We start from the raw sequence: 72,089 nt of genomic DNA on the forward strand, positions 1-72,089 counted from the left end.
CGATTACCGTATTGACTTCTGCCGGGTCACTCGTGGTTCGCATATCGACCTTTTGTAAAAAAACTTTCAGAATTACTCTTCAAAATGCAATATGTATGACATCTGTACAATGTTTAGTTCGTGTGCAATAAATAATTGAAAGTGTTCTCGGGCATTCTGTATACCCTGTATTTGACAACTTGAACACATTAATAATTGGATCGTTTTACCAACTACCTGAATGATTTGCCAAACAGCTCAAAGACGAGCATAGTTGTTTCAAACAGGTACCCCTCTCATACAATTGCAGATGACGACGACTTCAGTCTACCGTCCAAATGTTGGCGAAAATACTTTTATCAAGCCGGTTGTACGCATATGACGTCATTCGAAATCGTACCGAAAGCTTTCTCAGATAAGGATTATAAAGAATCCGCCTCGATTGCAAATACAAACCGGATGTTGACCTAGGTTTTGGAGCGGATAACAACGCCTTCTTCAGAACACACTAAAACTACAAATTGCCTAAAGAGGCATGGTCCAACATTAATCAGCGCCGAAACCTTGGTCAACAGCCGGTTTCTATAAAGAATCCGCCTCGGTTGCAAATAATCATTAAATTACACTACTGACCATTAAAATTGCTACACCAAGAAGAAATGCAGATAATAAACGAGTATTCATTGGATAAATATATTATACAAGAACTGACATGTGATTACATTTTCACGCAATTTGGGTGCATAGATCCTCAGAAATCAGTACCCACGACAACCACCTCTGGCCGTAATAACGGCCTTCATACACATGGGCATTGAGTCAAACAGAGCTTATATGACGTGTGCAGGTACAGCTGCCCATGCAGCTTCAACACGATACCACAGTTCATCAAGAACGTATAGTGCGTATTGTGAGTCTTGGCGTATTGTGACGAGGCAGTTGCTCGGCCACCATTGACCAGACGTTTTCAATTGGTGAAAGATCTGGAGAATGTGCTGGCCAGGGCAGCAGTCGAACATTTTCTGTATTCAGAAAGACACGTACAGGACCTGCAACATGCGGTTGTGCATTCTTCCTGAAATGTAGAGTTTCGCAGGGATAGAATGAAGGGTAGAGCCACGGGTCGTAACACATCTGAAATGTAACGTCCACTGTTCAAAGTGCCGTCAATGCGAACAAGAGGTGACCGAGACGTGTAACCAATGGCACTCCATACCATCATGCCGGGTGATATGACAGCGTGGCGATGACGAATACACGCTTCCAATGTGCGTTCACCGCGATGTCTCCAAACACGAATGCGACCATCATGATGCTGTAAATAGAACCTGGATTCATGCGAAAAAATGACGTTTTTCCATTCGTTGAACCCAGGTTGGTCGTTGAGTACACCATCGCAGGCGATCCTGTCTGTGATGCAGCGTCAAGGGTAACCGCAGCCATGATCTCCGAGCTGATAGTCCATGCTGCTGCAAACGGCGTCGAACTGTTCGTGCAGATTGTCGTCTTGTAAATGGCCCCATCTGTTGACTCAGGGATCGAGACGTGGCTGCACGATCCGTTACAGCCATGCGGATAAGGTGCCTGTCGTCTCAACTGCTAGTGATACGAGGCCGTTGGGATCCAGCACGGCGTTCCGTATTACCCTCCTGAACCCACCGATTCCACATTCTGCTAACAGTCATTGGATGTCGACCAATGCGAGCACCAATGTCGCGATACGATAAACCTCAATCGCAATAGGCTACAATCCGACCTTTATCGAAGTCGGAAACGTGATGGTACACATTTCTGCTCTTTACACGAGGCATCACAACAAAGTTTCACCAGGCAACGCCGATCAACTGCGGTGTGTGTATGAGAAATCGGTTGCAAACTTTCCTCATGTCAGCATGTTGTAGGTGTCGCCACCGGCGCCAACCTTGTGTGAATGTTCTGAAAAGCTAATGATTGGCATACCATACCATAGCATCTGCTTCCTGTCGGTTAAATTTCGCGTCTGTAGCACGCCGTCTTCGTAGTGTAGCAATTTTAATGGCCAGTAGTGTAATCACGATTGATGATTCGTTGCAATGTTCAAAGTTCTCAACTTTCTCAGGTAAGTATTTTGAACAATAATTATTACTTCAAGGGCTCACTTCAAGCGTAAATTGTTGCGGAAACGTAGCTGGCCTCTTTGCAACAAATAATCCTGAGCAAATAGGGAGCATCATGACTGATAGTGGGGTTAGTGACCACACGCTTATTGTAGCAAGTCTAAATATCTTAACATTCTCGCCCACCAAAAATAAACGGAAAGAATATGTATTTAGAAAAGCAGATAAAAACGCGGTTGACGCTTTTCTAAGGAACAGCGTCCACTCTTTCCGATCTGACTATGTAAGCCTAGGCCCTTACGTCGTTTGGATTCAAATAGAATCGACGGCAGTTGAGGGATATACAGGGTGTCCAGAAGAGGACTCCCTGATTTAAAAATTAAATATCTCGAAAACAAAGATCGATAGAGGAATGCAGTAAACGGCATGTTTATTGTGAAAGCTGTAAGAAGTTTATATAGCAGTTTCAAATAATAGTTACAAAAGCTGCTAACAGATTCTAATAAAATTGCTTGGCTATGTATTATCGTCTTAGTTGTTCGCTGGATTCACGATTTTGTGTCAGAGAGGTCAGAGATCTTAATAATTTACGGAAAGTCATCGAGTAAAACAGAAGTCATAACTACTGATCTCCAAGGGAGTTTTATAGACCCTCTGCTGTTCCCGATATACAAAAACGATTTAGGAGACAGTCTGAGCAGTCCTCTTATATTGTTAGCAGATAATGCCGTCATTTAGCGTCGTGTGAAATCGTCAGATGATGAAAACGAATTGCAAAGTGATCTAGACAAGATATCTGTATGGTGCAAAGAGTGGCGATTGTCTCCCGACAAGGAGAAGTGACATCATCCACATGTGTGTCCCCTAAATTTCGGATTCACAATGCGTCGACCTGAAGACTATCAATTTAACAAAATATATAGAAATTGCAATTTCGGACGAATTAAACTGGGACGACCATGCAGAATGTTGTGAAGAAACCAAACCAACGACTGCGATTTTGTGGCAGAACACTTGGATAGTGCCACAGGTCAACAAAAGAAGAGGGCTTACATGAAGCTTTTCCACCCTGGTGTGGTATCCGCATTAGACAGGACTGAAGGAGGACAACCAAAAGTTCAAAGAAGGGCCTCTCGTTTTGTACTGTCGCGAAGTAGGGGAGACACTGTCACGGATATGATACACGAATTGGGGTGACGATCATTAAAACAAAGGTCTTTTTCGATGCTGTGAGATCTTCTGCTGAAACTTAACTCACAAGTCTTCTCCTAGAGTGTGAAAATACTTTGTTGGCACCCAACGACATAGGGAGAAATGATGATCATAGAATAAATCAGAGCTAGCACGGCACGACTGAAGTGTTCGTGTATCCCGCGTGCTGTACGTGAGTGAAACGAAGAAAAAAGAGCTTGAAGGTGGGTCGATGGGCCCTCTTCCACGCACTTTATATTGAACTGCAGATTACTCATGTGTATGTAGATTGTATCGAGCGTCACAGTACTGATATTTTATTCCAACGTTATTGGCTTGTGTCTCCTACTCTTCTGCATTAACTTACGCTGAATTTCTGTTAGGTGTGATGAATGACAGCTTGCTCTACACGTAGAAATAAATGTAAGTGAATGTGTATCCTCGTAGAGTCCCTTAACGACGGTACTTTTCTGGGTACTACAGCGTCATCAGCAAACTGTACAGTACGTAATTGTGATCAAAGTGCAAAGCCGCTGAACACACTAGGCGTAAGTGCAGAAGTACGAAAAGGTATCTTACGAGGGTCACTCCAAAAGAAATGCACAATTTTTTTTTAAAAAAATCCATCTTTTATTCTACGTGTTTTGAAAGTTTCACAGTGTGTAGATACATCCTTTAGGAACAATATTTTCATTTGTCCACATAATTTCCATCTCTCTCAACTGCCTTACGCCATCTTGGAACAAGCGCCTGTATACCCGCACGGTAAAATTCTGGACCAACCTGTTGGAGCCAGTGTTTGGCAGCATGCACAAGGGAGTCGTCATCTTCATACCTTGTTCCACGGAGAGAGTCTTTCAGTTTCCGAAAGAGGTGATAGTCACATGTAGCCAGAGCAGGACTGTAAGGCGGGTGTTCCAGTGTCGTTTATCCGAGTTTTGTGATCGCTTCCATGGTTTTTTGACTGACATGTGGCCGTGCATTGTCGTGCAACAGCAAAACATCCTGCTTTTTCCGATGTGGTCGAACACGACTCAGTCGAGCTTGAATTTTCTTCAATGTCGTCACATATGCATCAGAATTTATGGTGGTTCCACTTAGCGTGATGTCCACAAGCAAGAGTCCTTCGGAATCGGAAAACACCGTAGCCATAACTTTTCCAGCAGAAGGTGCGGTTTAGAATTTTTTTCTTGGGTAAATTTGCATGATGCCACTCCATTGATTGCCTCTTCGTCTCTGGTGAAAAATGATGGAGCCATGTTTCGTCACTTGTCACAATTCTTCCAAGAAATTCATCTCCTCCATTCTCGTACTGTTCCAAAAGTTCGCTGCATACCGTTTTTCTTATTTCTTTGTGAGCCACTGTCAACATCCTGCAACACACCTGCCACAAACCTTTTTTAACGCCAACGCTTTCAGTATTCTGCAAACACTTCCTTCCCCTATCCCGACGTAGCGTGACAATTCGCTCACTGTGATGCGTCTGTCAGCAGTCACCAATTCGTTAACTCTCTGCACATTGTCTCGAGTGTGTGCAGTACGAGGTCTGCCACTGAGGCGACAATCCTCAATATTGCCGTGCGCGTTTTCATCACGTAACCTGCTTGCCCACCGACTAACTGAACTGCGATCGACAGCAGCATCTCCATAAATCTTGTTCAACCTCTTGTGGATGTTTCCCACTGTCTCGTTTTCACAGCACAGGAATTCTATGACAGCATGTTGCTTCTGACGAACGTCAAGTGTAGCAGCCATCTCGAAGACATGCTGTGACGGCGCCACTCACGGGAACAGGTTGAACTAAGTTTGAAAACAAGCGGGAAGGATGTATCTACACACTGTAAAACGTTCACACATGCAAAATGAAAACTGCATACGAGGGTCACTCCAAAAGAAATGCACACTATTTCTGTAAAAATACAGATATTAGGGCTTCCTCCCGTAGACAGACTGATTGCATTTCCCTAGTATTCTAGAAACGGACCGCAGTCATCTGCTTTATTTACGACTGAGCCTATGTGATCATTCAATCTCACACCATGTTACGACTGATTGATACATAATCATGTTTTTTCTCCTTTTGCGAAATGCATAATTTTACCGAACGAAACAAGTGTACCGTAACATGTCGCAGTTTAATATATTTTTGCAGAGTCTTGTACCTGAAGGAAGCAAGAGAGAGGACGATCTTATGGGTGGCCGGTATCCTCTTTCTACAAGACAAATGCACCCGTAGATTAATGCTATTCTTTATTTACTTGTACTGCAAAGATTTACTTCATTGAAATAAAATCTAAGTGTTGCGGTACAAGCTCATCAGTAATAGTCCCCTTGCAGACAATATCGGTAATCTTGCATTATGAACTGTAGCCTCGCTATAGTCACTAGACAGGACGTTATGTGCTGTTGCAGCCTGTGATGATTTAAATCCGCTGTGCTGGATGAGTAAATGAGGCCCTCTGGTCAGTGGCGACGGCCTAAATTCATGCTGTCGAGAGGGCGTTGGCAGTGTGTTGCTGGTCGGTGTGTCTCTGGCCTCTCTCGTGACAGGCGCACTTGATCCCGCTACATCCTTGCCTACCAGTGTGATCGCTACGGCTTATGGCAGCACAGTTTCCACAAAGCGTTTCGAAGATTTAAACCTACATCATCAGCTAGATTTATTTGTATTAATATGAAACGTGTATAGTTTGTGCTACGACATTTCGTATAACCTGTGACACTGTCTAGTAGATGAAACAAGACACTATTTCATAAATGTGCAAAGAAAACAGCTAGAATAGAATACCACCAGCGGTGACAATTTTTCTCTGTCCCAATACATCACATATAAATTGCAGTGCTTTGTGAACAAACACAAGCACTATTTCAAAGTACAAAGAACACACAGCAGAACAAAATTATTATTTCAGAGAAAGCCATTGTTGAGACCTCTGTTGAGAGAATGAGTAGATTTGCTAAATTATTAGGCCTACACGAATATTTTTCTGTCAAGTTTATGCAGCGTAATCCTTGCACTCATTTGTGCAATCAGATTACATGCTGAAAACATTAAATGTAATAATTATGTAGCCAATAGTGGCAAAATTATACATGAATAGAAATTCAGGTTTGGATTCGTAGATAGATGACAGGAGTGTCAGGCAGGGAGCACTGTATGGTTACACCAAAGCTGTGGGTTTCTTATGCTTATATATGTTACATGTTCCAACTAAGGAAATGCTGAAGAAATACAGATAGATTTCTCTTAATAACATAAACAGACATCCACAATATCAGGTTGATTTTTTTTTTTTTTTTTTTTTTTTGTATGGATCTGTTGAGTTTCGCGAGTTAGGCAAGTCAACTGTTCATCGAGAAAATATTAAACAACCATCCAAATACACGGAATTATTCATGGTAAATATGAAGGGGGGGGTTAAATCGCTCTTTCCCTTTAGTAAGTTGTTACTACTGATTGTAGTGATTATAATCACACACGCTCTCCTTTCCTTATATAGTGATGAGCGAAAGACGAAAATTGATGCCGATTTATAAGCGTCATTTTATGCAAAATTAATTCAGATGTCGGTATCATGCAGTTGAATAAAGATAGGTTCGTTTTCTGGAACGCACCATGAGCACTTAAGGTTGCGACAATGGCGACCGATCCATTGCATCATCGTATTAAGATGACCAAAAACAAATATTTGCTCAAAAACGTTAAAAATTATTAGATGATATCGAGAAGCAAATTCAATAATGCAGATAAATAAAGTAAATTTTCAGAATAGTGCAATTCACCTTAGTTAAACGAACATCACTAGACACCACTTTTTATTCCATCCATTCACTGAGGCAGCTACGACAAAAGAGAGCGCAAGATAGTAGTGAGACACTTATTTTCACTCTGAAACTGTTTTTAGGACAAATACTAGTCATGGGACTACGTACAAGATTAAATGATCTCTGGGATTGGGAAATTATTATTATTATTATTATTATTATTATTATTATTATAAATTGCGGGTCCACATAGCCGCCGGCCTGGGTGGCCGGGCGGTTCTAGACGCTACAGTCCGGAATCGCGCGACTGCTACGGTCGCAGGTTCGAATCCTGCCTCGGGCATGGATGTGTGTGATGTTCAAAAAATGGTTCAAATGGCTCTGAGCACTATGGGACTCAACTGCTGAGGTCATTAGTCCCCTAGAACTTAGAACTAGTTAAACCTAACTAACCTAAGGACATCACAAACATCCATGCCCGAGACAGGATTCGAACCTGTGACCGTAGCGGTCTTGCGGTTCCAGACTGCAGCGCCTTTAACCGCACGGCCACTTCGGCCGGCGTGTGTGATGTTCTTAGGTTAGTTAGGCGTAAGCAGTTCTAAGTTCTAAGGGACTGATGACCTCAGATGTTATGTCCCATAATGCTCAGAGCCGTTTGAACCATTTTCAATCGCACCGTCTTGGCGTAAAGAGGATAACGTGGTCGAATCATCGCGTTTATGTGGAATGCCTTGCAGGACCTTCCAAGGACAACCCGCTTGCACTCGTTAAATCTCAGCCAGTCAGATGCTCTCGTGATCAAGTCCAGGTAAGCAAAGTGTTCATCCTCTTCTTCGCGTCAGCGAAATGTTCCAGTTACACATGGTAACGCTTGCCAAACACAGGATTTCACTTACACTTTATGCCTTTCGCAGGTTTCCCACCTTAGTCACGCACACTTCATACTTAATGATCACTTAAGTTACACTGAAAATATAACATATCAAAAAAAAGGGAAGAGTTTCCAGTTTATAACTTTGTCACTTACATTAGGCCTACATAGTTTAAACTGAAACTCGTCCCTGCAGATTTAGCTGTTATTCATAAAATAAAACATTTTCATCGTACTGATGTAAAGAAGTCAGTATTTCATATTTAATTGTATCTCTTTCATGTCTTGTAAAAGAATATTCACGCGGGACTTCCAGATTAATGAGCAAATGTTCAGATCAAGTTAAGCCGCTTTTGCTTCAACATTTTCTACTATGCAGGTTCATCACTGTTAATAGTTTGAGCGGAAGGCATTCATTATGCCACGAAGTAGAGGCATCTGCACACAGCGGACCAAAGGTGTGTGTGCGTGTGTGCGCGTGTGTGCGTGTGCGTGTGCGTGCGCGTGCATTTTGCACTTCCTGTCGGTCTCATTTTTGAGACGTTTGTATTCCTTTTTGCCTGCTTCATTTACTGCATTTTTATATTTTCTCCTTTCGTCAATTAAATTCAATATTTCTTCTGTTACCCAAGGATTTCTACTAGCCCTCGTCTTTTTACTTATTTGATCCTCTGCTGCCTTCACTACTTCATCCCTCAAAGCTACCCATTGTTCTTCTACTGTATTTCTTTCCCCCATTGCTGTCAATTGTTCCCTTATGCTCTCCTGAAACTCTGTACAACCTCTGGTTTAGTCAGTTTATGCAGGTCACATCTCCTTAAATTCCCACCTTTTTGCAGTTTCTTTAGTTTTAATCTGCGGTTCATTGTGGTCAGAGTCCACATCTGCCCCCTGGAAATGTCTTCAATTTTAAAACCTGGTTCCTAAATCTTTGTCTTACCATTATATAATCTATCTGATACCTTCTAATTTGTTGTATGATATATATATAATCTCAGAGTGTATGTCCAATATCTGCTCCCAAACCTATGGATCCATTCCAACCAAATCTGACACAGAAACAGTGGGCCTTATTAGTATCAGCACTATGGGTTTTATAACCTGTTATAATCTGCTATTTCCAATAGGAGCAGAGGGAAGAACATACTTTTCTAGCTTCTGGTTTTTTCATGAATGGCATGAATGTGGTGTGGAGACAGTATTGGCCTGCCTAATCAATCTGCTTTGCAGGGAAGCCTACATTTCAGGTGCAAGAAATGGTTTTATGGACCCTGATATGTAGGCTGCCCTGCATTATAGGTGCATGGCGTTGGAGTGATATTGGCCTGCTTTATTGAAATGCTATGCATGGAGGCCTGTATGTCAGGGGCAAATGAATGATTTTTGCAAGCCCCTGATGTTTAGCCTACCCTGTATGACAAGTATGTTGTGGGAACTATAACGCAAATGGAAAATGTACTGATGAACATGGTTGGGGGCGGGTTAGGGTATGTAGAGGAGGTGGTGGACTGAGCAAGGAGAGGAGGAAATGATCAGAGGGAGGGGAGGAGGAGGAGTAGATTTGTGATGCAGATGTAGAGGAGTTGTAAGCAGATGGTGGGGGAAGTGGAGATGAAAAGAGGCAGGGGGAGGAATAAACTGTCTGAGGGAGGCGGAGGAAGATATGGTGAGAGAGAGGGGGGTAAAGGAAATGTACAAAGATAGGGGAGGAGGGAATGGAGAGAGAGAGAGAGAGAGAGAGAGAGAGAGAGAGAGAGAGAGAGAGAGAGAGTGAGAGAGCGGGGAGGAGGAGACATACAGATAGAGGTGGTAGGATAAGGTGGACAGACAGAGGGTGGAATAGGGCGATACAGGGATCAGGTGTATTCAGTATGTGTGTTGAATGCATACAGGAGCCAAGCTGTGGGGAAAATTCTAGTTTATTTTTTTTTTTTTTTTTTTGACCATTTTCTTTGTCTCACCAATGCACATACATTTCAGCTACATCTATTGTACAGATACATTCCAGTCTTCATTATTCCTCCCCCTTATTTTCTCTTTTTAAACGAAATCGTTTGCTAAATGCAGCTACTAAGCAATTTTGTATAGTCTATAGGCGTGGGGAGAGTAACTACCTATAGTGAATAATCTCGATTTGATCCAAGCATCCACAGTAAGCATTTTTTCCACAGTCTTGTTTCTTAATGACGAATAACGACAGGAGCGCAACGCTTTTGAAACATGGTAGATAAAGCGCCAAAATAGCCCATGGAGTACATTGACAGAATGAATCGACATTACATATTGTCTTCACAGAAATGGGAATGAAAAGATGGCTCCTTTGGCCAGAGGAGCCCTCCCTTTCTTCAGGGTTGTTCATCCTCCTGGTGCACGTCTTTCCATTCCATGTCCCTTCAGATACTTGCGCTTCTTTATGATGGAGAAGAGATGAAAGTATTAGAACAACACACCCAGATCACATATGAAGAAAGCAGGAAGAAATCGAACCTGGAACCGGAGAGGGACGCTAACCACTAGACCACTACCTATTGGAAAACTCACTTGGAAAGGTATCCGTGAATGGCAACACAACATCAACATCTATGTTGATGGTTTGTATATTTCTTTGTACCTGTTATTAGGGTTTCTTCTTGTTTCATTCAGGGATGGAGCATGGGAAGTGCTATGGCTCAATATGTAAAAATATATCTCTCTAATATTATTGAGGAGAAAGAGACAGTTGACGATGATAATCGGAATTATAACGATAGACAGAAAGGACATGGCATATTTTAGAGGAGAAATGACGGCACTTTGCGGAATAAGAGTATCATCTGGCAATACCAGTAAGGACACTAAAGTATGGAGAGTTGAGCCGAAATATTGAAAGAGTGGAATGAAGATGTTTCCAGACATCGGTGATGGCGTCATAATTGTAACGAGTCACTGAAATTAACGACAAAGGGTAGAAGGTTTGAAGTTTTCAATTGAGTTGAGGGTTTCACTAATAAATAGAGAAGCAGAACAGAAAACTGAACTGCACGAAAGATTGTTCAAGATAATCGATGCAGAAGATCATTCAGTATGCAGACATCATGTCATCGAAAGAACGTTGACGAGAATCTGCACGATTCTTGAAGTTTCGGTGTAAGGGCCAATAGCAGTGCTGGTGCATGCAGAAAATAGCGGCTGTGTGTTTTGGTCAAAATGAGGACTGAGCCAGTGGGCTGTAGCCGCAGTACACAGTACGAAAGAAAGTGAATGTTGAACGTTCCTTGTGCTGCTGAGAACAAGCTTGGAACGGTGCATTAATTACAAGAGTTACTTTATTCTCAGGGCTGTGCACTAATTTTTTGGTTTGAAAGTAAAAGCTTAAATAAACCAACGCCATGCCACATAAATTAAAGATTGCATTGGTGTCCATTGTTTCCCACAGTAACTGAGTAGACCGAAACAGATAATCACCATGAAGATATTTGGTATCTTTTATGGCCATACATTATTAGTTGGGACAGTTATTTTGAAGGAGCATATATTTTTATGCATAATTTCAGCGTTTGAATTTTCAGTTTCTTTTGATTTAGCAGAATATCTCCACACCACAGATCGATAGCCATCTTCAGCTACTGCAGTAATTCACTAGCAAAATAAAACAAAATTCGTTTTATTAGGCGCATTATGCTGAAAATTAAGACATTAGATGCAGTCCGATACTTTGTTTCAATCTCCTTGGTAAAATAACTCAAACAGTGAGTGTTACATTAGGAAGTTCGTCTAGGACAACTGTGCTTTCCTGAAAGAAGTATAAACCAGTGTAAAGATCACTTCAGTTCTATCGATAAGTATGCATATTAATGAAAGATCGCGGTTAGCATATAGTCGTGTGACTATGTAAGCAGTGATGGGAACTTTGGTACAGCTATTCCATATTAAATGCATAGATTGTTTAATAGAATTTCATAAAATTCACATCAGCTCCAACTTTTATAACTTTACATAGAAAAATTTCCTCTGACGACCTCTTCATGTGTGAGTGGTTCAGTGAGTTTTTATGTATGTCAGGAATTAGGTTTAGCTTTCAGCTGCAAATGAATACATCATATTTTACCGTATATTAATTCAGAGTAAACATATCTTCAGTTCCAATGTATTCCGATAAAACAAGAACCAGTGCAGTGGCAACATTTGAGTTATGATTAAAAACAGTTGCAATATTCCAGCAGTTATATAGACATAGAAAAGTAGTGAAGGAAGCCCTCGACGTTTGTCAGAGAAGATGTAAATGAAGACACATAGCTTCTTACAATCGTTCTTGCATATTTATGAGTATGTTCGACTGTTTTTCAGCTTTGGTTAAACTGTGGATGCCTTGTCAGAGCGAACTATATCCAGCATTTATGTGCAATTAAAGTTGAAAGAGAATATGGTTTTCCGCAGCATCAACAAGAGCATCCACTTGAAGGGTCTTTTTTATGAAATTTTTTGTTTGTTAACGTGAAACTTCATCTGCAGGTATGTGGTGCACACTATATTCAGTGACGTTTGCATACTTTATTCTTGGATAGTTTATTTGATATTATTTACCACAATATGAGTTTGTATAGAACATATTTTAATAGACGTTATAGTTATGGGTCTGTTTTTATTTACCGTAGAAAAAGAAATGTTTAGTATGGTGGTACTTTTGAAATGTTTGTGCTGAGTATTATGGTTAAGCTGTGCTAAAATCCAAATAGTTTTCTTACTTGGCATATGTCAGTGAACAGGTTGGCAATCAAACACTTGACACACAGATTAGTTAATGTAACGTTTTCAGTTGTAAATAATTTGTGCATAACTAGTCAAAAGTATTTCTTGGTGCTGGTGCTAATAAACAACTGAAAAATGGATGTTGAACTTATGTCTATGATCATTGTAGATGTCCATCTTCTGGTTGTGAGACACTATCAGAGTTCCAGTTTCGGCCGCTGTGGTCCGTAATGGCTGTGGACATGGCAGAAGCTCCACATGGTGATGAGGTACTCTGTTGACTTTAATCTTACCCAGAAGCCGCGGTGCTTCAATTTTCTTGTTTGTCTGTGCACCTATAGACAAATTAAATAAAAACATTAGCTTGAGAATAAATTATGTGCTTTATGATACTGTAAAATTATAAAGTAAGTGCTTAAATTAACGTAAAATATTGTACATTACACAAATGAGTCATTGTTACTGCCCCAGTAACATGTATACAGGGTGGTCCATTGATCGTGACGGGGCCAAATATCTCACGAAATAAGCGTCAAATGAAAAAACTATAAGGGCGGAAACTAGTCTAGTTTGAAGGGGAAAACAGATGGCGCTATAGTTGGCCCGCTAGATGGCGCTGCTATAGGTCAAACGGGTATCACCTGTGTTTTTTAAATAGGAACCTCCATTTTTTATTACATATTCGTGTAGTACGTAAAGAAATCTGAATGTTTTAGTTGGACCACTTTTTTCGCTTTGTAGTAGATGGCGCTATAACAGTCACACACGTATAAGTACGTGGTGTCACGTAACACTCTACCAGTGCAGACGGTATTTGCTTCGTGATACATTACCCGTGTTAAAATGGACCGTTTACCAATTGGGGAAAAGGTCTATATCGTGTTCATGTATGGCTATTGTGATCAAAATGCCCAACGGGCGTGTGCTATGTATGCTGCTCGGTGTCCTGGACGACATCATTCCAGTGTCCGGACCGTTCGCCGGATAGTTACGTTATTTAAGGTTCAAAAATGGCTCAAATGGCTCTGAGCACTATGGGACTCAACTGCTGAGGTCATAAATCCTCTAGAACGTAGAACTACTTAAACCTAACTAACCTAAGGACAACACACACATCCATGCCCGAGGCAGGATTCGAACCTGCGACCGTAGCGGTCGCGCGGTTCCAGACTGTAGAGCCAGAACCGCTCGGCCACCAGCGGCCGGCTCGTTATTTAAGGAAACAGGAAGTGTTCAGCCATATGTGAAACGTCAACCACGACCTGCAACAAATGATGATGTCCAAATAGGTGTTTTAGATCCTGCCGCGGCTAATCTGCACATCAGTAGCAGATGAATTGCGGGAGAATCGGGAATCTGAAAAACGTCGGTGTTGAGAATGCTACCTCAACATCGATTGCACCCGTACCATATTTCTATGCACCAGTAATTGCATGGCGACGACTTTGAACGTCGTGTACAGTTGTACCACTGGGCACAAGAGAAATTACGGGACGATGACAGATTTTTTGCACGCGTTCTATTTAGCGACGAAGCGTCATTTACCAACAGCGGTAGCGTAAACCGGCATAATATGCACTCTTGGGCAACGGAAAATCCACGATGGCTGCGACAAGTGGAACATCAGCGACCTTGGCCGGTTAATGTATGGTGCGGCATTTTCGGAGGAAGGATAATTGGCCCCCATTTTATCGATGGCAATCTAATTGGTGCAGTGTATGCTGATTTCCTACGTGATGTTCTACCGATGTTACTACAAGATGTTTCACTGGAAGGCAGAATGGCGATGTTCTTCCAACATGATGGATATCCGGCACATAACTCGCATACGGTTGAAGCGGTATTGAATAGCATATTTCATGACATGTGGATTCGTCGTCAAAGCACCATACCACGGCCCGCACGTTCATCGGATCTGACGTCACCGGATTTCTTTCTGTGGGGAAAGTTGAAGGATACTTGCTATCGTGATCCACCGACAACGCCTGACAACGTGTGTCAGCGCATTTTCAATGCATGTGCGAACATTACGGAAGGCGAACTACTCGCTGTTGAGAGGAATGTCTTTATACGTATTGCCAAATGCATTGAGGTTGATAGACATCATTTTGAGCATTTATTGCATTAATGTGGTATTTACAGGTAATCAGGCTGTAACAGCATGTGTTCTCAGAAATGTATCACATTGGAACAACCGAAATAAAATGTACAAAGATATCTACGTTCTGTATATTAATTTAAAAATCTACCTGTTACCAACTGTTCGTCTAAAATTGTGAGCCATATGTTTGTGACTATTACAGCGCCATCTATCACAAAGCGAAAAAAGTGGTCCAACTAAAACTTTCGTATTTCCTATTTAAAAAACGCAGTTGATATCCCTTTGATCTATGGCAGCGCCATCTAGCGCGCCAACCATAGCGCCATCTGGTTTCCCCCTTCAAGCTAGACAAACGTCAAACGAAAAAACTACAAAGAACGAAACTTATTTCGTGATATATTTGGCCTGGTCACGATCAATGGACCACCCTGTATACATGATACTGGGGCAGTAACAATGACTCTTTTGTGTAATGTACAATATTTTATTTCTTTGTTTAACCTGACCTGATTAGGACCATCCGACTAGGGTTTCACACATTCAGTACCTTTTCTTACGTCACAGTTACCTAAGAAGTAACAATTTTAAGAAGACAATTACCATTAAAATCATTTGAGGGTCTGTAATGTGAGTAAATAATATTGACTATGAACTAATAAAGTTAATACTTGTAATACTTCTACTACTGCTCCCGCTACCACTGATAATTTCTATTATTATTATTATTACCATCAGCTTGTCTCTTGACTAGAACACAACAACAATAAGAACCCAAAATAGCAGAATATCAAGCAGGATTCAGACCGAACAGATCATGTAAGGAGAAAATTTTCAACCTCAAAACCATACGCAAAATGCGAGCTCTCAGTTAAAAACTTGTAGATGCACATTTTTAGATTTGATAAAAGCACACGATTCAACAGACAGGCCCCCACCATTCCAAATTTTAGAAGAGAGTGGATTAGATATCAAAACACGAGAAATCATAAAACAAACACTAATTGGCACGAAATCGAAAGTAAAATTTTTGCTGGAGGTCTCAGTGCCCTTCGACATTGAAACAGGTGTGAGACAAGGTGGTGGAATCTCTCCTATTCTGTTCAACGTAATTCTAGACAAAGTTATAGAAGAATCTGAGAAAGAAGTCAAGAAAAGTGGGGTTTGGAAGCCAATCCAACTGGGCGTTGCCAAAAACAACCTCTACATACCATATCTTGCATTTGCGGACGACCTGGCGATATTAACAGAGGATGAGCAGATTGCTGTCAAACAGCTGGAAATACTGAAAGAATGTGCAGGAAAAGTAGGTTTACAAATTTCATTTGAGAAAACTGAATTCTTTTGTTCAAAACCAAACTGCAAGCTTGAAAACAAAATATGGTAAAATTAACAGAGTCCAGAGGAAAGAAGCTTTCGAAATGTGGTGTTACAGAAGAATGCAGAACATTAGATGGGTAGATCACATAACTAATGAGGAGGTATTGAATAGAATTGGGGGAAGAGGAGTTTGTGGCACAATTTCACAAGACGAAGGGATCGGTTGGTAGGACAAGTTCTGAGGCATCAAGGCATCACCAATTTAGTATTAGAGGGCAGCGTGGAGGGTAAAAATCGTAGAGGGAGACCAAGAGATGAATACACTAAGCAGACTCAGAAGGATGTAGGTTGCAGTAGGTACTGGGAGATGAAGAAGCTTGCACAGGATAGAGTAGCATGGAGAGTTGCATCAAACCAATCTCAGGACTGAAGCCAACAACAACAACAACAACAACAACAACAGAGTCCCACACTTTAAAAATACCTTTGAGAATTCATCGAGCCGGCAGATATTGAGAAAAATCTCACACCAACATCGCCTCAAATTAAAAAAGGATCAGTGTTTAAACAAAACCTCTACAACAAAAAATTAATATCCAGGGGGGCAAAAATTCGACACTAAAATACTGTCATAAAACCAGCAATTCTCTACGCAAAGGAAACACTAACCCTTAACAGAAATCAACAACTTGAAGACATTAAAAAAGAAGAGAGAAAGATCTCCAGGAAAACTCTAGGCGGAAGACATACCCAAAACGGTTATGGGCTACAATCAATTAAAAAAGAAAAGTTTTCAAACATCAAAATTGATAATAGGAACAGACGAATGAAATTCTTTGGCAATGTCAGCCGACTATCAGAAAATCGACTGACGAAGAGAATGATTATGTAACTTCACTTAAGAATTCCACACCTTGTGTGGATGAAATTCGAAAGGACCTAAATCATGCAAACATAAGACCAGCCGACACTGTGTGTCTGAAGGGTTCTCCTTCTACAAAGTAGCAAATGGGAATTTATATCAGAGTAACCGAAAGAAAAACAGTACAGACCAAAGTGGTCGGATGAGCATAAACAATCCTTTTGGTAAAGAATGAAAGCTTATTGGAAGGACAAGAAGAACTCAATGAAAAATTGATCAAGTTATTTGCTTAACGTCATAATAATAATGAGAATAATAACAATAACGGCAGATGTAAAAAGGGTTTATGGGTGTAATGCAGATTTTTTTTTCAACTTGGCAAATTCTGAGGAAAGGTAGTTTAAAGAGACTGCACGAGCTAAGAATATTTGAAATGAGGAAGATCTGGTTGGAAAGAAAGATTTACGGGGATAACGACTCCATACAAGCACAATGGTATTCACTATTGTTGCCTCAGTAGATAAGTCATCAGCTGTCTTCTGATGCTGGAGATGTTATTCAGTTCTCTAAAATAATGCAGGAGTTATTGGAGAGTCGGATTCCTGCCACTGAGAAGGAATTCGAGAAAGTGGCTGAACGATGCAGTGAGACAAAGAAGATTTTCCTCTGATGAGAACGGATGTTCCTGCAATGTTGTTCAGACAGGAGTTTTAAGGTCTAGGAGACATATGAGGCATATTGTACGTTGACAAGACAGTAGAGAAGGCAGACGGTATGAAAATCTATGCGTTTTTCTGCACACATCCTTGATAGCTCTGCGTTGATGATGAAATATGATCAAAGAGTCGAACATCACGGATATAACTAAAAAACGCATGGATAACCACTTTCAGGCGCCGGGAGCTTCCTGAGAAAGACCTTCCAGGATAACATCGCTGAAATCACTAGCTGGAAGAATGTTTGTACAAGTTTCGTTTTCAGGTCAAGAGGGAAGAGCTTTTTATGTTTTTAGAGGGCATCGGGAGATGCTGACGCCTTTGTGCATATTGCAGTAACGAGCACAGTCTAGGAATAATACTAGATCTAAATCTGAACTAGACTCCATACTGAAGGACAGAAGTTGATATCTGTCCTATTTAGACTTAACTATTCCCGATATTTTGGGTTAATGAGGCAAGAATGACCAACCAGTACCGCTTAGGTTTTGATGAGTTGAGCTTTAACCCTAAATCCTGCGCCGATTTTGTTAGCTATCGAGAATCTCAATACCGTCCATGTACACTGTCTTCATTTACACTTAGATACAGCTGCAGGTCACCACCGTTGTTGATGTGGTCTTCAGACCAAAGACTGGTTTGATGCAGCTCTCCATGCTATTCCATCGTGTGCGAGCTTCTTCATCTCCGAATAACTACTGCAAACTACATCTTTCTGAATCTGCTTAGTGTAATCATCTCTTGATCTCCTGAACAATTTTTACCCCCTACAATTCCCTCAAATACTAAATTGGTGTCCCCTTGATGTCTTAGAATGTGTCCTATCAACAGATCCTTTCTTTTGATCAAGCTGTGCCACAAACTTCTTGTCTCCCCAATTCTATTCAGCGATCTGCCCATCTAATCGTCAGCATTCTTCTGTAGCACTAGATTTCAAAAGCTTCTATTCTCTTCTTGTCTAAACTGTTTATCGTCCACGCTTCATTTCCATACATGACCACAGTCCATTCAAATACTTTCAAAAAAGCCATCATCAGTTATTTTGCTGCCAAAACAGCAAAACTCATCTCATCTAATTCCCTCACCATCACCTGATTTAATTCGACTTCATTCCAATACACTTCTTTTGATGTTTTTGATGTTCTTCTTATATCCTCCTTTCAAAACACTGTCCATTCCGTTCAACTGCTCTTCCAAGTTATTTGCTGTCTCTGAGGTTTGCAAATTGCATTGTAATTCTGTCAAAGATTTTATTTCTTCTTTCTTAATTTTAATTCCCACTCCAAATTTTTCGTTTGTTCCCTTTACTGCTTGTTCACTTGACAGATTGAATAACATAGGGGATATGCTGCAGCCCTGTCTCACTCCCTTCTCAACCAGTGCTTCCCTTTCATGCCCTTCGGCGATTATAGCTGCTATCTGGTTTCTGTAGAAGTTGTAAACAGCCCTTCTCTCCCTGTATTTTATCCCTGATTTCAAAGAGAGTATTCCGGTCAACATTATCAAAAGCTGTCTCTAAGTCTGCAAATGCTTTAAACGTCGCTTTGACTTTCCTCAACCTATCTTCTAAAACAAGTCGTAGCGTCAGTATTGCCTCGCGTGCTCCTACGTTTCTCCCGAACCCGAATTGATCTTCAACGAGGTCCGCTACTACCAGTTTTTCCACTCTTCGATAAAGAATTCGTGTTAGTATTTTGCAATCATGACTTATTAAATTGACAATTCGATAATATTCACCCCTTTCAGCACCTACTTTTTTTGTAACTGGAATCATTAGATTCCTCTTGGACTCTGAGGGTATTTCGCCAGCTTCACCAGATGGAAGAGTTTTTTCATGGCCGCTTGTCCCAAGGCTAAGAGCACTTCTAACGGAATGTCGTCTGCTCCCTGGGCCTTGTTTCGACTTAGGTCTTCCAACGCTCCGTCAAATTCTTCACGCAGTATCATACCTCCCATCTCATCTTCATCTACGTTCTCTTCCATTTCTGTAATATTGCCCTCAACTACATAACCCTTGTATGGACTCTCTATATACTACTTCTACCTTCAGCTTTCTCTTCTTTGATTAGTAGTGGTTTCCAGTGTGAGCTCTTGATATTGATACAGCTCTTCTCTACAAAGGTATCTAATTTCCTGTAAGCGGTATTTATTTTCCCCCTAGTGACATAAGCTTCTAAGTTCTTACATTTGTCCTCTAGCCACCCCTGCTTAGCCATTTTATACTTGCTGTCAGTCTCATTTTTTAGACGTTTGTGTTCCCTTTCGGCGCATTTTTCCTTTCAGCAATTAAATTAAATACCTGTTGTGTTACCCAAGGACTTCGTCATTTTACCTACTTGACCCCTTGCTGCCTTCACTACTTCATCTCTTAAAGCTACCCATTCTTTCTCTATTGTATTTCTTTCCCCTGTTCTTGTCAATCGTTCGCTAATGGTCCTCAACAACCTCTAGCTCTTTCAGTTTATCCAGGTCCCATCTCCTTATTTTCCTACCTTTTTACAATCTGCTTAGTTTTAATCTACAGTTCATAACAAATAAATTGTTGTCAGAGTCCACATCTGCCCCAGGAAGTATCTTGCAATTTAAAACCTTGTTCCGAAATCTCTATCTTACCATTATACACTCCTGGAAATGGAAAAAAGAACACAGTGACACCGGTGTGTCAGACCCACCATACTTGCTCCGGACACTGCGAGAGGGCTGTACAAGCAATGATCACACGCACGGCACAGCGGACACACCAGGAACCGCGGTGTTGGCCGTCGAATGGCGCTAGCTGCTCAGCATTTGTGCACCGCCGCCGTCAGTGTCAGCCAGTTTGCCGTGGCATACGGAGCTCCATCGCAGTCTTTAACACTGGTAGCATGCCGCGACAGCGTGGACGTGAACCGTATGTGCAGTTGACGGACTTTGAGCGAGGGCGTATAGTGGGCATGCGGGAGGCCGGGTGGACGTACCGCCGAATTGCTCAACACGTGGGGCGTGAGGTCTCCACAGTACATCGATGTTGTCGCCAGTGGTCGGCGGAAGGTGCACGTGCCCGTCGACCTGGGACCGGACCGCAGCGACGCACGGATGCACGCCAAGACCGTAGGATCTTACGCAGTGCCGTAGGGGACCGCACCGCCACTGCCCAGCAAATTAGGGACACTGTTGCTCCTGGGGTATCGGCGAGGACCATTCCCAACCGTCTCCATGAAGCTGGGCTACGGTCCCGCACACCGTTAGGCCGTCTTCCGCTCACGCCCCAACATCGTGCAGCCCGCCTCCAGTGGTGTCGCGACAGGCGTGAATGGAGGGACGAATGGAGACGTGTCGTCTTCAGCGATGAGAGTCGCTTCTGCCTTGGTGCCAATGATGGTCGTATGCGTGTTTGGCGCCGTGCAGGTGAGCGCCACAATCAGGACTGCATACGACCGAGGCACACAGGGCCAACACCCGGCATCATGGTGTGGGGAGCGATCTCCTACACTGGCCGTACACCACTGGTGATCGTCGAGGGGACGCTGAATAGTGCACGGTACATCCAAACCGTCATCGAACCCATCGTTCTACCATTCCTAGACCGGCAAGGGAACTTGCTGTTCCAACAAGACAATGCACGTCCGCATGTATCCCGTGCCACCCAACGTGCTCTAGAAGGTGTAAGTCAACTACCCTGGCCAGCAAGATCTCCGGATCTGTCCCCCATTGAGCATGTTTGGGACTGGATGAAGCGTCGTCTCACGCGGTCTGCACGTCCAGCACGAACGCTGGTCCAACTGAGGCGCCAGGTGGAAATGGCATGGCAAGCCGTTCCACAGGACTACATCCAGCATCTCTACGATCGTCTCCATGGGAGAATAGCAGCCTGCATTGCTGCGAAAGGTGGATATACACTGTACTAGTGCCGACATTGTGCATGCTCTGTTGCCTGTGTCTATGTGCCTGTGGTTCTGTCAGTGTGATCATGTGATGTATCTGACCCCAGGAATGTGTCAATAAAGTTTCCCCTTCCTGGGACAATGAATTCACGGTGTTCTTATTTCAATTTCCAGGAGTGTATAATCAATCTGAAACCTGCCAGTGTCTTCAGGTCTCTTCCACGCATACAACCTTCTTTCATGATTCTTACACCAAGTGTCAGTGATGACTAAATTGTGCTCTAAATTATGCTTCTACCAGGAAGCTTCCTCCTTCACATTTATTTAACCTCTTCATAATCTGGGGAGCCAGTTGGCATATAAAATTGTACTATTGTGGTGAGTGTGAGCTATGTCTGTCTTGGCTACAATAATGCTTTCACTGTGCTGTTCGTAGTACCTTATCTGCGTAACTGTTTTCTTATTCATTATTAGACCTGCTCCTGCATTCCCGCTATTTGTTTTGTATTTATAACCCTGTATTGGCCTGACCACAAGCCCTGTTGCCCATGTCGCCGAATTTCACTAACTCTCACTATGTCCAACTTTAACATATTAATTTCCCTTTTTAAAATTTCTAACCCATCTTCCCGATTAAGGTATCTGGCGCTCTGCGGATCGGAGCGTGAAATGTCAGTTACCCTTCCCCTGATAATGGCATCCTCCTGAGTTTTCTCATGTGGCGTTTGCAAAAAGACAAAACTGATGACAAAACAAAAAGAGATTCGGACCTAATACCCAATCCTGAGGAACGCCTGACACTACCGTCCCCACTGTGACCTAATGGTGCTGGACGTGACGCAATGCTGGCGAGACGTCAGGTTTGAGTCGAACTATTGCACTGCAGCTGGCGACAAATTTAGGGTGTAAGTTTGCCAAGTAAAATGTAGAAGTCGGCATTGTCAGAGGCTTTTCTGAAGTCTAAGAACCACATGATAGTCGCATCTTGTACATCCATCACAAGCTTCAGGTCGTAAGTTACCTTTATTAAGGCAGATGTAGATCTACGACGTTTACGGAAACCTGATCGGCATTCGTGTAGTGTGTAGCTTCTAGTTAGGTAGTTCGTTAACTGGTCGTGGACTGTAGTGGGTCATCATTTGGACTGTAACGCCGTCGAGTCTAGTAGAAGCTGGTCTGATAAGCCAGGTTTATGTTAAGACTTCAGGAAAGAACTTATACAGTGTTTGACGGAGTCGTAAAGACGAAAACTATAACGGAAGACAAGAATTCGAATATATCCGATTAATAGTAGAGGACGTTGGATATAAATAACACTGAGATGGGCACGCTGACGCAGGAGTGGAAGTCGTAACGATCGCGTTAGGAACAGTGCAAAGCCACTAATAGGCTACAGCAGTGTGAAGAACATGGGGGTTGTTGCCGTCGGGCTGCCATTACACCGAACACACACACACACACACACACACACACACACACACACACACACACACATTAGGTTCAAATGGCTATGAGCACTATGGGACTAAACTACTGTGGTCATCAGTCCCCTAGAACTTAGAACTACTTAACCCTAACTAACCTAAGGACATCACACACATTCATGCCCAAGGCAGGATTCGAACCTGCGACCGTAGCAGTCGCGCGGTTTCGGACTGCGCGCCTAGAACCGCTAGACCACCGCGGCCGGCCACACATTAGGAACGGTGGTCAGTTTTCAGACAAATGACTGTTTTGTCATAATGAGAATGGTAACTCATCTTTTGTCTTAGTAACGCAGTCAAAGAGATTAAATTTGTATTCTTTATGTACCTTTAATATGAACTGATTTTTTAATGAGATTTGGTCAGCGTTGCGTTCAATAGTCGTTGATTAGCTAGTGTTCTGTTATTACTGTTTATTAGTTTACAGCACGCTCATTTACGTAAGATTACTGAGTTGGGTACTTACTCGTAGTTGTGGTGATAAATGGTTGCCGTTTAGCGGAGTGAGTGCCGCACTTACATTATGTTAAAAGTTAAACGTTTATACTCGACAAGAATGAGTAGTACCCATTAACTTCAAGAAGAGTGTGATATTTCCAGTTCCGAAGAAAGCAGATGATAATCGTTGTGAATATTACCCAAGTTCAAAAAGTCCTGGTTGCACAATACTGACACGAATTATTTGCCTAAGAAATGAAAAATATAGAATCAAATGTCAGGGAATATCATTGCGTTCCAGAAATATTTTGGATCACACGGCACTCCGACTTACCTTAGAAGATAGGATTCAAGAAATCAAACCTACGTTTGTACCATTTATGACGTAGAGAAGGCATTTGACATTGCTGACTGGAATACACTTAATGAAATTATGAAGGCAGTAGGGGTGAAATACAGGGAGCGAGAGATTATGTAACTTGTACAGAAACTAGGCGACCGTTGTCAAAGTCGAAAAGCATGAAGGGGAACAGTAGTTCAGAAGGAAGTGAGTGAGGGTTGTGGCCTATCTCCAATGTCACTTCATTTGTACACTGAGCAAGCAGTAAAAAAATTCTGAAAAAGTCTCGGAGGTGGAGTTAGAGATCAGGAAGAAGGAATAAAAATTTTAAGATTTACAAATGACACTGTAATTCTATCAGAGATCACAAAAGACTTGGGAGAGCAGTTGAACGGAATGGACAGCGTCTTGAAAGGAGGACACAACATGAACATCAACAAAAGGAAACACGGATAATAGAATACGAATTAAACCAGGCGATGCTGAGGGATTTAGATTAGGGAATGGGACACTAAATGTGATAAACGAATTTTACTGTTTGGGCTGCAAAATAACGATGATGGTCGAAAAAGAGAGGATGTAAAATGTAAACTGGCAAGGGCAAGAAAAGCTTTTCTGAAGAAGAGAAATAAATTTATGTAAGATCTTAACAAATTTCTCTAAGTGCTAGCAACCGTTTTCTGGAACGTAGCCTTCAAAGGAAGTGAAAGGTGGAGACAAGAAGAGAATAGAGGCTTTAGAAACGTCGTGCTGCAGAATAATGCTGAAGATTAGATGGGTAGATCACGTAGCTAATGAGGAGATACAGAACTGAACTATGGAGAAAAGACATTTGTGGTGTAACGTGACTTAAAGAAGGTACCGGTTGACAGGACATATGATGACACATCAAGGAATCGTCAGTTTGGTATTGGAGGGATATGTGTGTGGGGAGGGGGGGAACTGTAGAGGGAGATCACTACACGAATGCAATAAGCAGGTTCAGTTGAAATTTATCCTGTAGAAGCCTCTTCATCCCCTGATAACTACTGCAGCCCACATAGCGTGGAGAGCTGCATCAAACCGACCTTCGGATTCTTGTTGCTGCTGTGGTCTTTAGTCCGATCGAAAATCGAAAACTATTTCGTGTGTATCGAGTACAGTCAGCTTCACATGTGAGCTGTCCCAGCGCGACCCACTGACCGGATCCCAGGGAGAGACTTTACACGGCTCTGAAGGTACGGGAGCAACCAGTCGCTAGCTGAAAGATTGATTCCATCCGTGAACGTGTTTAGAAATCGCAGTAATACACTTATCCAGATTGGAATCACGGTCTCGTACGTAGCGTTCGCTTCTCACAAACGTTTCTGGCGTAATTGTCAATTCTTGACACACTTTTTTTTTCGTGTTTATCGTTCAATTTTATGTATACCGTCACAAGTTCTCAGTTTACTACTTCAGAAATTCAGTGTTAGTTATAGTGACACTGTATTGGCGGTAGTTTCCTCGTATGTGCTCCTTGCCGCGGTTCGCGCGGCTCTCCCCCGTCGGAGGTTCGAGTCCTCCCTCGGGCATGGGTGTGCGTTTTGTCCTTAGCGTAAGTTTAAATTAGATTAGGTAGTGTGTAATCCTACGGACCGATGCCTCAGCGGTTCGGTCCCATAGCAACTTGCCACAAATTTCCAAATTTTGCTATTAGTTAGCGTCTAGCTTTATATACGCTAAAATGTGGGGTACAAGAAGTTCGTGAATAAAGTGAACGAAGTAAGATACACTAAATGAAGAACAAATGAGGAAGGATTTATTGATTTCTGTGTGTGCAATGGGCAACCGAAGTAGTGTGGATTTCACAAATCAGTCAAAATTAGTTAAGAGCTAACAGAAAGTTAATTCAGCAAAAGGGGACCCTTCCAGTCCGACCAGGCATAGAAGATCAGAACAAGTGGAAGGATAGAGAACGTCGGAATCAGACACCCTACACGAATAAGCAAGACTCAAACTGAAAATAGTTGGCGCGAATTATGCAATGGAGTTATTTCTTAGATTTTGGGGTGACTACTCAGGATCTTAATCGAAACATTGGGTGCAATGAAACGATAGACTTTAAGTGATAGTGACAGGAAAAACGAAAATTCGCCACATAGAGCCATCAGTGCTTGGTCAGCTTTAGAACTAGGAAATAGAGCACTATAAAATGAGATACGGGGTCAGTAACGAGCAAATTAAGCTCTTTACCAAGAGTCATCAAAGGTATAAAAATAAACGAAGATGCTTCGGTTTGCTGGGTGCACAGCTGTAATCACTCCAAATAAAAGAAATCTCTAAACAAGTTTAAAAATGTCGGATTAGATACTAAATAATGAATACAAAATAAGTCACAAAAAGACAGAAATACTTTGGTGCTACTAGGAATCAGAAAAAGTAACCTAAAGCAAAGATGTTTGTGTTCGTTCCCTCTCCATTTTACACACAGATTAAGGACGCCAGTTTGAATCGACTCTGTTCCTGGAGCTTGGCAGACTGTGACGATTCCAACGATACTACACAACCAGATACCAGCCTACTAGTAATGGAATAGTAGAACTTTCTCATAGAACCTTGAAAGCGCCACTAATGTCTCCCAAAAAATGGAGACACGTGGTACCACTAATGCTGTTAGCCCCTCGAGCTCCATACTGACCCTACATTAGAGCGTCCGTGAACAGCGTCAGATATCGAATGATCGTCTCATACGAGGACGCGGCATCTTCGTATCCTTCACAGCAGTGTTATACCAGGTGTAGAAGTATGAAAACGCAATTTGGTTGCAGTAACTACACGTCTGTTGCTTGAAATCGATAAACAATATTTTATACAAAATAATCTCCATTGTTATTTATACATTTCTTCCACCTCTCCGGCAGGCTATGAATGCCACGCAAAAAAAAAAGAAACAAAGAAAACAAACAGTTCTTCTTTTGAAGCGAACCAGTCAGCGAGCAATTTTCGTATGTTTTCATACGAAGTGAAGCGGTGTTCAGTGAAGGCGTGTCCCAGTGATGCAAATAGATGACAATCGGACGGAGCCAAGTCTGGAGAACAAGTCGCATGCCCTAGTATTTCCCAACTGAAGGCCCCGATCGTTTCCATTACCCGTTTTGCTGCGTATGATGGGGCGTTATCATGGAGCAATATGAGTCTGTGTTGCCTTTTTCCATATTCCGGTCGGTTTTCAGGTAATGCACGATTTATATCGATCATTTGCTGTTGGCAGCATTCAGTGTTAAGAGTTTCACCAGGTTTTAGCAGCTCATACTAGATGACACCCTTCTGATCCCACCAAACACAGAGCATTGTTTTCTTTCCGAGGCAGTTTGGTCTTGCAGTGCAAGTCGATGGTTTGCCTGGATTCACCCATGATTTACAATGCTTAGGATAAAAGATGTCCATTTTTTATCACCTGTCACTATTCGACGGAGACACGACTTTCTTTCGTATCTCGCGAGCAGCATTTCGCAAGTGCTCTTTCGATTTGCTTGCTGTCCTTCGTTCAGTTCGTGCGGAACCCATTTTCGCACTTTCTGCGCCTTTCCCATAACTTTCAACCGAAGCTTTCTGCGTCATATTCAATTGTTCCGCGCGTTCCCGTTGAACCTGAGTATCATTTCCATACAGTTATTGTATGCAATTCGTTGTCTTCGACCGTTTTCGCTGGCTTCCCGCGCTCATCGTTTCTCACGTCGAGATCACAACGTCTGAATTTGTTGAACCACTCGAAACACGACGTTTTCCCAAGAACATGTTCACCGAAAGTTTCGACAAGCATTCCATGCGATTCTGCAGCAGTTTTCTTCAAATGATTACAGAAATCCAATGCTGTCCGCAAATCATAGTTCGTAGGCACGAAAGTCGACATGTCTACAGGTTTAAAACAGATACTGACATACGGAACTTGGGTTATTTATTGTGTGTTGACATTCGTCGCCAGCCTTTACAGGAAGCGGATGGGGCTCCAGACGAATTAAGAAAATAGACAGATCTAAAGGTAAAATCCGGAGTACCACAGGGAAATCTGATAAGACCGTTTCTGTTTAGAATAAGTATAAATGATCTACTAGAAAGCATCGGATGCTTCAAGGCTATTCGCAGATAATTCAGTTGTCTATACCAAAGTAGCAACGCCAGAAAATGGTAAGAATCGACAGAATGACCTGCACAGAATTAATGCTCCGGTAGTTGATTTGGAACGTAAATAAATGCAACATATTGCGCATATATTGGAAAAGAAATCCACTACTGTACAGCTGCACTATTGATGACAAACAGCTGGAGACAGCATCTGCTTTAAAATATCTGGGTATAACTATCCAGAACGACCTTAAGTGGAATGACCACATGAAACAGACAGTGGGAAAAAGCAGACACCAGACTCAAATTTATCGGAAGAATCTTAAGGAAATCTAACTCATCCACGAAAGAAGTGGCTGAAAAGGCGCTTGTTCGCCCGATTCTCGAGCATTGTTAATCTATCCCTGATCTCTATCAGGTAGGGATGATAGACGAGATAGAGAAGATCCAACGGAGAGCCGCGCCTTTCGTCACGGGATCGTTTAGCTGGCGAGAGAGCGGTTGACAGACGTTACAAGAGAGGCGCTGTGCATGACGGGGAGATTTACTGCTGAAATTTCGGAGCAGCACTTTTCAGGACGATTCGGACAACATATTTTTACTTCCCCCCACACACATGTCGCGTACTGACTGCGGAGAAAGTTCGAGAAATTAGAGCCAACACTGAGGCTTACCGACAATTATTCTTTCCACGCACTGTTCGCGAGTGGAACAGGGTTCGAGGGATGAGATAGTGGAACCGAAAGTAGCCTCCGCTACACGCCATTAGGTGGCTTGCCGTGTATGATGTACTAGGGAGCCTCGCCGTATTCCGCGCCAAGCAAGCAATTCACTCCTGCAATATCGTGTGTTATCCCGCACGACTGGTCTGAGGTTAGCAGAAGCCAGACTGGGGAGTTGCCGCGTAAGGCATGGAAACACCACATCCAAACACCTGCGTTTGGCTCGGTGCCATAACCGGGGAAGCACGGAACGCCGACAAATGGCGCCGCATTGTATGCAGTGGAGGAATGCGGTACTGCACTACCCAGGATGAGCATAGTCGACGACGATTAGCCTGCCTGAACAGAGCTCCCGTTTTTCCGTTGTTTTGGAGAGGCAAAGCTGGCGTCACGGTTTAGGAAGCAACCGCGTGTCCAGATAGAACACGCGTGTGACCACTTCGTGCGTGAACTCTCCTGGGGCCCTATTCTGTTTCGTTCATACCGATCGGTGTAGTAGGTTAGTGTCGGTAGTGACGTCATTTTCGCTTCTTTATCGAAATATCCTATTCAGTAAGCTTCTGAGATCTGTTACCAGACGGTGTTCCCACCGAATTTACGACAATTGTACCGAGAGGTTTTGGATTTCGGTGTGGTCCTGTTGATCGGTGAGCTGTGGTTTATGTACACCTATAATTTATTTTAAACATACTTAGCGGTTTTAGCTTTGGATTTAGTGATTGTGTTACTAAAGAATCACCAGAGCACGCATCCAGTTGGAAAGTGAGTCCATGATAGACTATTTTCCTTTCTTAGAAATATGGTTAGGTTAGATTGGTGCTGTGAATGACAACATAAAAAAAAAAAGTTTTCGATCAATATTCTCTCAAAATACGTTTTATTTTTATGCAAATAAGATCATTAAAAATCAAGACATCGGCTCTTCAAATGTGTGTGAAATCTTATGGGACTTAACTGCTACGGTCATCAGTCCCTAAGCTTACACACTACTTAACCTAAATTATCCTACACACATACACACACACACACACACACACACACACACATATATATATATATATATATATATATATATATATATATATATATATATGCCCGAGGGAGGACTCGAACCTCCGCCAGGACCTCGACTCTGCTTACGCATATTACATGAGTGGGAACTGACGTTACTAGTGACTTCGTGTACTTTTTCCTACAAATAGTTTAGTTAGTAACTATCAAAACGTGTTTACAACTTTCAAATAACCATGGAAAGCAATTATGTGAAGCCTGATATTGGAAGCCTTCCCAACTATCACGCATTTATGACTTACGCATCACCGTTAGGCAACGAAGCCAGCCTACGTTACTCTACGCAATAGTAGAAGAATTGAGCACTACATTTATGTCGTTTGGCGTGGCCAAGTGTTTAGCGCACGAATGGGAGCAAAAGGTTGTTTTTTTCCGCTTCATATATGTAATACGTCCTGAAACATTGTTATTCGTGTAAGTTGAGATTTTTCTGCAATATTCATTATTACTTACATGTAAGAGCGGACTTCCTCAGTAATGATATCGTGATTTGTGTGCAAATTAAAAAACATATGAAATTGCTGGAGATGAAACTGCTGAGAGTGAAACAACCGACAGTGACCTTTATATATTTTCTTGTCGGAAATAACTCACCATTTTTTCCGAATATGTAGCGATTTCAGAGTATGCGGTTAGACAGGAATCTAAGAGCACAACGTAAATTACTGGGATTGTAACTAGCAGCAGTCATCTTCATAATCCTGCTTCTCACAACTGTTTATCTGCGATCGAATCCTCAACAACAGTAGACAGAGATGAAAGATCTCTGCCGTAATATCTTTAGACTGTAGCACCATATACGAAACATTTTCATTGATGAGATGCATCTTATAAACTTCGACGGACTGCAGGAGCTCTCGAAAATGCGTTTTTTCAATTTTGTTTTTACGACCCAAATCGTTGACCTATCATATAGGGAAGTGGTCTACGTAATCATTTGGATATCTAGGAGCGAGTTATAACCACATTCAGTTTGTCTTCTTATTCTTTGAAACTCTCAGAATCAATTTCTTGGGTGTTTTATAGATGTATTAGTACAATGTGGTACTACACACTATTCTAACTCATTTTCCGAAACGTAAAATCCAAAACACGGTGTCAGTGTGAATGAGAATAAGATAACATAATGCGGCATTTACAACAATCTGCAGAATACAGTCAAATACGCTATCGTTCTTATGCATGCATGGAAACATGCGGTTAGGGAAACTGTAAAAATTTCTACGCATTTCAACTGAGAATCATGGAAATGGATATACTGCGCCTGATAGTGATGAAGGCGGGCACCTCAGCTCGGTGGAGTGCGGTGCCATGCCTTATGGCAACGTAAACGCAATTTTCGGTACTTGGAAGAGTAGCGCGCCTGTGTCGTCTGCTAGCCGCTTTGTGTTCGTGGCGCTGTGCGCGCTGCAGTGCGCATGCGCGGATCTGCGGCCGCTTGCTTTTGATTGGCTTGCTCGACACGAACCGACAACAGCGCTTCGGTTCTCTAGACGCGAACGGTAACGCTTCCGAAATGCATACGGAATAACGCAGGGGCTCTGATTCGAGTACTAGACTGTTCGGTGCTCTTGAGTACCGAAACGATCGGCAGAGTGGCGAAAAGATATAGAATAGGCACCCAGTATCCTGGATGTCACGGACTCTGTCTCCACTCCTGGGGTAAGCTGTCACACAGCTGCTGTACAATGGCTTCCTGCAGCATACCCAACAGAATCAGTGCTGTACTCTGTTCATCATAAGTATAAACCTAATGTAAACATTACACCATGTTTTCTTCCACGTTTGCTTGATTTGAAATCGATTGTTACTGGAGGTAAAACTTGAATCCAGTACGACACACCGGAAAAAAATTAGTCACAAGAAAGGATGCATCCAAATTCACACACAAAAAAAAATAATTCAAACATACATTCAACATCAGAAAGGTGATGGCTACCATGTTTTGTACCAAAAGGGTGTGTTGCCTGTAGAGTTTATGCAGCCCAGAAACACTCGCAGTGCAGCTGCTTATTGTGAAACCTTACGTATGCGGAGAGCCATTCAAAACAAACGAAGAGGAATGCTGGCTTCTGGAATCGTGTTGATCCATGACAACGCTCGGCCACACCCTGCTGTCACAACCCAACGGCTCGTTGAACAATTTCAACGGACATTTTCGATCATTCGCCGTACAGTCCTGACCTGGCACCCAGTGACTTTCACCTTTTCCCTGAACTGATTTTGGAAACAACATCAGTGTCATTTGACATCATTGGCGGCAACATTTTTTGATGAAGGTATTGCAAAGCTTGTCCGCAGGTACGGTAAATGTCTCTTTTCGGTGGTTATGTTGAAAAGTAACTATAAGTGTACAAAACTTTTGGTAATAAAATAATTGTTTTGTATGAACTTATCTTTTATTTATAGCCTATCGGAGGTTGAAAAATAAAGGCCCTTGTATTTGTATCTCAACTACATCAAATAGCATCGCTTGGAAAATTTCGTTGCCGGTTGTTTTCTGTAAAATTATGAAAAATATTAAGAACAACGTATTTCTCGGCACTTTTTAACCGTGTTCCACAGGCGTGTTTGACTACGGAGCGGGAAGCAGCTTCAGCCATTTTCATTCTGCGTATTAACAGTGCTACTCAGAACACAACAGTACAGAGACGGTGACTGCACACGATTTTTGAAGTAAAAACTACATTGCTTAAGTGTGATTATGGCTGTTAATACATTAGAATGTGTTAAACTTTCATTTAACGTAACTTAATATTAAGATATCTAATGTATAAGTAGGACTTATTTCCAAGAGCGTAATAACACCAGTGTACGTGTGATTAGGATCTGACCAATCATTGCGTTTGTGTTTGTTTACATCGGGTTTATTCTTATGATGAACAGAGTATGGCATTGAGGATGTCATGCTGATATGTGCGCTCATAATGCAAGTTGTTTTTTAATCTGACTATGTTTTGTAATCGTTGAAATGACATCATACACACTCACAGCCTGTGAAGTTTCATTTCGTATCCTCCTCCCATTTTGGGTGGTTCACATTTTTTGTCAGCCAGTGTACACGGTGTGCCAAAAAGAATGACCCAATTTTAAATAGAATTATTTATTAGGAAGAAGGGCGTAACACCAACAAATTACATGCTAAATTACTCAGAAAATACAGAAATTTATAAAAATCCATCATAAATGTTCAATATGTCCTCCATTCGCTGCCCGGACGACATCTAGCCGATAGTCAAATTCATCCCAAACTGAGTGTAAGGTGTCTTCTGTCACTGTAGCTACAGCAGCTGATATTCTGGTTTTTAGTTCTTCAATGTCACGAGTTAAGGGACGAACATAAACACATTGTTTAACATGGCCTCCTAGGTCCCCCGACTTAACAGCATGTGATTTCTTCCTGTGGGGCTAAGGGTGTAAAGCCTGGTCTTGCGGTCCTGTACGCCCTATCTAATGTTGAGGCACGTTGGCATTGAGGAAACTGCGCTCGTAGCGACATCAAGTGGATTTTTTTCTGAAACTCTAGACCATGCTGATTACATCTAGCGCTGTTTCAGTTACTAGTGACGCTTGTCTCAGTATTATTACAACTTAAAATCGGGTCATTCTTCTTGGGTCACCCTGTGCAATGTCCGTACCATCAAGTTTTCCACCGTGGTTCTTTCCTGGCGTTCCTCGCTGCGTTGCCCCATTCAGTACTTACCCGACAGTGGTGACGTTGAAGATCTGCCCGTGGTGGCACCTGCGCATGTCTGGGAAGAGGTTCCCATTCTCGCGGATGCAGACGTAGTAGATGGCCGGGTTCTCCTGCACCACGCCCACCTGCGCTGGTGACGTGCAGCCATCGATTGGGCCCTCCACGCATGGGCGGTCCGTCGTCTTAAGGCTGGACGTTTGATACCGAGCATTAGCGAATGTCACTACAGACAGAATTACAATAAAGGGCTTTACTAAACTAAACCCGTAAGTACAGGGACGGGCTGAAAAGCAGTGCCTCCGAATTTTTTATGTGAAAACTCTTACAGTTTTTAAATAAAACAAACTTATCTAACAAACAGCATCTTAGTCACCCTGGCGACGAACTCATAAGTGTCTAGACATCAAGAACTGTCTTGAGAAATTTCTCCCGACGAGAGATTGGTTTGCTTGTAACACCTGTTTTTGACCTATTTTATATCTATATCTGTATCTGTATTTCTGTGTTAATTTGTAGAGTTGTTTATATGAAATGTTGCAACGATGCTGTTTAAAAAGCGCTTATCAAATTAAATAACTACTGAAAAGAGTGTACACGATGACTGACTAAGTTTATAGGTGACAATGTAGTGGGCGGCGGCGGTGGTGGTGGTGGTGGTGGTGGTGGTGGTGGTGGTGGTGGTGTCACTCATGGAAAAATTCCTGTAGTAGTTGGTGTTAGAGCTGCACCTTTTTTAGATGGAAGTCAGCTTCCTTACAGAAGGTATACCTATGGGCTCACCTTCTCAGGATGTAATGTTTCCAAGTAGGGAAGGAATTAGCATATTTCATCAAAATATAAGAGGTATTAGAGATAAAGTTAGCGAACTGCGTATAGATTTTGACTCTAAAATTATTGGTATATCAGAGCACCACTTAAACAATTTGACAATTAAGAAGCTTCCTTTACCACGATACAGATCAGCTGGCTGTTTCTCAAGGAGTTCCTTGCGGGGTGGGGGAGTGGCTATGTACGTAGAAAAACAGTATTCAATTTCAGTTCATAGATCTATGACGACACTGCACTGAACACATATTTGAATGTTCTGCAGGGCAGTTGAATTTAGTGAAACCAAACATCTAATTGTTGTTGTTTATAGCTCCCCTAACTCCGACTTCAGAGCATTTCTGCCCAAGCTAGAGAAGGTTCTTGATTCACTTTGTCCTTCTAAGTATTTAAGAATTTTGTGCGCAAGTCTTGTTTTGGGAAGCCTAGAGACGTGCCCATAGAATTTCATTCGCCTTTGTCGAATGTCTACTACAAGGTTGGACAATTTCTCAGTTGTTTGACGAGATTGTAGTCTCTAGCCCTCTCCTGCTTTCTTTGGCCCTGATATCTTTGATGACTTTACGTTCTTCCTTTAATAAGTTTTCTACTCGTATGCCACCATTTATGTGGAATGTCAGGCACTGGCATAAAGGACTTCGGGTTTTAATACTGTATTACAATGCCTAATTTTAGTGTTTTTGGACAATTTTTTTATTCTACAGTTTGTAGGTTCTTCCATTGGCTCTCTTTAGTTTTTTGAGGCGTATTATTATTATTATTATTATTATTATTAGAAGTAGTAGTTTTAGTGAGCCCACGGCCTTGCGGCAGTGGTAACACCGGTTCCCTCAGATCAGTGCTGTCGGGCTGGGCTAGCACTTGGATGGATGACCATCCGGTCTGCCTAGCGCTGTTCGCAAGCAGGGTGCACTCAGCGTTTGTGACGCAAACTGAGGAGGTGCTCGATTGAGAAGCAGCGGCTCCGGTCTCGGAAAATGATATACGGCCGGGGAGCGGTGTGCTGACCACATGCCCGTCCATATCCTCATCCACTGACCCTGAGGATGACACGGAGGCCGGTCGTTAGACAAAAAGCATTAACAGCCTGAAGTCGTCCACTTTCTGCCAGTTCAGAAGTAAGGCGTGCAGCAATGAAGTGATTTGGCAACAGTAAGTACAGTACACACGTCCGAACTTGTTTGATTTTTAATGGGGTTTCAGTCTGCAGGTCAAGCAAGTGCCGCAATGGAGAGGAGCAATGCAAGGGAAGCATGTTACGCAACAAGTGGCTGTCACTGTGGAAAGTTCGTTTACTTACCTGAGAAGGCATTGTGGATAGCACTTGCGTTGCACCACGAATGCGTGCGCGCGCGCGCACACACACACACAAACTAAATATCATTTCATCATTTTAGAAATAAAAGTGTTCAAAGAAAAGTTCTACAGCTTAGTTAGGTGCTAAAGTTGGTAATAATGTAGGGGATGGGGTGCAACAGATAGCGGGGGAGGGGGGTGGACGGGGATGCTAGCCAATACCGGATTGCGGTCACGGGTAAGGGTCTTAAGAAACGACGGGAACCACTGGACTAAGGGTTACCTGCAGTCGTTGGTGAGCGCGTTGTAGGCCCAGCCGTCCTCGCAGTGGCCCAGTTCCGCTGTGGTGTCGCCCTGCAAGCAGACGTGGTACGTGGTGCAGTCGTAGGGGTCGGGGTAGGCGCCCAGGTCGTTGCACGTGAAGTTGGTGACGAAGCTGTGGCAGTCGGAGGAGCCCTCGGCCACGCACGTCTTCTGCGAGAAGCTGCACCTCTGGCCGGCATTGACGTCACAGGTCTCCACCACGGTGGGCGATAGGCCGCCATCCACACTCATGCACAAGTTGACCTGCAAGCGAGGAAAACGTGTACAGTACGTCCCGTGTTCCACCACGTCTCAGACAAACTTCCCATTCGAAACACTGGTCACGTTCGGTGAACATTTTCCTGTTTAATTTGTTACGCTCTCTAGTTATGATATGCCATATTTAAAAGAACGCAAAATTCACAAGGTTGGTAGAGTTTTGCAGAAGTTCGAAATATGGCTGGTGATTCAATCCTAGATGCTTTTAATAATTTGCAAAACGAAACTCTGTCTCGGAATAGGCAGAAAACTCAGAGATTCTGGTCATACATAAAGTACACCAGACGCAAGACGCGCGGTAACAACGATGAAGTCACTGATGGCAATGCCACTAAATCAGAGTTATTAAACACGGTTTCCCGAAACTCCTTCACCAAAGAAGACGAAGTAAATATTCCACAATAAAAGACAAGAACAACTGCCAAGATGAGAAACATAGAAGTAGATATCCTCAGTGTAAATCATTTAATAAAGGCAAGGACTCCGGTCAAGATTGTGTACCCGTAGGGGGCCCTTTGCTAAATATGGAGGTAACGTATCAGCATGGTCCCAATTACACACACCAAAAAAAGTTTTGCGTCACCACGGTTCCCAGAACTCCTGAAGATACACGTTGACTGTGGATATTGTATCACAGACACAGTCCCTTTCACTGTTCAGAGATGACACTAAACCCGCCCAAAGATGTAAACAACCGTGCATGAGGAGCGCCTATTAGTCTGAGGGGGTCCGACAGCCGATCAATTCTATTCATTCCACCAGGAAGGAGGTACACGGCTCGTGTTGTCTGTAATTCAACCATGCCTAGACCGTCAATACTGCGGTTCGATCGCGTTCGCATTGTTAGTTTGTGCCAGGAAGGGCTCTCAACAAGGGAAGTGTCCAGGCGTCTGGGACTGAACCAAAGCGATGTTGTTCGGACATGGAGGACGTACAGAGAGACAGGAACTGTCGATGAAATGCCTCGCTCAGGCCGCCCAAGGGCTGTGGATGATCGCTACCTACGGATTATGGATCGGAGGAACACTGACAGCAACGCCACCATATTGAATAATGCTTTTCGCGCAGCCACAGAACGTCATGTTAAGACTCAAAGTGTAAGCAATAGGCTGCATAATGCGCAACTTCACTCCCGACGTCCATGGCGAGGTCCATATTTGCAACCACAACACCATGCAGCACGGTACAGATGGGCCCAACAACATGCCGAATGGACCTCTCAGGATTGGCATCACGTTCTCTTCACCAATGAGAGTCGCATATGTCTTCAAGCAGACAATCGGCGGGGACGTGTTTGGAGGCAATACGGTCAGGCTGAACCCTTTAGACACACTGTCCAGCGAGTGCAGAAAGGTGGAGGTTCCCTGCTGTTTTGGGGTGGCATTATGTGGGGCCGACGTACGCCGCTGGTGGTCATGGAAGGCGCCGCAATGGCTGTACAGTATGCGAATGCCATCCTCCGACCGATAGTTTAACCACTTCGGCAGCATATTGGCGAGGCATTCGTCTTCATGGACGACAATTCGTTCTCCCATCGTGCACATCTTATGAATGACTTCCTTCAGGATAACGACTTCGTCCGACTAGAGTGGCCAGCATGTTCTCCAGACATGAACCCTATCGAACATGTCTGGGATAACAATGAATGAGATTTTCACTCAAGCAGCGGAGTGTGCGCTGATAGGAAGGTAGGAGACGAGATGCTGGCAGAAGTAAAGCTGTGAGTACCGGGCGTGAGTCGTGCTTCGGTAGCTCAGATGGTAGAGCACTTGCCCGCGAAAGGCAAAGGTCCCGAGTTCGAGTCTCGGTCGGGCACACGGTTCTAATCTGCCAGGAAGTTTCATGTCTGGGATAGACTGGTTGGTGGGCCACGTTGTCCAGTCCTTATCATTCTGAGGAATCTATGTGGAATCACCGTTGAGGAGTGGGACAATCTGGACCAACAGTGCCTTTATTGGCAGAACACACAGAAGGTGCAACAGATCTACTAAAGAGACTGCTTACACTACACACGTCCGCCCTATTCTGGAGTATTGCTATCGGTGTGGGATCTGTATCAGGGGGGACTGACGGATGATATTGAGAAAGTTCAAAGGACGGCGACTCGTTTTTGTATTATCGCGAAATAGGGTAGATAGTGTCACAGACATGATACGTGAATTGGAATGGCAATCATTAAAACAAAAGCGTTTTACATTGTGACGGAACCTTATCATGAAATTTCAATCACCATTTTCTCCTCCGATTGCGAAAATATTCTGTTGGCATCCACCTGCATAGGGAGAAATGATCATCACGATAAAATAAGAGAAATCAGGGCTCGCACAGAAAAATTCAAGTGCTCGTTTTTCCCGCGCTCCGTTCGGGAGTGGAACGGTAGAGAGACAGCTTGAAGGTGGTTCATTGAACTTTCTACCAGGCGCTTTATTTTGACTAGGAGAGTAATAACGTAGATGTAGATAAAACACACACTTTTAAATATGGCGTAAATAAGTGTTACTATTTCACGTCAGTTAATGGAAAAACGGCGGGAATACATCCTGAAAACACACGACCACTGTGGTAGAGCGTCAGATCGACATACTGAAGGTCTCGAGTATAGCCGGCGCGGTTGCTCAGCGTGTTCGGTGAGAGCGTTATCTGCCCTCTGCAATACAAACACTGGGTGAATGGATCAGCGTTATGGGACGTCCCCGCCCCCCCTCCCCCAGCACAAAAAAAAAAATTTTTAAAGATAAAGATTCGAAACAAACTCTATGCGAGTTTTGTAACATATTACACGTGAAATTGTTGTATGGGAGAACATTTTTCTGAGTTTGTAGCTGTGTTCTTTAGGGAATCTGCGTTCGCTTCGTTAGTTGAAAGTGGCGAACCCATAGAGTACATTTTTATAGATACACTATGTGATATAAAGTATCCGGACACCCCCAAAAACATAAGTTTTTCATAATAGGTGCATTGTGCTGCCACCCACTGCCAGGTACTCCATATCAGCGACATCAGTAGTCACTAGACGTCGTGAGAGAGTAGAAAGGGCGCTCCGCGGAACTCACGAACGTGATCAGGTGATTGGGTGTCACTAGTATCATACGTCTGTACGCGAGATTTCCACGCTTCTAAACATATCTAGGTCCACTGTTTCCAATGTGATCGTGTCCCTTGACGTTTCCATTTCACTAACAGCACAAAAGCGCACAGGCTGTCCTCGTCTGTTGATTGACAGAGACCGCCGATAGTTGAAGGGGGTCATAATGTGTAATAGACAGACATCTGTCCAGAATATTATACAGGAATTCAAAACTGCATCAGGATCCACTGCAAGTACTATGACAGTTAGGCAAGAGGTGAGAAAACTTGGATTTCATGGTCGAGCGGCTGCACATAAGCCACACATCACGCCGGTAAGTGCCAAACGACGCCTCGCTTGGTGTGAGGAGCGTAGACATTGGACGATTGAACAGTGGAAAAACGTTGTATAGAGTGACGAATCACGGTACACGATTTGGCGATCCGATGGCAGGGTGTGGGTATCGCGATTGCCCGGTGAACGTCATCTGCCAGCGTGTGTAGTGCCAACAGTAAAAATCGGAGGCGGTGGTGTTATAGTGAGGTCGTGTATTTCATGGAGGGGGCTTGCACCCCTTGCTGTTTTGGGTGGCACTATCATAGCAAAGGCCTACAGTTATGTTTTAAGCACCTTCTTGCTTCCCGCTGTTGAGCAGCAATTCGCGGATGGCGACTGCATCTTTCAACACGATCGAGCACCTGTTCGTAATGTACGTCCTGTGGCGAATAACATCCCTGTAACAGACTGGCCTGTACAGAGTCCTGACCTGAATCCTATAGAACACCTTTGGAATGTTTTGGAACGCCGACTTCGTGCCAGGCCTCACCGACCGACATCTATACCTCTCCTCAGCGCAGCACTCTGTGAAGAATGAGCTGCCATTCCCCAAGAAACCTTCCAGCACCTGACTGAACGCATGCCTGCGAGAGAGTGGAAGCTGTTATAGAGGCTAAGGGTGGGCCAACACCATACTGAATTCCAACATTAGCGTTGGAGGGCGCCACGAACTTGTAAATCATTTTCAGCCAGGTGTCCGTATGCTTTTGATCACATAGTGTAGGTGTGGTGTAATCTGTACGAATATACGCTATAGGTTTGCTACTTCCAACTAACAAAGTCGTAGGCTGCCAAAAGAACATTGCTACAATCTCCGAAGCGTCCTTTTACATGTTAGATAAATGTTCTCCCATACAACAATTGCTCGTGTAAACTGTTTAAAAAAACCGCCATCGTCGGCTTTCGAACTCTGGACCTTTAGCACGACGGTCTGACGCTCTACCGACTCACCTACAATATTCCGTAGCAAACAGTGATCATACATTTGCTTTTAGTGTACTCTGTAGTTCTGGTGTTCCTTTTAATCACCATTAACACATGTTCTATTAGACGACACCACACAGCACGAACTAAATCGGTTTTTTGGTTGATGCTCTATCGACACTCAATGTTTGGTACCGATCCCAGTGTCTGACACCTGGAGGTTTGGGTGTGAGGAACATAATGGAAAAAAGAGTATATGCGAGACATTTAACAGAAGTAATAAGAGTTTGTACCAGTACACAGAAATTGTAATAAATACAGGACAGAAAAAAATAGGACAGATAAAGGTCAACAGATGAGGGACACGAGGGCGTAGCCGTTCATCTGCTGTATCAATATGTAGTAGAAATTAGAGTCACGGATTTTGATACGGTTTGCACATATAGACTGATTTAGGGAAAGGATACTGTATATAATTTATTGTTTGCAGTAATGGTGAGAGGGCAGTATATGTATTGTATCTGTTCCATATTTAATTGGCGTTTGGAGAGACATCTGATGGCAATGATTGGAGCTATTAGCCGATCAGATAGATCTGGCGGGAAAAGCAATAAAGTAACAGCCGCAAGTCCAGAGAGATGCAAAGTATGGTCAGATAAACAGGACTAGGGAGTTTAATCTCAGGAACTACAATCACTATATATAATATATATAATAGAAATTAGTCGTCACACGGAGAAAGAATTTACAATAGGGACTTTCATATGCTTTTCACTGATAAATGCACTGATCTGCAAGGAAGGTTTGTATACAAAACCACATGTTATAAACGAGTCCTCTGGTCATAGATGATTGGTGCTAGGCGTGTGAATCTGGGGCTGATCGTTAATTACTCATAGACAATACTGATAGACAGTGGAAACGGGAAGTTAAAGTGTGAGGTTTAATATCAGGACACACACACATAGGTACTCCGTCGTTTGTCGATGACCAAATAATTACCCAGAGACAGAAAATGACTTCCAGCTAGCAATATATGAGAATTACTATCTAAATATTTAAGTAAAAAAAATTAAAGTAATGGCCTTTAATGGGAAACATCCAGTGCCTTCCAAAACAGTACTAGATGAATAGTCAGTAGAGCAGGTGTCACATTTTCGGCTCTTAGGCTGTGATATAAGCTATGAACACAAAAATGTCACTAATAAATTATATAAGGTCTAAATAATATGTGGCACATACACACAACAGTGCGTGGCAAGACAAGAGACGATACAAAATTAAATTTACACAGACTAATGCTTACCACTAATGTAATATATGGAGGCATATCTTGGACAACAACTAAGAAAGACGAAAGGAAGATACTGTTAAATGAGGTGAAGTTAAGCGACTTTGGAACCAAAACACAAATAGGTTTGAAACGAAAGAAATTAGTTCATTGGTTTTCCTTTTAGAGCATTGGGAATGAATCTTTACTACCTTTTGCTCTAACAGATCGTAAAGTTATTTAAGAAAGCTGCGTCGGTGAACTTCACCCCACCGGTTATGTGATAGCTGTGGATTGTTTATGACTCTACAGTGACTTTAATTGTCCTGAAAATTTATCAATAATTGAAAAATAAATCTGAAATGAGAGTTATACACACACTGTTCTTCTTTAGTGCTAAAACCTGAATGATCGTCTGTTTCACCATGACGACAATGGATCTTGTTTTCCATGGTTGCTTTGGGAATTTTATACATTCGGGTAGCCTTGTTAATGCATATTTTTCCATTTAAAATTTCTGTGAGAAACACTTCCAAAACATCCAGGCCATATTTCTTTAATTCACACAACTTACAAGCTTACGTTTATACACTTGCGGGATTTTCACAGTGACAACTCTTACGATCTGAACTATGCGATGCAACAAAAAGAACTGCGACCTACGTGACAAATTCGTAAGTTCTAATACAGACACTGGCAACATTTGAGTTCGTTACTCTGTTACTGCGTACGCTGTGTCACATTATTCCTGCGTTCATTAGTCCACATTTTTGTCGCATTCACGAATGTATGTTCATGCAAGTACCGCTCGACAAAAGACGGTCAACTTCACCCCGATTCTACCAAGAATTTGCAAAGGTCTATTTATGTGTTTGTAAATAGGTAAGTGTTGCAGATTAGCTGTTGTTATTGCTCATAATTGTCATTATGAAGGGTCAATTCATGCCATTCATAAGACCTAGAGAGGTGAGTTGTCTTATGACTGTCACACAAATAAGAGCTTTAAATCACTAAAAAACAGAAAAATGACTCCTTCTGAAAACGATTCCGCAAATTAGTCCACGATAAGTTTGACAATGCTTCCTTTTCTTCTCCTCGTAAAAATGACAATGCTTTCTTTTCTTCTTCTTTTATGTTGTTCTTTTTCATTTTTACAATGCAAGTGTTACCTACGAATGGATTCCAAGACAGGAAGTAGCATGTTTAAACCGGACTTAGAAGACGAAAAATCAGCACAGTGAAATTATGAAGAGATACTGGAGGGAAATGGAGAGCCAACACTACCTTCTCAAAAAATATAATTAGCAAGTAGGCCTCTGAAGCCCATGCGAGAGAGAAAGAGAAAGATTTGTAATACATGGATGATTCATTTGTTGAAAGCTGACGTATGTGATTGTGGAAACGAATTCTTCGGGAATGTGTCGAACGCTTTAAGAAGACTCCAGCCGATGCTGTGTGCTGATTTCAAACAGATTGTGACGTCAGTCCGACGTCGAAATGAAATAGAAACAGGACAAATAAGGACAAATTTACAGTAATCGTCAACAAGTTCCAAGACCTTCCGAAATTCGCTAAAAGAACTGTCTGTTATAAGCCAGGAAAGATAATATGAGGAGTGAGTAGGAGATGGACAGACAGAGGAGAAGGGAAAATGGATAGAATGAGGGGAAAGTAAAATACAGATAGAGACAGGAAAAAGGAGGAGATGGTTATAGACAGGGGGAGGAAGAGATAGGCAGAGAGAGGGTGAGGAGGAGATGAACATAAAGAGAGGATAAAGAAGATGGACAGAGAAAGGGAAGAGGAGGAGACAGAGAGATGGGAGATTAGAAGATGGACAGAGAACGAAAGAAGGAGATGAAAGGCAGAGGGGGAAGGAGGCGGTGGACAGAGAGGGAGAAGGAGATGAAAGGGAGAGGTGGTCATGGACAGAGAAGACTAAGAGGAGGAGATGGGCAGAGAGTGGGGTGATTTGGAGACAGACAGTAAAAGGAAGACAGAGTAGATGGTCAGAGAAAAGTGGAGATGGAGATAAACATAGGAGGAAGAGAGGGGAGAGGAGGAAATGGACAGAGAAGGGAGGAAGAGAAGGACAGAGAGAGTGGGTTGGAGAATATAGACAAAATGGGGTGAAGGAGGAGATTCACAAAGGAAGGTGGAAGGAGGAGAGGGAATTAGAGGGGGAGGAGATATACTGAGAAAGGTGTAGGAAAGAGAGTTGGTGGAGGAAGTGGACAGAGAAAGGAGTGTGGAGGATATGTACAGAGAGGGTGAAGGACGAAATCAACAAAGAGAAGGGGACGGAGGAGATGGACTAATAGAAGGTAGGGATATACATACTTGGGCGACGCCAGCTACTCAGCTGGTCAGTTAAAGCAATCTCGACTGCATTTTTCTATTGATCACTAACAGAACTACTGATACACTCGCGATTGTCACACTTAGCTTTCCACCTCCAAGCTTATCTTAATGCGCCTTTCCAGTACGGAAATCACACGGACGTCTAAAGCAGAGGATTTCTTGGGGATGTAGTATATAGAAATCGCTGTTGTCGAGGGTGCTGTGACGTCGAGACAGTTACGCAGTGCGTTATATCCATCGGATGGGGAAGGAGCCTGACTAGTGCGCAGAGGTTCCACACTTACTGCATCCCCCGCCCCTTTATCTCTGTGTCCATATCTACCTCCTCCTCCTCTGTCGATCTCCTCCTCTTCCCTTTCTCTGTTTCTCTGTCCATTTCCTCCTCCTCCCTGTGTCCGTTCATCTCCTCTTCGCTCATCTCTCTGCCTAAACTCTTCATGTCTCTGTTCACCTTCACTTTCTCTTCCTATCCCCTCCTTGCTCTCTCTCTCTCTCTCTATCCATCTGAATAAAATTGCATTCAAAGCCTATATAGTTAAAAGAAGTGCTTTAAGCGCTAATAACTTAATAACCATACCACTTGGATATTTGTACATTTTCAATGCACAAGCTAGATTATGACCCATGTGAATGCATGCGTTGCTGCTTATCCAAGGAATTATAGCTGTTTGGAGCACTCGATGCCGGTAGTATTCCAAACAATTATGATCGATAATTGGTTTTCGTTACAAGACAATTATACTGCTTGCTGTCGATGCCTGCGGGTTTGCGCTTATGTAGGAACGCGTCGTCAATATCAGAAAATTTAGAAAGAGAAATGCCGTCTGCTGCTTATAAAACTGTCTGGCTGTCAGCGACACAGTTCCGGTGGTCCGGGAACGAGCAAACATTGGCGGCCAAAACAGCCATCTTATAGAGCTGGACGAAGTCATGTACACTGAAGCGCCAAAGAAACTGTTTCAATATTTCCGTATTTAAATACGCGTGCCTGTACCAGGCAGTATACGGCGCTGCGGTCGGGAACGCCTATATAAGACAACAAGTGTCTGGTGCAGTTGTTAAATCGATTACTGTTGCTACAATGGCAGGTTATTAAGATTTATGTGAGTTTTAGCTTGGTGTTGTAGTCGGTGCCGGGGCGATGGGACACAGATCTCTGAGGTAGCGATGAAATGGGGATTTTCCCGTACGACCATTCCACGAGTGTACTGTGAACATCAGGAATCATGTAAAACATGAAATCTCCGACATCGCTGAGGCCGGAAAAACATCCTGCAAGAACGGGAGCAATGACGGCTGAAGAGAATCGTTCAACATGACGCAAGTGCAACCCCTCCGCAATTTGCTGCGCAGTTCAATGCTGGACCATCAATAAGTGTCAACGTGCGAACCATTCAACTAAACGTTATCGATATGGGCTTTCGGAGCTGAAGGCTCCACGACACAAAGACTTACGCCTCGCCTGGGCCCCTCAACACCGACATTGATGACTCTAAACATACTGCTTGGTCGGACGGGTCTCGTTTCAAATTGTATCGAGGTGATGGACGTGTACGTGAACACATGGACTCTGCATGTCAGCAGGGGACTGTTCAAGCAGGTTGAGGCTCTGTAATGGTGTGGGGCATGACAAGTTGGAGTGTATGGTCTCCTGATACTTCTAGATACGACTCTGACAGGTGGCACGTACGTAAGCATCCTGTCTGATCACCTGCTTCCATTCATGTCCATTGCGCATTCCGACGGACTTTGTAGCAATTCTAGACTTGTAGGGTGTCGTAATGTCCTGCTGGCCCGAGTGGCTCCAGGGACATTCTTGTGAGTTTAAACACTTTCGCTGGCCACCAAACTCCCCAACATCGACATTGTTGAGCATATCTGGGATAACTTTCAACGTGCTGTTCAGAAGAGATCTCCACCCCCTCGTACTCTTACGGGTTTATGGGCAGCCCTGCAGGATTCACGGTGACAATTCCCTCCACCACTACTTCAGACATTACTCGAGTCGGTGCCCCGTAGTGCTGCTGCACTTCTGCGTGCTCGCGGGGGCCCTACACGATATTAGCCAGGAGTATCAGTTTCTTTGGCTCGTCAGCGTAGAAACGCTAGCTTCAATAAGCGTTTGAACCGAAATCGATTACAGAATCTGTACTCTCCATACCTTTCGCAATTTATATCTCCACACCCATTTATATCTCCGCACATCTTATAACTATAGAGGACGTGTAAGTGGAAAGAATGACTGAATAACACCGAAATTAATCCTATTTGAAGTCCATCCATTAGGGAAAGAGCAGCGAGGGCCGACCATTACAACATCTGATTCATGTTATTGTGCATCCTACTCTAACTTAAGTAGTTTTCAACACCAAGAAGTTTTCTCCTTCCTCTAATAACCAACTCCATACTGAGGTGAGGAATTGTAGCTGTTACCTCATTCTGATTGCAGTCGAGGGGGTGTGATCTTATGTCAACGGACGCTGGGCGCCTGTCCAGTGTATTGTATTTACTGTCAAGTGCTGACAAAGTAACTCTACAGACTAGAGCCATCATTTCAGATGTGACAAAATACAAAATCAGTACAACACAGCACCATGCAAGATCACTAGACTTTTACACTGTAAGTTTGCAAACCAGTAACCTCAAATAATGACTGTTATAATCTAGGGGAAGACATTTCGGTAGTCATCTCATGTATGTTTTCATATAGCGCCAGATAATAACCATCAGTTAGTCTGAAAGAAAACATTCACTCTGGGAAGATACGGTCATATACCAGATATAAATCGCGCTCCACTTGCGTCAGATCATACGCTTATCAGTAGTTACAGAACTAAAGTTTGATAACGGGCCAATCTCAGTTTATGAAAAGGTTGTTTGCATTGAGGAGTATTCATAATCATTGTTAAATAAAAATACTGATTGTGTTGTAACTACAAAAGCATGACTTACCTGTGAGCAGTCATTACTGCATACAACTTGACTGGGATACGAACAAGTCGCTTTTAGTTCGTATTCCATATATTCGTCAGCCTCCATATATTCCTCACCGGCAGCGCTGGCGGCTATGGCCAGGAACTGGAAAAGATAAACGTTTTCTATGTCACTATCACTGTATTAGCACAGTTTTCGCAAAATGAACATACAGTTAACATTTCAATATATCTCAATAATACCGTTACTAGCTATTTTTAATTTTTAACGAATCATCATTCTGAAAATGGGTCATCTCGAGTTCTTTGACAAAATGTATTTTGAATGGATTCGGGTTCTCTGAGCGTCGGTTCAGCGACTCCTCACAAAAATGAGACAGATCTCATCGCCGCAGGGCGTTGTAGTCGAGAAGAAGCATAGTATTAATTCTGAAAAGGGGTCAACTGCCGTTTTCAAAATGAACCTCTCACTGATGTTGGAATCTTTCCGCTCCACTGTCCCCCCACTGTTCCGCCTCCTTCGTCCTAATTTTGTTGCTGCTGCCGCAACACTCCCTGCCAGCGTGTCACTTGTAGTCCACAACTTGATGCTTGTGTTTTAAATCCTGATAAATATAAACAGATAGCGATTAGGAACTCAAAAGTGACGGGAAAAGAGCATATTAATCACTTTGGGAAACTTGTTCAAGCTCGACACACTGGAAACCTCTGCAAGTAAATTTTCAGACTGTTAATGAAAGATCTGAATTGTCCGCACTTACGTGTACTCGTGTATTCTTAACGTTTACGCTTTCAACAAACTTCAAAAATTCATCATCATCGTTATATTTTATTGTTTTGTCAAGCAGATAGATTACATACTCAAATTTTCGATTGTAATAAGCTTTTATTGCTACCTAGTACTATTATTTTGGTTCTTCTCGCTTGAAAAATCGATGGAACTGATTGGTATTAAAGTTATTTACTGTCTCAAAGACGAGCAAAGATATTTTTCTCCAATGACTAATCGATGTTCAACCAACAAAGAACTTTAAGAAACGCTTGTCTGATGAAGATATTCAAACAAAACGTAAGTCAAAGACTCGCAGAATCAAATCAGACACCTTAAAGTACGTTGTTCCGTTGTTCAGTTATTGTCGGCGGACTGTACGTCGTAACACTTTCCACTCGTTGTTTCTGATAACTAGGAAATTCGTTGATCGACTGTGGTATTTGAAAAGTCGTAACCAAAGTCCTCGTGATAATAGAAGCAAGTCGGTTGGCTCTCGTTCAAACACGGTGATTCCTGGTGAACGTTTCCGGAAGATTGATGAATTTATAAAGGATACACCTGCCAAGAAAGCGCATCATTATGGCACAAAAATGTATTATCTTTCCGCAGAGCTAAAATTAAAATGTTAATAGTAAATCTTCAGAAAAAAATTGGATTTTACCTTTATTTGGCAGTCTGGATGTTTTTTGGTGAAGTATTTTCGAGAAAATTTCAATTTATTTTTGGATCGCTTTCAAATCGACGTGTGCTCGAAGTATGAAAAGCTAGGTACCAAAATAGGAGACCCTCACTTAAATGACAGTGCCAGATGTGCTACAACCGCTGATCTCATTCTCCGCAAGAGCAGAGGCTAAAAGTTTTCAAAAAAATGAATATCCTTCGACTGACACGCAAAGAAAGTGAAAAAGTAGCTGATTGTGCTTTGACTACATGCAAAATTTTTTCTTACCTTCTTTGCCTGTACAAAAGGTATTTTATTACTGCTAGCTACGACTAAATGCATTTTTCATTCACAATTCAAAACTGGAAACGACACGTTTTATTCACATATAGAGGGGGAAGGTCACAAAGATCCTGATGAAATCTGTTCTTTTTTAAGTGACTGCATTAGAGAATATACTGATGAGCCAGAACATTATGACCGTTGCTTATCGCCACACTGAATGCTTCCGGGTTGTGTTGCGGGCACGTGACGCAGTAAGGAAAGAACGTAAGCGGAAGAGAAACAAATAGGTAGCCATTGTAGCGAAGATATGGAGTGCAAATGCGGAAATCCACTGATGTGAGCGGTTCTGACAAAGGGCACATCGTTATGGCGCTGTGAGTGCGAACGAGAATCTCTCAAAGCTGGTCGCCTGTTGGCGTACTACTGGAAAGTGGTTGAAGGATGGTGAAATCAGCAGTAGGCCGTGTGGTACTGGCCGACCATGTCTTACGACAAATCGTTCACGTCAGAGGATTCCCCTCCGTGTAATCCACGATTGTTAGCGGTCTGTGGCAGATCTGACGAAGGGCACGAGGCTGGGGCAGGCACAAGTGTTTCGGGGCACTCAGTTCCAAAAGCAGCTGTTGAACATGCAGGTCCACATCACACGACACCTGCGTGTTCCTGTGTTGCCCCAACGACATTTATTTATTTATTTACACGTCAAGTTCCGCAGGACCAAATTGAGGAGCAAATCTCCAAGGTCATGGAATGTGTCAGTACACGAAATTACAACATAAAAGCGATAACAGATAAAAATAAAATGCTTATGAACGCGAAAAAAGTCTATACGCAATCAACAATACAACAAGAATCAGCTTAACTTTTCAAAGAACTCTTCGACAGCATAGGAGTGAGCCATGAGGAAACTCTTCAGTTTCGATCTGAAAGTGCGTGGATTACTACTAAAATTTTTGAATTCGAGTGGTAGCTTACTGAAAATGGATGCAGCAGTATACTTCACACCTTTCTGCGCAAGGGTTAAGGAAGTTCGATCCAAGTGCAGGTTTGATTTCTGCCGAATATTAACCGAGTGAAAACTGCTCATTCTTGGGAGTAAACTAGTGTTGTTAACAAGAAATGACAGTAAGGAATATATATATATTGAGAGGCCAATGTCAAAATACCCGGACTCGTGAACAGGGTTCGACAAGGGGTTCGTGAACCTACACCACTTATTGCCCGAACCGCGCGTTTCTGAGCCAAATATATCCTTTCAGAGTGGGAAGAGTTACCCCAAAATATAATACCATACGACATAAGCGAATCAAAATAAGCAAAGTAGACTAATTTTCGTGTCGAACGATCACTCACTTCAGATAGCGTTCGAATAGTAAAAATGGCAGCATTAAGTCTTTGAAAAAGATCCTAAACGTGGGCTTTCCACAACAGTTTACTATCTATGTGAACACCAAGAAATTTGAACGCCTCCAGTTTCACTAATCATATGCCCATTCGACGAAATTAAAACGTCAGGTTTTGTTGAATTGCTTGTTAGAAACTGTAAAAACTGAACCTTACTGTGATTTAGCGTTAGCTTATTTTCTACAAGCCATGAACTTTGCCTCGGTTTCAAATAGTGCAGTTCATGACCTATGTTGCACACAACGTCCTTTGCTAACAAGCTAGTGTGATCAGCAAACAGAAATATTTTAGAGTTGCCAGTAATAATAGAGGGCATATCATTTATATAAATAAGGAACAGGAGTGGCCCCAACTTTGATCCCTGGGGTACCCCCCACTTGACCGTATCTCACTGAGACCCCACGTCACATCCATTCTCAACATTGTGAATAATGACCTTTTGCTGTCTGCTGCTAAAGTAAGAGGTGAATCAATTGTGAGCTTCTCCCCATATTCCATAATGGCCCAACTTCTGGAGCAATATTTTGTCATCAATACAATCAAATGCCTTACTAAAATAAAAACAATAGGCCTGGCTTATTCTAAGGACAAACACACACACACATGCCCGAGGGAGGTATCGAACCTCCGCGGGCACCACTGAGATTGCAGACCTCAACCATATGATACTAGGGTCTTCACACTATGACAGACAACGCCGCAAGTTTCTCGAGGTCTTGATAAGAGAAGGGATTTTCCAGCCTACATCGGTGACGAACCTGTTTCGACATATGTCTACAACGGGCTACGTCAATATGCCCACTTTCTGCAAGGAGCAGATAACCAGTTTTAAGTCAGACACAAAGGATCCAGCATGTGAAGATATGATACGTGGACTGTGTATATTCACACACTTAACAAAATGTACCATGACGTTTACCTGGAATTAATGTAATTCGAATGTCTGCGCTGTATATATCATATTGTATACCAAACCTGCGGTGACTCACTTTTCTGACTAAATGGTTAAAGCCAAAGGAGGGAGAATAGCTAATAGCCTCCCTCCCGCTGTTATCCCGTCTCTGTACCGAAATCGGTAATGGACTATCGTAAAAAGGGATTTATTATTAATGGCCCAGCGAGCGTTGTCGGTCATCACCAACCCTACGTCACATATTTAGGCGAGGAACAGGCACGTCTTCCTCTCGCATGAACAGCTGAATCATGCGCCACTATTGGGGTCATTTCCTTTCCCCAACAGCACATATGAAGCACCGACATTGTTCTGTAATATCTTCTGTATGGATAAAACTGCGCTAAGCAAAACATAAAACCTGTGCAGTGGTCGTTGGTAGAAATGTGCGCAACACGATGCCTTGTAACTGTCGAAATACGTTCAGCATTAACAGAACATTCATCAACCTGAGATGGGCAGCCTATAGTGCCACACTAAAAGCGCTGACATAAGTAATCTACTTGGGCATGATCCCAGATTGCACTTGCTACTTTCAGCATGGTTCGTGATAGACCTATTACCATCCAGTGTGCAATACCTCTACGGCGCTAAACCTGTAAGAGTAGGACCCCCAAAGCTGCCACAGACTCTATCCAAGTAATTTATTTATTTATTTGTTTATTTACTAGTCTAGTTCAGTAGGAGCAAACATAGGAGCAAATCTCCAGGATCATGGAAAGTGTCAGTACATGAAATTACAACGTAAAAGTAATAACCGATAAACAAAATAATTATGAACGCAAAAAAAATTTTAGCCACAACCTTAAGTAAACGCAGTCAACAATATAACGTAAGAATTATTTTGATTTTTCAAGGAACTCCTCGACAGAATAGGAGGAGTGACGCATGAAGAAACTCTTCAATTTCGATTTGAAAACGCGTGGATAACTGCTAAGATTTTTGAATTCTTGTAGTAGCTTATTGAAAATGGATGCAGCAGTATAATGCACACCTTTCTGCACACAGAGCACTGAAAGACCTAAGTCGAAACAAGACCCAAGGAGTAGACAGCTTTCCATTAGAACTACTGATAGTCTTGGGAGAGTCAGCCCTGACAAAACTCTACCATCTAGTGAGGAAGATGTATGAGACAGGCGAAATACTCTCATACCAAGAAGAATATAATAATTTCAGTCCCAAACAAAGCAGATGTTGACAGATGTGAAAATTACCGAACTATCAGTTTAATAAGTCACCACTGCAAAATACTAACACGAATTCTTTACAGACGAATGGAATAACTGGTAGAAGACGACCTTAGGGATGATCAGTTTGGATTCCGTAGAAATATTGGAACACGTGAGGCGATACTGACCCTACGATTTATTTTAGAAGATAGATTAAGGGAAGGCAAACCTACTTTTCTAGCATTTGTATAGAGAAACCTTTTGACAATGTTGACTCCTTCAAATTCTGAAGGTGGCAGGAGTCAAATACAGGGAGCGAAAGGCTATTTGCCGCGCGGCATTAGCCGAGCGGTCTCATGCGCTGCAGTCATGGACTGTGCGGCTGGTCCCGGCGGAGGTTCGAGTCCTCCCTCGGGCGTGGGTGTGTGTGTGTTTGTCCTTAGTATAATTTTGGTTAAGTAGTGTGTAAGCTTAGGGACTGATGACCTTAGCAGTTAAGACCCATAGGATTTCACACACATTTTTCAACATTTTGAAATGCTATTAACGATTTCTACAGAAACCAGATGGCAGTTACAAGAGTCGAGGGACGTGAAAGGAAAGCAGTGGTTGCGAAGAGAGTGAGACATGGTTCAAGCCTATCCCTGATGTTATTCAATCTGTATATTGAACAAGCAGTAAAGGAAACGAAACAAAAACTCGGAGTAGGTATTAAAATCCTTGGAGAAGAAATAAAAACTTTGACAGAATTACAATGTCATCGGCAAACCTCAGAGACAGCAAAGGACTTCGAAGAGCAATTGAACGGAATGGACAGTGTCTTGAAAGGAGGATATAAGATGAACATCAACAAAAGCAAAACGAGGATAATGGAATGTAGTCGAATTAAATCAGGTGATGCTGAGGGAATTAGATTAGGAAATCAGACACTTATAGTAGTAGATTAGTTTTTCTTTTAGGGAAGCAAAATAACTGGTGATGGTCGAAATAGAGAGGATACAAAATTTAAACTGGCAATGGCAAGGAAAGCGTTTCTGAAGAAGAGAGGTTTGTTAACATCGAGTATAGGTTTGAGAGTCAAGAAGTCTTTTCTGAAAGTATTTGTATTAAGTGTAGCCATCTGTGGAAGTGAAACATGAACGATAAATAGTTCAGACAAGAAGAGAATAGAAGATTTTGAAATGTGGTGCTAAAGAAGAATGCTGAAGATTAGATGGGTAGATCACGTAAGAGGATAAGGTACTGAAAAGAACTGAGGAGAAAAGGAATTTGTGGCATAACTTGTCGTACCAACCGATCCCCTCTTCTTGCCATGTCCTGAGGCATCAAGGGATCAACGTGGAGGGTAAAAACAATAGATGGAGATCAAGAAATGAATACACTAAGCAGATTCAGAAGGATGTAGGTTGCAGTAGGTACCGCGAGATGAAGAATGTTGCACAGGATAGAGTAGCATGGAGAGGTGCATCAAACCACTCTCTGGACTGAAGACCACAACAACAACAATTTCACTAATCTCAGTTTTCTTACAAATGTCAAGAAAAGCTAATCGTTAATCGACCTTTTTGCAAGAAACAAGTAAAGTTCTTGGCCAGGGGATTATTCAGTATCTTTGGCACAACTATTTGTCGAATGTGAATAGAAACTTACCAATGGTTTTGTGTCGCACACGACGACTCGTTATGATCCGATTGTTAGGGCAGGCGCGACTGGGTAATGGTAAGCTACCTGACTCGCATTTTGGAGAACGGAACATCGGATATCCGTCCAGCGATAAAGAGTACGATTTTCCGTAGTTACCTTAATTGTGTAATGCAAGCGCTATGACAGGTAGTTGGCCGAGTTGCTTTGTTACGAGCAATCACCAATCGTATCTTGCGCTGGGTCACTGATGAGCTTGTGCATGACGTGGTAGGAACATTTCATTGAGAAATTAAGATTGTCGCTAATAATGCTTCATTTACTTCCTTTATCTCGACCAGGTTTTTTTCTGGCTAAAACTAACAACTACATCGTACTTCCACCTAGGTGGTGAAATGAAGCTGATATGACTACCAAAAAACGTCATTGTGGTCCTCGGTTGTTTATCATAATTAAAACACAAAGCGTAAGCCAGTGATGGGTAACACTTCGTCGCTCGCCTCCGTCGCTACATCGAGGAATGATGGACGAGAAACAGACCAAATTCCTACCTCACTCTTCTAGGCAAGTGTCAAATGAATGACAGCTGCAACTTCCGTGGTATATAAAAAAAATATTTCTTACTTACCGCGATGGTAAGCCTTACAGCTACTCGTGAAGGCATGGCTGTCAGAAACGTCTGAGAGCGAGTGATGAGATGAAGGGGCACGACACTTTCCGCTTTATATTATCAGATAAGGAGGAGAGAGAATCATTTTCAGATAGCAGAACATGTTCTTATCGTAACAAAACAGGTACTGAGTACGACCTTGGCAGTTAAAGGGCAGTGAAGCAGCGCAGCCAAGCGAGGGTCTTGCGCTGGAGAAAGTTCTCACCATATTCAAATCCTTTTCGGTTTAACAGAGAAATACAGGATTAAATTTTAACCTGTAACCCTCTATTAAAATTATGCAAATGTGTTTGGAATTTACAAAGTTTTCGTATGTCAAATTTTACGCCTCGTAAAGAGAGAACAGGTGTCGGTTCGTTGCCTTTCACAGCCGGAGTCAGTTCCTATGGATTGTTCTTTTTATTTATTCTATTTAGTTACGTATTTACCAAGTCCACTGAGACTATGTGAACCAAAGCGATTCGGTCATAGCCCATATCGATGTGTGGTTTACAGACTGTTGACCAGAGAAATTATAAAGGTTGAAAATGGTTAAAATGGCTCTGAGCGCTATGGGACTTAACTTCTGAGGTCATCAGTCCCCTAGAACTTAGAACTACTTAAACCTAACTAACCTAAGGACATCACACACATCCATGCCGAGGCAGGATTCGAACCTGCGACCGCAGTGGTCGCGCGGTTCCAGACTGTAGCGCCTAGAACCACTCGGCCATCCCGGCCGGCGAAATTATAAAGGACAGAATTAAAAAATTAATAAAACAAGAAAAATATTATGGTTATAAGAATGAATAACACGTTATAGAAAAAGTCAACCACTGCCAACGAACTTCCGTGCACAGTAGAAGGAGTGTGGCACAAAGAAACCTTGCAACTTGGATTTGATTACTCCGGAAGTCTAATGAAAACGGAAACTGCTGAAAAGTGTACAACTTTCCGTACAGTGCTTAAGTATTCTCCAAGTGTACATCACTTCGCCGTCTAATGTTTACTCAATGAATATTGCATTTTCTTATTCCAAACGATACAGGAGAGTGAAACTAAGCAAAGCAGAGAAGTCTTCACGCTTCGTTGTAACAGACAGTAGATATTATTGTTATAGTGGAAAAAACAGCATTCGGTTTCTGCATAAGGTCTTGAACATCATACTTCCAAGAAAGCTTTCTATCTGTCGTCAGTACTGATAATTGAAAGGTCACTTCACTGACTGGTTGACCACATTAGGGCAATAAAACTTTGTTTTTACAAGAGTTTTCTGTGCTGATGTTATTGTCTACACTATAGGTATATCCTTTATATTACGTATCATATCCTTTACATAAGGCTTTGATCATCGCCTAAGAGAGAAAATTTTGAAGCAACAGTCGTACAGTGAGGTGACAAAAGTGATGGCGTACCTCCTAATACCGTGTCGGACCCACTTCCTCTTGGCATCGTGCAACAACTCGACGTGACTTGGACGCAACAAGTCTTTGGAAGTCCTCAGAAGAAATATTGAGCCATGCTCCCTCGAAAGCCATTCATAATTGCGAAAGTGGTGTTGGTGGAGGATTTTGTGCGCGAGCTGACTTCTCGAATAAGTCCCATAAATGTTCGATGGGGTTCCTGTCGGGCGATTTATGTGGCCAAATTGTTTGCTCGAATTGTTCAGAATGTTCTTTAAACCAATTGCGCACAATTGTGGCTCGGCGACGTGGCACATTTTCATCCATAAAAATTCCGTCATTGTTTGGGAACAAAGTCCGTGTATGGCTCCAGATGGCCTCCAAGTAGCTGAACATAATCATTTCCGCTCAATGATCGGTTCAATGTGACCAGAGGACCCACTCTATTCCACGCAAACAAAGTCCACACCATTCTGGAGCCACAACCAGCCTGCACAGTGTTCCGTTGACAACCTGGGTCCAGGGCTTCGTGGGATCGGCGCAATACTCGAACTCTACCCAGCTGAAATCGGGAAACATCTGACCAGGCGACGGTTTCCCAGAATCCAACTCATGTGGGTACGAGGCCGGAAGAGGTGTTGCAGGCATGTCGTGCTGTTAGCGAAGGCACTCGCGTCGGTCGTCTGCTGCAGTAGCCCATTAACATGGCGCTGTCTTAACCACAAAAATCAATGGGGGACGTAGAGATCCGTTATTTTACGCAGTGTTGGTTGTAAGTTAGCTCAGACAACTGTACGCAAAATCCGCTGCTCTCGGTCATTAAATGCCGGCCGCTGTGGCCAAGTGGTTCTAGGTGCTTCAGTCCGGGACCTCGCTGTTGCTAAGGTCGCAGGTTCGAATCCTGCCTCGGGCATGGATGTGTGTGATGTCCTTAGACTTGGAACTAGTTAAACCTAACTAACCTAAGGGACTGATGACCTCAGATGTTAAGTCCCATAGTGTTTAGAGCCATTTGAACTATTTTAGGCTGCTCGTGCGTCAACATCTGTCGGGGACAACAGAGAAAGTGAGAGAGAGGCGTGTTTGCCTCGCTGAACCACGACACGCCATGTATTGGGGATAAATAAAGTCGGTGTTTACTGTCAACAAAGTTTCCACTGGGCCCTTCAGCCCATCTTTCATCAGAATGAGATTTTCGCTCTGCAGCGAAGTGTGCGCTGATATGAAACTTCCTGCTAGAGTGAATATCTCATTGTGGAAACATCCCCCAGGCTGTGGCAAAGCCACGTCTCCGCAATATCCTTTCTTTCAGGAGTGCTAGTTCTGCAAGGTTCGCAGGAGAGCTTCTGTGAAGTTTGGAAAGTACGACTCGAGGTACTGGCAGAAGTAGAGCTGTGAGGACCGGACGTCTGTCGTGCTTCGGTAGCTCAGATGGTAGAGCACTTGCCCCCGAAAGGCAAAGGTCCCGAGTTTGAATCTCGGTCCGGCACACAGTTTTAATCTGCCAGCAAGTTTCACCTCTCACGACTCGAACACTAGCTTCGTGGCTTTTCTTAACATGAGTCAAATTGTTTCACGAGAATTTTCGAGCCCCCATATGTGACAGTGAACCTTACCACTAATGTGAAAAGTTGCCTCAGTTCTGAATATCAACCGTGACATACAAGTGTCATCTTCCATGTCCTCTAGAATAGCATTCTGAAAGTCCACTCGCTTCACTTTGTCAGTATCTCGAAGAGCTTGTACCAGTTGTAATCGGTATGGTTTGAGGACTAAACGCCGCCGTAACACACGCCACACTGTCATGCGCCGTAACGCAAGTTCTCGGCTAGCACTACATGTAGATTTGTGGGGGCTCCTCTCAAATGCTCGTCGGATTTGTTCTACTGTTTGAAGAAACAGGGTGCAAAAGTCCTGGCCGCGTTCCTGAACAAACTGTTTATACCACCGTCGAATGTTCTCTGGTGATGGTGGTTTAGCACGAAATCGAATATGAAGCGCCCGCTGAACTGCGGTCACTGATTGACTACGACTAAGTTCAATAACACAATACGCCTTCCGTCGCGCGGACGCCATATTGCGCGAGACTGGCTGCACGCTGCAGGTCAGCGCTCGTAGCGACATCTAGCGGATTTTTTTCTGAAACTCTAGACCATGCCTATTACATCTAGCGCTGTTTCAGTTGCCTAATGACATTTGCCTCAATATCATAACAAGTCAAATTCGGGTCATTCTTTTTGGGACACACTGTGGTATGATAACACAGACTGGAGGAAAAGAATGAAAGAGGAGACTGCCTGGTAGTATTTTTCACTGAGCATGCGTGCAAGAAGAATTTTGCAGGGAAGAGAAAGACCTAAGTTGAAAAAAGGTCTCCCGAGTAGACGACATCCCTCGGAACTACGGATATCCTTGGTGCAGCCAGCGATGACCCAATTATTCCACCTGGTGTGCAAGATATATAAGATAGTCGAAATAGTCTCAGACTTCAGGGAGAATGTAATATTTCCATTTCCAAAGAAAAAATGAGAGGTCATAAGTAGAATCTTACCGAACTATCTGTTTAATAAGTCATGGTTCCAAAATACTGAGACGAGTTATGTACAGAAAAATGGAAAAAATCTGGTAGATGCTAAAATGATCTCGGGGACGATGAGTTTGGTTTCCTGAGAAATATAGGAACACGCCGAAATACTGACCCTGCAAGTTATCTTAGAAGATAGTTTAAAGAAAGGGAACCTACATTTACAGCATTTTTAGACTAGAGAAAGTATTTGACTATGTTAACTTGGAATATACTTTCTGAAATTATGAAAGCAGCACGGACAGAAGACAGGGAGTGAAAGGTCGTGTACGACTTATAACTACCGTGTGATTTCTGTATAACAGTCAAAGGCCATGGAACAGGAAGCACTAGCCCAGAAGAGAGTGAGACAGAGTTGCAGTCTATCCACGATGTTGTTCAATTAGTACACTGAGCAAGCAGTAAAGGGAACCAAAGAAAAATTTGAAGAATAAGTTACAGTTTAGGGGGAAGAAGCAAAAACGTTGAGATGAACCTATGACATTTAATTCCGTCAGAGACAACAAAGAACTTCGAAGAGCACAGGAACGGAATGCACAGTTCTTGAAAGGAAGATTTAAGATAGACATAAAAAAAAGCTAAACAAGGATTATTTAATGTAGTCGAATTAAATCATTCAGAGCTAAGGGAATTAGATTAAAAAATGAGAAACAAAAAGTGGAAGATGAATTTTGCTATTTGGACATCAAAGAAACTGATGATAGCTGAAGTGGAGGGCGTATAACATGTGTCTGGCAGTGCAAAGAAGAGTTTTTCTGAAGATGAGACATTTGTTGACATCCAATATAAATTTAATTATGAGGAAGTACTTGACTGGAGGGTAGCCTTGTACGGAACCAAATGTGGACAGTAAGCGGTTCAGAAAGAAGAGGACAGAAGCTTTGGAAATGAAATGTGATGCTACAGAACAGTACTGAAGAATAAATGGATAGGTCGCATACCTAATGAGGATGTACAGAGTAGAATTGGGGGGGGGGGGGGGGGGGGCGGGCGGGCGGCAACTAGACTAAAAGAAGAGATCGGTTGATTGGACACATCCCGAGGCATCAAAAATTCATCAATTTGGCATAGGAGGGAAGTCTGGCGAGTAAAATTTGAAGATGGCGACCAAGTGATGAGTGGCCGTGCGGTTCTAGGCGCTTCAGTCTGGAACCGCGCGACCGCTACGGTCACAGGTTCGAATCCTGCCTCAGGCATGGATGTGTGTGATGTCCTTAGGATAGGTTAGGTTTAAGTAGTTCTAAGTTCTAGGGGACTGATGACCACAGATATTAAGTCACATAGTGCTCAGAGCCATTTGAACCATTTGAACCATTTTTGAACCAAGTGACGAATACAGTAAGCAGTTTCAAATGGATATATGTTGCAGCAGTTATTCGGAGATCAAGAGGCTTGAACAGGAAAGGGCAGCATGGAGAGGTGCATTAAACCAGTCTTCGGACTAAAGAACACAGTGGTGGACGTCATGGATAAAATAGCGATTAAATTACATTTAACTGTGGCAGTAGCAGGAACTAACAGAAGGAACTCTTCTAAGTGGATGTACTGTATACACCATTATTACAATACCCTTCAGAACCACTGTTCACGAGTACGACTGCACAATGTGTTTAAAGTGCTATTAGAGGTTTACTGATATGTAATACATTGTTTTGACTTAGATTCACCCATAGTGTGATTGAACTTCGGCTTCACTGCAGTTCAAATCGTTAGTCTCCTCCAGGACATCGCTCCTTCTCCGTCAGTTAACACCTGTGTGCTCGTGAGTCGGAGGAAACGGTATAAAGGGTGGCGAAAACCATGGTGGTCAAGGGTATACAACTGATGGACCATTCTAACTTTCTCATCGTGAGAATAAGAGTATTTTAGACGGTACCAGGTCTATAGTAAGAAACGCATGTCAGTCACTTACTTTTGATGAAACTTAACAGCATTTTCGATTCCAAAAACGCTGCTGACTCAAACCCTTTTATTTGTTACAACAGGCCTGTTTCGGCAAATAGCCTTCGTCAGGTTATCTGTAAGTAAATGGTATATAATTCTGACACAATATTTCTAACATTATAGGTAAAGATTAATTAGCAAACATTATTATAAAATTTGTTGTTTATATCAGATGGGTTTGACATCCATACGGTACCGTAGTTCTCACGCTGTCTCTCCATTAGCGTTCTTGGAGTGACAACAGTTGGTTACACTGGACTTGACTAGGTCGTCTTCTTTTCCTTCAGCGTTTGTCCCGCGTGCCTGCGGGGATCGCTACATAGGTCCGTTGTCTCCATTTAGCTCTATCACGGACTGCATCTGGGTGGATGTTGACGCATTTAAGGTCTTTATGAACTGTATCAGCCCAAAGTTGCTTAGGTCATCCTTTGGGTCTACTGCCGACTATTCAAGTGCGTAATCCGCCTTGGCAATAAAGTCATCACCGGCCCGTAAAACATGCCCAAACCATCGAAGACGACTCTTGTCTTGGATCGGTGCAACACCAAACTGTTTCCTAATGCTGTCAACAGAAACGTGATCTAACTTAGTGAGGCCCGCTGTCCACCTTAGCATCTTAGGTTCCATTACACTTCAGCGGTCTCAACTGTAGTCGGCCAGCACTCACAACCATACAAGGCGACTGGTCGGATGATAGTGCGATAGATTTTAGATTTTAAATTATCTTTCATCCTGCGGCCGCAAGTGACTCCGGTTGTCGTTCGCAATTTCATCCAGGCTGCCTGAGTTCTGGTGTTGAACTCTTCGGAGAGTCGGCCGTCAACGGTGATTGTGAGACCAAGGTACTTACACTTACTCACACGAGTCAGATCTTCACCACTAATCGTGATGGTTCCCATTTCATGTCTGTCTGATGTCATGTACTCGGTTTTCTTCAAATTAAGACTCAAATCCTGTTGCGCCAACCGGTCACTCCGTCCTTGAGTTAGGCTCTGCAGATCAATCTTGTTTCTGCTGCCAGCTTCACGTCGTCAGCATAAAGTAGGGCCCATGGTAATGGCCGGTGCAGGTCAGCCGCACGGTATTCGTTACGAGAATGAACAGAAGTGGTGATAATGCAGAACCTTGATGGACGCCGAACTGTGATGGGGAAGTCCTTGGATAGTCCTGAGGTTGTACGGACATAACCTCTCGGCTGTGCATAAAGTAACTACACCCAGTTAGTAAGCTGCTCCGGCACATCATGCTGTCGAAGTCCTAGCCAGACGAGACTGTGTGGCACCCGATCAAAGGCCTTTTTTAGATCCAGGAATGCTAGATGCAGCGGCTTCGCTTTCTCATGATGTTTCTTGATTAAGAGTCTTGCAGCATGAATCGCATCAGTTGCGCGGCAGTTCTTCACAAATCCAGCTTGGTTTCTGGAAATCTGTGTGATCTCACTGATCCTTTGGTCCAGAACACGCTGAAAGACTTTCATGGCGTGGCAGAGAAGTCGAATTGGACGGTAGTTGGTGCACGCAGCGGGTTTTCCCTTCTTCTTAAAGATTGGCAGCAGAGCATCACCGTGCCTATCAGTTGGTGTTTGTCCCTTGTCAGTGATCTTGTTGAAGAGTTCCGTTAACCACTCAACTGCCTTCCAATGATGGGAACACCATAACTCTGTTGGAAGGTCATTTGGGCCGGTGGCTTTCCCAGGCTTCATTTTCCTCAAAGGAGTCTTGACCTTTTCGACTGCAGTTTCTCTTACGGGCCCTTCAACAGCATGGCCGGTGGGTATTAGTGGATGGGGAACTCTTCTGTTGAGAGCTTCTTGAAGTAACTGTGCCATCGTTCTCTGGCCTTCTTCCAGTCACCTAGCAGATTACCGGTCTCACCATTGACTCCGTAGAACCGATGAACATCTTCTGAACTGCGATGTATTGCTTTTGTGAGTCGACATAAGTCCCGCTTTCCTTCAAGTGTTTCAAACTTTGCGTACAGATAAGCATAACGGGAGGATTTGGTTGCTGCTATAGCCTGTTTTGGATCTCTTCGAGCTATTTTGTACGCATTCCACCGCTCCGGTGTTTTATCAGCAAGAAACTCATGATACAATCATTCCTTTATGTGTAACGCTTCTTTGATGGTGTCATTACAAAGCCACCCATCTCTATCGATCCTCCGTCGTCCTGGTTGTGTTGTCCCAAGAATTGCATGTGGAGCTTAGTGAGCAGACTCTTTCACTGTCTCCCAGCTTTCTTCAACTGTGAAAATTGATGGCAAAGTAATTCAGGCTATTATGTCGGCTTCCTTATCCTTGAATTTCCACCATTTGATTCTCGCAGGTCATTTGCGATCTACGTACTTGTTTGTTGGCAACTTGATACGTAGCTTATAGGTCAATGGGTGGTGTTGTGTCGCAACTGTTTCATAGGGGATCACCTTTGCATCAAGCACATTTTCGAGATCAAAGCGTCTCACGAGGGTGTAGTCAATCTGCGTGGCGTTAGTGCTGCTGTAATACGTGATTAGATGTGAGTCACGCTACTTGAACCATGTGTCCGCAACTGCCAGGATATGAGCTTCTGAGAAATCGAGGACACGCTGACAGTCGTCATTCTTCTCTCCAAATCCATGCCCACCGTGAGCAGTGTGTTCTTCCTTTCTGCACCCTACGTGCCCATTCAGATCGCCAGTGATGACGATGTAATCTACTGGGAGCATTTCAGCATCCTTCGAAAGGCGTCCTTGATGGAAGCTGCTTGGCCTGTCTGTGGGGCGTAAGCACTGAAAAAGTGTGTATATCATAGATGGCAGAAAAATCCAATCTTCATCAGGCGATGATCATATCTTTGCACTTCAGAGATATTACCGTCAAACTTGGATGACACTATAATGCCAACGCCACTAGTTGTTCCGCGTGTGCCCTTATACATCAGCTTGTAACCGCATCCAGTGTCGTACAATTTGTTTCCACTCCAGCGTATTTCTTGCAATGCACAGATGTCTATGCGTCGGGTTTCAAGGGCTGTAGAGTGTTGCAAGACGGGATGTGAGGTATCGCTTGCATATTCCTCACGCTGACCGGGCCATGCCAACGCGCGTCGTCTACGGGGGATGCCCCAGGCCTTTGTACCGGATCCAGAAGACAACATTCCCATAAACATGTGTCAGGCTATGTGACGAGCCAACCGTAAAAATTCTGTCACCAAGAATTTTGGATCTACTGCCAGCAGGAGAAAAGGCCGTTCCTGACATGGAGAACAGACGCCTGATGCAGCCGCTCGTAAGACAATGGAAAGAGAAAGAGCTCCGACAGTCGAAGAATGAACTATCGGAAGCACTAGGGCGAGGGCCATGAAAGGCAGAAATGAAAGACTCCCTAGGCCTCGGATGCCCTAATACCGTCGGGGTCGGAAGTGAGCAAGAGCTGACCGAGGGTGGTCGACAGGAAAGGAAACAGGAGGGACCTGGCACAAGTAAGTGGAAGCAATGCCAGGCCCAGCTTAAGGCTGTGTGCTCGCCATGCGCGTCACGCAAGATGGGTGCCCCTGAGTCAGCTGGACTTGGCTGGGTAGCTTATTCCAAATTACCAGCTGTGTGTTGTTCGGTATTTTTAATAACATAATTATTGCCGATACTGGACTTGACTAGGTGTCGGAAATAATTATATTATTAAAAACCGAACAACACACAGCTGGTAATTTGGATGGTACGTGTAGAATTAGGGTAGCTTATTCTAAAGGATTACTAATGAACATTTTAGAAGAGACAGAAATCTATTTACATAGACACAACTACCCACTAAAGTAATTAGTGAGCAAATAGATCTAAAACACAAGAAAGACATTGAAAACTTCATCCGTTTTCTTCATTAATAATTTCAATAGAGACACAAAATATTACGAAACAATCAGAGATTAACAAAAAGAGGTTACAGAAGACCATCAATAATAACACAAGCAACGATTAACGGAATTAAAGTGTGATAAAACTGATTGTAAGTATACGCTATCGCTGGTACATCTGTCAAATGAGCTGACATATTTATTGCTCTAAAGAAAAGGAAGATAATTTGACAGTTATGTCATACATCAAGGCACATCTACTACAACCAGCCGTTTGTACTCCAAAAACACTAGTGGAGTGTAATTAAAACAGGAGACAGCGCCAGAACGACGATAACTTGTGAATGTCAAATACATCTGACGTATGTAACGGATTTTGTAATAATGTTTCCTGATTAATATTTATCTATAGTGTTAGAAATATTATACCAAAATTATGTACCATTTACTTACATGTAACCTGACGATGGCTATTTGCCGCAATAACTCAGTTTCCTCCTGGCAGCACGTGCTAAGCTGGGAGCTAGGTGAGATGTAAGCAGATTTTCAACGATTTCATAGAACCTTCGGCTATTTCAGATATTTTAGTTATTTTACAGTAATTACATTGTGGAACACTGTTAATGTGGCATTCTGTCAGGGAATGTCCTGCAAAGTCGACACCACCAAAGTCGTCATGGCCCCTAGACATAGGCTGTGTATTGTTTTTGAAATTAGCACTACCAATGTGCTATAAACACGCCTTGTGCCACATACGAACTTCATGACTGGTTGTAGGAGATGGAACATTACTCGTCATAGAATCTTTCGGGTGCACATTTATCCATGGAGTTCTCCACCTATCCACACTACCTGTGACCAGAGTATTTAGGAACTGAGCACCACTCAAAAACAAAAAAACAAAAAACAAAAAAGTTGAAATCACCATTCCAGCGGTGGGAATTCGTGCTTTCATTATAACAGCTATAGAATATTGAAATCAGTTTTTGTATGATAATTAATCTACAGTCAGGGCAGAAAGACACGTTACATGTGATGCAAGTAAAACTGTTATTTTTCATACTTAACCATTATCTTTTTGTCATCCTTCCTTGGACAAATACAAAAGCGTGCTGCTCTAACAGTGTTATCTTCTGAATGGTTTGTAGGGATGTAGCTTCAGATTATATTCCCAGAATATTACATCATCATCGGCTATCACACCCTGCTCAACGCCATTGTCAACAGTGCACTTACATTCTTCTGTTTCATTACCTGCATCTCCGTATCTGCCTTCAGCAACGCTTTTAATCTTCACAATAAAATGTGCTGAGAATCTCCTTGTTTGATTACATATTTTCCCTGGCCCTGTCAGCAAATATGATTGATAAATGCGACAATTTGTTTGTGATTACACGGTGTAATGGGGTAGCTGATGTAATGTGCCAGGGAAAGGAGGCAATGACTATTGAAGATGCATTTACTTTCATTTCCACTTTGACATTTATATTTTAGTTCACTCTTTCAGTCAATGACCTCCACAAAATTGTGAGCCATGTAATGAACGGGCGTTTTTCTGTAGTTGAGTCGTTTACTAGACAGTGCCTAACGTTACTCAAAAGAACACATACATGTCATAGCAATCCACGCAAATCCTCCTGGTACTGGAGGTTTAAGCCTTCAAAACGCCTTGTGAAAATAAGTGAACTGTGGTTGGTAATAGTAAACTTCTTTTTTTATTCGATGATTGATAAAATAAAACAAATATATTACTTGTTGGACCTGCATAATTTATAAAAATTACGGAGATAATAATAACAATTATTATTATTATTATTTCTTCCCTTTCTCAGACGTTATGTCTGGTTAGAAATGGAAAGTGATGCGGACCTTGATCAAGCGTGACTTCCTTTTAACTGTACAGTATATGTTACATTGCATTTAGGAACTTTCGGGTAATTGAACATATATATACAACTACAGAAATCTGTAATTATTGATACAAGTTTGGATGTAGCTGTATTGCGTTGATGTACTGGTGGATATTATATGGTATGACTCCTGTAGTTGATAGTATAATTGGTATGCCGGCCGAAGTGGCCGTGCGGTTAAAGGCGCTGCAGTCTGGAACCGCAAGACCGCTACGGTCGCAGGTTCGAATCCTGCCTCGGGCATGGATGTTTGTGATGTCCTTAGGTTAGTTAGGTTTAACTAGTTCTAAGTTCTAGGGGACTAAATGACCTCAGCAGTTGAGTCCCATAGTGCTCAGAGCCATTTGAACCATATAATTGGTATAATGTCAACTTTATCCTGATGCCACATGTCCTTGACTTCCTCAGCCAGTTGGATGTATTTTTCAATTTTTCTCCTGTTTTCTTCTGTATATTTGTTGTATTGGGTATGGATATTTCGATTAGTTGTCTTGATTTCTTCTTTTTATTGGTTAGTATGATGTCAGGTTTGTTATGTGGTGTTGTTTTATCTGTTGTAGTGGTTCTGTACCAGTATAAGTTGTATTCATCATTCTCCAGTACATTTTGCGATGCATACTTGTATGTGGGAACATGTTGTTTTATTAGTTTATGTTGTATGGCGAGTTGTTGATGTATTATTTTTGCTACATTGTCATGTCTTCTGGGGTATTCTGTATTTGTTAGTATTGTACATCTGCTTCTTATGTGATCTACTGTTTCTATTTGTTGTTTGCAAAGTCTGTATTTATCTGTTGTGGTATTGGGATCTTTATTAATAAGCTTGCTGTAATATCTGGTGTTTGTTTGATCCTGTATTGCAATCATGAATCCTTCCGTCTCACTGTATATATAGCCTTTTCTTAGCCATGTGTTGGATGCGTCTTGATCTATGTGTGGCTGTGTTAGATGATACGGGTGCTTGCCATGTAGTGTCATCTTTTTCCAATTTACTTTCTTTGTATCTCAAATAACAAACTGCTACCAGCTCTTAGATTTATACTTGGAAAAAAAACAATGGACAATACAGCACCCAATAATAGTATTCAACAGGACTCAGTGTGCAGGAGACTGAACGACTACACAGAAAACGTCTCTAATTAGTTTAACAATATAGACACAAACTTACGAGGAATAGGGGCGTCAAAGCCGCAGAGAGATGGCTCACGGAGGTTCTCAGTATGGAAAAGTGGAGCCTGAGGAGGTGGACTGGAACTTTGTAGGAGAAGAGAGATCAGTAAGCAATAGTCAGATTATCAGTGGAAAGCTTTCTTCGAAGAACGCAGTGCCGAATGTGTGAAGACTGCTGGTGAAGCTACTACCAGTTACACCGTGTCCAAGCAGTGGAGTTGAGTGATTCTGAATGGTGAGTTCGCTTGTACCAACAGACTATGCCGCGACTGCAGTGCTGAACCAACAGCAGTTCGGACTTTTTTGCGTATCAAACCCCTTTCAATTGTGACTATGTTCTCACCAACGCATTTGAGTACAATGGTGAAAATAGACAACACGGCTGTCCGCTTAGGTAGGCATTAACGATTGTGCATCTCTTGCGGAATGGAATTTAAAGGTTCAACTAAATGGATGTCATTTGCTACCAAGCCCATTTAAATAGTTCAGATTACCTGTTATTCATTCGGGATATGTTGTCCGCGACGAGATGTTGTTCCGACGCACTGGGATACCATCCCACTTAATCAGCAATGACCGTAAATAGCTGATATTCTGATCCGTGGACTGGAGGGGGAAGTCGTGTCCCACAGGCAGTCTGATCGGCGTATCTCATTCCTATGGATCTTTCATATGTGGGATTTTGTTGTTGTGTCAGTTGCGGGGGAAAGTGTGTTAGATCACAACTGCCCATCTTACTGAAGAAAGAGAACAGGAGTATTTTCGAGAACAAGATAAAATCTTAAACTTCAGTTTAGTGAATGCATTCAGGCTGGGGTTACTCATTTTGAACAGTTTCTGTGAGCTCAAGTTGTTAGTATAGCGTGTAATTTATGTAATGTAACAACTGAGAACCAACTTCATACCTTCAGTTCGGTATCTTAAAGCACTAAGTTTAGAATGTTACCTGTTTATATAATAATGACCCTAAAAGTTTGAGACACCCTGTACAAGAGAAGATCAGTAACGAGAAACAGGCACTTTGTAACTGGTAGATGGCTCCGAAACTCCGGGCACATTCGATTTGCAGTTTATTATTACTTTTACGACTATAATTTGAATATTGCAGTGGATGCACTCGTGTTTACTGTTAATCTTGGTCTCTTTCATTTTCGGAGTCACTACCAGAAAAGATTCATTCCAGATTTTTCCATAACAAGCTGCCTTGTACCTTTCCTATGTAGAAATTCTTTCTAATAGTGATATTCGCAACTGAATCATGTGATGAAGCCTGTTGCACAACTTCCCTTTATAGCTTTTTCCTCCTGATAGTCATATCTCACAACCAGCAATGAGTTTGTTTTATTTGATTGAATTCGAACGAAACACTTGATGTACTCATTATACGATAAGCTCAAGTATCGTAAATTGCTTGAGATAAGAAATAGTTTCTTTATCAGCCTCCCTCATATCATTTTTCTGCGATCCAAGTGGAGGTTAAAGGAATTTATGATGAAATCAGTGCTATCAGAATTATCAGTCGGCCTAAATATTAAGGTTTAATCTCAAGCTGTAATAAATTCCTCCTTATCTTCTGCACTCCCCCGAAAAGGTTCGAAATTCCCACAGTAACGTAATGTTGATTCCAGCATTTATTTCTGATAACTATGAAAATGTTTGTAGTAACTCTTGTTGATGGTTTCGACATCTTAGTTAATAAAACTGGTGCATTGAAACCGTACGTGAGTCCATGATTAGAACCTAGACTCCATCTTCCGTGGAAAGATAATTTGCTTAAAAGTTCCGTCTTATGTGGACAAAGCACTAGCTCACGAACGATTCTTTTCCTGCCAATAGATGCATTTAAATATGAATTATCTTGAGTCCTCTAAAACAAAGGAACATCCTTCACGAAAAAGGTCAATGAATTATTGTGAATTTGAACCAAATAAATCGAAAAACTTTCTTAGCTAAGAGCTTTTGTTCGATTATTTTCATGGCTATCTATGATGGAATTCACATGTTGGAGAACTACTTGTTTCACAGATCGGTAATCGTGAAAGAAAATAGTAACGGCGTATCCGGCACACGGGAGGGCGAACTAAGAGGAGAACCACGTCGAGAAACCCAAGAAGAGAGTGACAAAATACTTGAGGACAAATCGAATAAGGAAAGAACATCGGCGATCTCGTGCACCAGCAAGTCAGAATTCCTGGTGGATACTTTCGCCATCTGCTGGGAAACGATTGATGATATGCAGTTGTGTATGTCGTCTCTTCTGTTGGACATGCGTGATAGAGAAGACACCGCACATTGTTATGGTTCAGCGGCAGTGAACATCAAAATTCACGGAAATTTTTCCCACAGCCACCGCATTCGGGCACTGAAATTAACCAATGATGCGAGTTAAAATTTGTGCCTGATCGGGTCTCGAACCAAGATGCTCCGTTTCTCTAATGCGATTGCCTTGACTGCTTTTATTTCATCGTAATTTCGTTCGTTATTGTTCGTTGAATTTTGTTGAGATGGGCGCCACTTGACACCTGTTCAACTTCATTGTAGACCCTTTCACTTGGTTTCTTTATTACTCATGGCAGCCAGGCCTCTGAACGAATCGGCCAACTGGACATGGATACCGGCTGAATCAATTCCTAACTGGTCATACGGCTATGCTGCGTCCCTGTCCATGTACATGGGAAGAGTCTCCAGATGTACGAGGCAGTTAAGGTAATCGCTCTAGAGAAGTGGAGCATCTGAGTTAGAGTCCCAGTACGGCACAAATTTTCAAGACCATCACTGATTATTTTCAGTGCCCTAATAAGAACGCCGTCGATAAAATTCCCTGAATGTTGTTAATGAATTTATAAACCACCTAGATTCCCAGTTTCAGTTTCGTTTGAATCCTCTTCGGATGTTTTTCTGTCAGTTACAAGAGTAGTAGGTCGCTGCTATCATAAAACTTTACGTGGTACATCAAAGGATAAAGTTTTCCTATACTGCTGCAATCCTTTACAAATTAATCGAAGGATGGTTCATATGGAACCGAAACAGATCATTAAATAATTAAACCAATAAAAAAAGACAGTCAATTTCATTTTAAAAACTTGCTTACGTATTTTCTCCGAAGATTATGTCAACTTTCCATGAAGAAAACAGGAGCAGAAGCGGATCACTAACCTACAGAACTCAAGTACCGAACAGGTGTAAAAAACCACAGACCATCAGAGCAAGTTGAAACACTAGGACAATGAGAGACAAATTATGATGCAATCGCTACATGTGCGAGCAAGGATATGAAACAATGAGTGGAGAATTAGCATGAGGATGCTCATAGAAGCCATGAGCTTTTGTTTTTCAGGCGTGCTCTCCTGACTACACTGCCAACAATCATCCAGCGTTTCCAGGGGAAGTTGTGCCAGAACAGAATACATTCTTATGTTGTTGTTGTTGTTGTTGTTGTGGTCTTCAGTCCTGAGACTGGTTTGATGCAGCTCTCCATGCTACTGCGCAAGCTTCTTCATCTCCCAGTACCTACTGCACCCTACAGCATTCTGAATCTGCTTAGTGTATTCATCTCTCGGTCTCCCTCTACGATTTTTACCCTCCACGCTGCCCTCCAATACTAAACGGGTGATCCCTTGATGCCTCAGAACATGTCCTACCAACCGATCCCTTCTTCTAGTCAAGTTGTGCCACAAACTCCTCTTCTCCCCAATTCTATTCAGTACCTCCTCATTAGTTATGTGATCTACCCATCAAATCTTCAGCATTCTTTGTAGCACCACATTTCGAAAGCTTCTATTCTCTTCTTGTCCAAACTGGTTATCGTCCATGTTTCACTTCCATACATGGCTACACTCCATACAAATACTTTCAGAAATGACTTCCTGACACTTAATCAATACTCGATGTTAACAAATTTCTCTTCTTCAGAAACGCTTTCCTTGCCATTGCCAGTCTACATTTAACTGATGATGGTCGAAGTAGAGAGGATATAATTTTGCTCCCCAAATAGCAAAACTCCTTTACTACTTTATGTGTCCCATTTCCTAATCTAATTCCCTCAGCATCACCCGACTTAATTCGACTACATTCTATTATCCTCGTTTTGCTTTTGTTGATGTTCGTCTTATACCTTCCTTTCATGATACTGTCCATTCCATTCAACTGCTCTTCCAAGTCCTTTGCTGTCTCTGACAGAATTACAATGTCATCGGCGAACCTCAAAGTTTTTATTTCTTCTCCATGAATTTTAATACCTACTCCGAATTTTTCTTTTGTTTCCTTTACTGCTTGCTCAATATACAGATTGAATAACATCGGGGAGAGGCTACAACCCTGTCTCACTCATTTCCCAACCACTGCTTCCCTTTCATGCCCCTCGACTCTTATAACTGCCATCTGGTTTCTGTACAAATTGTAAATAGCCTTTCGCTCCCTGTACTTTACCCCTGCCACCTTCAGAATTTGAAAGAGAGTATTCCAGTCAACATTGTCAAAAGCTTTCTCTAAGTCTACAACGGCAAGAAACGTAGGTTTGCCTTTCCTTAATCTTTCTTCTAAGATAAGTCGTAGGGTCAGTATTGCCTCACGTGTTCCAGCATTTCTACGGAATCCAGGCTTATCATCCCCGTGGTCGGCTTTTACCACTTTTTCCGTTCGTCTGTAAAGAATTCGTGTTAGTATTTTGCAGCTGTGACTTATTAAACTGATAGTTCGGTAATTTTCACATCTGTCAACACCTGCCTTCTTTGGTATTGGAATTATTATATTCTTCTTGAAGTCTGAGGGAATTTCGCCTGTCTTATACATCTT

The 72,089-nt window shown here is 42.5% G+C and overlaps 1 protein-coding gene across 1 annotated transcript; it reads right to left on the minus strand.

Moving 5' to 3' along the window:
- Positions 1 to 12,741: 12,741 nt before the first annotated feature.
- On the minus strand, positions 12,742 to 47,054 carry LOC124614066. The gene is made up of 4 exons (XM_047142900.1): positions 46,944 to 47,054; positions 35,735 to 36,018; positions 33,337 to 33,519; positions 12,742 to 12,968 (listed from the first exon to the last, which is right to left on the minus strand). The coding sequence occupies exons 1-4, from the start codon at positions 47,028 to 47,030 to the stop codon at positions 12,944 to 12,946; spliced, it is 579 nt and encodes a 192-aa protein (XP_046998856.1). The 5' UTR covers positions 47,031 to 47,054; the 3' UTR covers positions 12,742 to 12,943.
- Positions 47,055 to 72,089: the final 25,035 nt, after the last annotated feature.

The sequence above is a fragment of the Schistocerca americana genome, chromosome 4, assembly GCF_021461395.2.
Source record: "Schistocerca americana isolate TAMUIC-IGC-003095 chromosome 4, iqSchAmer2.1, whole genome shotgun sequence".
Classification (NCBI taxonomy): Eukaryota; Metazoa; Arthropoda; class Insecta; order Orthoptera; family Acrididae; genus Schistocerca; species Schistocerca americana.

Excerpts from the sequence above, each read along its gene's own strand:
- LOC124614066 (XM_047142900.1), bottom strand. The coding sequence starts at position 47,030 with ATGGAGGCTGACGAATATATGGAATACGAACTAAAAGCGACTTGTTCG. Across the intron at positions 33,520-35,734 it reads GCGCTCACCAACGACTGCAG|CCTTAAGACGACGGACCGCC; the intron begins GTAACCCTTAGT and ends TCAAACGTCCAG. Across the intron at positions 12,969-33,336 it reads TTCAACGTCACCACTGTCGG|GTGCACAGACAAACAAGAAA; the intron begins GTAAGTACTGAA and ends ATTTGTCTATAG.